The sequence below is a fragment of the Acromyrmex echinatior genome, chromosome 12 (assembly GCF_024713525.1).
Source record: "Acromyrmex echinatior isolate Ae372 chromosome 12, ASM2471352v2, whole genome shotgun sequence".
NCBI classification, from domain to species: domain Eukaryota; kingdom Metazoa; phylum Arthropoda; class Insecta; order Hymenoptera; family Formicidae; genus Acromyrmex; species Acromyrmex echinatior.
In genome coordinates this window covers 12,400,328-12,464,985 of record NC_141863.1, presented here as the reverse complement: position 1 = coordinate 12,464,985, position 64,658 = coordinate 12,400,328, and the positions used below count along the sequence as shown (strand labels likewise).

Here is a 64,658-nt window from a genome sequence, read left to right as displayed (position 1 = left end):
GATAAAAAAAACCTCATTTTTCTAGCCTGAATAATCGCTTCATAAAGCAGACTGTCACATTTTTCTACTTAATTCTACTACATTCTCTCATTTCGAATGGAAATGTATCGAATGAGTATATTTTTATCAAGTTTTGTGATCATATTTTAAAGCTACATTCTGAAACGTCCTCTCCGAGGAAAATTTTACTTGAAATACTATATGTCGTATGTCTTATATATATATTTCAAATAAAATTTTCCTCTAAAAAAATGTTTTAGAATATAACTTAAGTAAATATCCTTATTATACTTACATCCTGTTTCACATTTAAACATATTGTTTCACATTTAAATCTTTGCATAAGAGCAATGTCGCTAAAAGTTGGATTAATCCAATTTTTCAACAGTGGCTCCGAGGGTTTAATCCAGATCAGAATGTAAGAACCAACCAACTACAATCGAGTATTTTTCTGTTACAGTTGAACGACAGGGGTCCTATTCTTGAAAAGTATAGCTTTTCAAGAATAAGAGCCCTGATCCTGATTAAACCCTCGGTGGAAACTAGGTCAGTGTCACTGGCGACAAGAAAATGAGCAAATTGAGGGAGAATTCATGTGATTATTTATCGTTGCGACAAGCGACACCATGAAATTGTACTTTTAGGGTGCCGTTCCACACAGAATTGGGACAACAGAACGGATTTCTTACTAAGAAATTGAATTCACTACAATTCCGTTCCGTTTCTCTACCCGTCCCATGTAGCTGGAACGGAATGGAAGCAGACGGAATGTTATCTCGGTCGCAAGCTAATTTGTTTAATTTAATCGATATTTCGTTATTTTAATGCGACTAAAACAGTAATATGCAATAATTTGTGCAATTATCTTATCTATAACATTACTTTGAATACTCAAAAATACTGAATTATAAGAGTGAGATATTTTGTTTCCAAAATTCCATTTCAACTATATGGAATGGATAGAAAAAATTTTTACGAAACGGAATGGCATGTTCAGCTGAGTTGGTTGAATCTAAAAATTGAAACCAATATTCAAAAATTTTTTTTGTAAATCTACAACGATGGATGAAGAAATAGTGTTATTACTAATGTTAAAATTATTGCGAAAGGCAAGAAATATGTCAAATTGGCATGCTATTCCTATATTTAAGAGTGTGCGAAAATTTTATTTCGCTTATAACGTTTTATTGCAACAGAAATATATAAGAAAACGAAAATTCTGAATACAGTCAATGTTTACACAAAGAATGAGGCGTCTCCAAGACGCAAGTGACAATTTAATCTTTGAAATGCAAATGACCAATCGTGAGAAATTCTTCAATTACTTCAGAATGACATCGGAATTATTTTAAGAATTGCTGGTATTATAATTAATTGGACTATATACATATAAAACAAGAATATGTTGTATTGATAAGTTGTAAAAATAAAAATTATTATTAATTTTCTTCTTCAAAATTATTAAATTCTCAACCGTCAACAATAGCAAGATCGACATAGCCTGCAATCGACATGATATTCCGTTGATTCTATATCGTTTCTATACCGTTCTGGCCATGATTCCGGTAGTTCCATAGAAAAACTTCTTAGGGGCTTCGCACAATAAAAGGAACAGAGAACAGAGAATAAAAATTTTAATTTATCAGAAACTGTGTATTCCACAATACATGAGTTCTGGTAGATTGAAATTCTTATTCTCTGTTCTCTGTTCCCTGTTCCTTTTATTATGTAGAGTGTATCCCTTACGAAATGCTAGTGAACTCATTTCTAGTAAGAAATTCGTTCCGTCGTTCCAATTCCGTGTACACTCGCGGACAGAAATATCTTTACACATTCAAGATGGATGCCTTTTAGAACACTGTCGAACCGTATACGAATTTTATATGATCCGACAGTGTTCCGAAACGCATCCATCTTGAATGTGTAAAGGCATTTCTATCCGCGAGTGTACATGGGACGTCATTCTTACAGAACATAGCTATGTTATAGCTCCTGCACACTGGACGCGGAAACGTTTGCCGCGCGGCTAAATGAGATGCGGTAACCAATGAACACTTTAGCCGCTGTAAGCTTATTGGCTACCGTATCACATTTTGCTGCGCGCCAAGCGGTTCTGCGTCCAGTGTGCAGAAGCCATTAGTTATAACGTTACCAACTTTATAACTAAAAAGAATATTTTCGACACAGCTATTGGAACATAACCAGTGTAAGAATGCTTTCTATTTAATGACATAAGTCGACACAAGTCGACACAAGTGTCGTTCTATCTTTGCCACTTTGAATGTCAACAAGGATAGAATGAAATCACATGGTGCGGAAAACGACTGCGGAATAAAGAATGCGTCATAGAAGCAACCAATTAGCGTTCTTCTGCGTTATACCGTATAGCACTAATTGGTTGTTTCAATGACGCATTCTCTATTCCGCAGTTCTTTTCTGCACCATGTGATTTTACCCTAACGGAGAAACTGTAGTTTCTTTGTTTTGATTGGGATTGGTGCCACCAAAAACATGTTAATGATGCGCAAGCAAATATGCGCGGCTGAATAGAAAACGAGATCTTGTCCCTACTGTATATTTTTATATTGGGACGAAATAATACTATTGTGTTCTAAATTTACTGCCAGCACTGAAAATGCTACAGGCTGTTTCAAAATTGACTGCCAGTACTAAAAATCAGCATTTTCAGTGCTGGCAGTAAATTTAGAACACGGCCACAGTTTACGTTATGTGTACTATAGATTTTCAGTATTGGCAATCAATTTTGGAACATAGTCTAAACATGATGGAAATAGAAATCCTCTAATCATAATCCTCAAATCTGTTCGCGTTGCTTGCACTTTTTGCACTCAATATCTTCGCTTTTTTTTTTCAAAGCCAAATATATTGTATATCTATTTTAAGTGCAAAAATATTTGGAGATTTTATTAGATGTACAAATAAGTTTCCGCCATTTTTTATCAAAAATTAAGCATTTATTGTGAAAGAACGATACATAATGTTTTATTGATGTAAGTCAAAATGTAAGTGCAAGTTCTTTTTGCGTTTGGCACGAATCTTCATTCAATAATGCTTTCAATTCCGCGTCTTCGTTTTGGCCTTCCGCTATGTTCTTTGTCTTCGACGTCAAATTCACCGTTCTTAAATTTTTGAAACCATTCACGACAACTTCTCTCACTTAAGGCAGCCTCACCATATGCTTCTACAAGCAATCGATGAGCCTCAGCTGCAGATTTTTTCAAATTAAAGAAGTAAATCAAAAGTTCCCGCAAATGACGCTTATTCGGTTCAAAACTCGGCATTTTCGCACAAAAAAAAATATATGATGCTGATACAAAATCGCTAGTATTTCAAGGTTATGTTGTTGACAGATGTCCAATCTTACGATATAATGTTACGATATAATTTTACATCAGACAATTTTAACCATAGCTTGCTAGTGACCGTCTTTTGTCAAACGGTGGAAACTTATTTATACACCTAATATATAACGCGAACTTTATGGATCAATGACTAAAGCCCAATGTCCACGATGCTAAAACTGTCCAAGTTCTCGGATCAAGAACTGTATAGCCAATCAGGTTACAGTTTTTACGGAAAACCAGCAAGTTAATTGGTTACACATTTCTCGATCTGAGAACTTGGACTGATTTCTAGCATCATAGACATTAGGCTTAAGGCACTAAGTATGTAGGTATTCCTATCCGCTATTTTGATTCTACTTGATTGCATAGTATGGTCGACAAAAATGCTTTTATACATTCAAGAGGAATTCGTTTTGGAACACAATCAAAACGCATATGTACAGCCGATCACAGAAAGGTTGCAACACCTTTTTTTCGATGGGTTTTGGAATTAATGTAATGGTAATTTGTTTACCGAACGATAGGTTTTTATTTATGGATTTACAAATAAGAACCAATCGCTTGATGAGTAGACTGCATTTTAAAACCCACAAAAAAAAGTTGCAATCTTTCTGTAATCAGTTGTATTTATGTACACTCACCGATTAAAAGGTTGCACTTTTTTTTAATGAGTTTTGGAACGCAGTCTGCTCACCGAGCGATTGGTTCTTACTTATGGATCCATAAGTAAAAACTGATCGCTCGGTGAGTAGACTGCATTCCATAGAAAAAAAAACCATAGAAAAAAATCTGTTACAATCTTTTAATCGGTGAGTGTACATACTGTCAGTTACTAAAAGGTTGCAACACTTTTTAATTCGATGGTTTTCGGAATGCGCAAAAATTCTGACAGCAGATCACCATCTTTGAACCTATAATCAGTGGTTATGATGGGTTATAATAAAGCGGGGAGCACAAACTTTTGCATAACGTAATATTGTATTATATATAAGAAAATGAATCAAAGTCTTTCATTTCCTTCCTTTCCATGAAATAAAGAATTCTGATTGGTTGAATTTCTTATGCCTTATGTGTTATGCGTTATGCAAGAGTTTATGCTCTCCGCTTAACTCAAAGTGATGCAGAATCGTCTTGTACACGATGAAATGAAAAAGATGTATTTGTGCGCAGCAGAAAATTCTTAAGATACCCTTCGGATACCATAAAATATATAGTGGTAAGTAATAATAAAGTAAATGCTAAATTTATTTTATAAATTTATTTATATTTTCAAAAATAACATGTTTGTTAAATAACATGTTTATTATTATTAAAAATTAAAAGTAATAACATAATATTATTATTTAACTCAATAATAATATACAAATTTGCTTTCGCAACAAATTCAACGATCGATCGCTTCTCCGGCAGGACAATCAATTCCAGCGAGTGATATCAAGACAAATGGAAGAACTTTATGCAGTTCTTCGCCTATGCATCTACCGCCGATGTCACGGGCTATCAGAAACAATTTTCCTGCACTTCTAAAGCTGAGTTTACATTAATTGCAAGCCGATCGCAAGTTTGTTGCGACAGTCAATATAAAGCATTGATTTCAAAATGCAAGCTTCAAATTGGCTGTAGCAACAAACTTGCGATTAGCTTGCAACTAATGTAGTCCGGCTTAAGGGAACAGGAGAATCGAGTTTCATCTAAATTACGTATTAATATAATCATTTATTTCTTGGTATTGTATTTGCTAATACTTTATATTTTAATTATGTATTTTTAATTTACGGTAATGTTTTAATTAAGTTACATATAACGTTACCTGCAACATCGATGAGTAATAAGTACAATAGACCTCGTTAATTTTTTACTGTCATTGCGTTGGCATAGGATATTAGAATTCTAAGTGAGTAATTAATATAAAAAATGATAATATAAATAAATAAGATAATAAAATAATAAAAATATAAGTAATAAAACAATTATTAAATAATAATAATTGATATAAATAACTTCAATATACTATTTTATTCAGAGTATTACCAAAGACTAGTGTTATGCCTAATAGTATTGCTTAGATGCATAATATTTTTATATAATCATGAGAGTTTTGCAGTTTTCATTACGCGGCTTCGAATCTCTTCATCTTCATGAAGCGCAACGAGCGTAAATGGAATCAACAGCAAGAGAAATAGAAACAGACCTCTTGAAGTAGTACGTTCATGTGGAGTTTGGCGCGTATCTTTGACCGAACGTGTCTGCGTTTAGTGTCGCATCGTGTGTTGCATCATCCGCTCTTTTCAGAGCGATCTGTGTCTTTTGAGTCATTAATTGACTCGCATTCTCACTTATCTCCTTTCTATTTGCGCCTAACTCTCCTTGCCTATACTTTTAGCGGTATTTTGAGAGACTATGAGTGTGCCTCCTATGGAAAGCGGGTCGGGAGATCCCGGTGGGTCTCCTTCTCCCCCTTCCCTCGTTTCTGCAAACGGCATCACTCTCACTAGTATTTCGGTCGAACATTTTGATACCTTTGCTAAAGAAATACTTGCTAGGGCAACGAACGACATGTGTGAGCAGATGAACGTTACAATTGACCGCGCTGCCAAAAGAGTCAATGAAAGCTCGGTACTTGAGCACGAACACGAATAGGCCAAGCGCCGCAATGGACCGGGCCTGAGCCCGGACAAAGCTACTTCTGTCTCTGTCCCTCTACTTGACAGCTCGGCACGTGCTCATCAAACTTCTCATAACCTCTCTGACAACAGGTATGGTCTGACGGATCGCGCACCTTTTTTGTCCATATGCAGGTAAGCAGTGATTGCATAACCGAGAACGCGTTCGAAGTTTTAATGAAGAGACAAGTCGCTAAGGTTGTGCACTCGGACATAGTATCTATGAAAAAGATCTCGCGTGGCAAAATTTCTGTTGAAATGCGCACTTATGAAGCAGCCAATAACCTCGTGACTAACCCTGACCTCATCAAGGCAGGATACTCAATTTTTATTCTTACTTTTAAGATAATGCGCTCAGGTATAATAAGAGGCGTTCCGACTTCTGTAACGGATCAAGAACTTAAATTAAATCTTAAATCTTCTTGTCATGTAACCGAAATCAAAAGACTTAACAGGCGCATTGTTAAGGAAAGCGGTCGAATACACCCCTTCCACTTCAGTTAATCTCAAATTTGCTGGGCAGATTCTTCCCAGGCAAGTATTAGGGGTACAAATAAGTTCGTGCGGTTTTGAAAGAGATGGCGTAACTACTGTTTCATTCCACCGTTCCGTATTTCTAAGTATGCGTTGGATAGCTGTCATTAGTAGGTATTAAGTTCAGTATGTGTCATTTGTTCGAATTGTAAACAACAATATTTTTACTTCGTCAAATATGTCGAACTTTGTACCAAATAAAGTGTTTTTGCGGGGAGTTTTACTGCATTACTTCAATATGAAGAAAAGTGCTGCCGAAAGTCATCATATTTTAGTGGAAGTTTATGGTGACCATGCTCTATCTGAGCGAACGTGTCAGAAGTGGTTTGCACGGTTTAAGAGTGGTGACTTTGACTTGGAAGACCAAGAGCGTGCCGGATGTCCAAGAAAGTTTGAAGACGCAGAATTAGAGGCATTACTCGATGAAGATCCATGTCAAACGCAAGAAGAGCTTGCATTATCATTGACTCAACAAAACATTTCTTTACGCCTCAAAGCCATGGGAATGATTCAAAAGCAAGGAAATTGGGTTCCGTACGAATTGAAACCGAGAGACATTGAAAGGCGATTTTTTGCTTGTCAACAACTGTCTGAAAGGCAAAAAAGAAAGGGTTTTCTGGATCGTATCGTCACGGGCGATGAAAAATGGATCCATTACGATAACCCAAAGCGAAGAAAATCGTGGGGTAAGCCCGGTTACGCATCAACATCGACGGCAAAGCCGAATATTCACGGTTCCAAGCTTATGCTCTGTATTTGGTGGGATCAGGTCGGTGTGGTGTATTATGAGCTGCTCCAGCCAAACGAAACCGTCACTGGCGATCGCTACCGACTGCAATTGATGCGTTTAAGCCGAGAATTGAAGGAAAAACGGCCACAATACGAGCAGAGGCACGACAAAATAATTTTGCAGCACGACAATGCTCGACCTCATGCCGCACAAGCCGTGAAAAAGTACTTGGAAACGTTGAAATGGGAAGTCCTACCCCACCCGCCGTATAGTCCAGACCTTGCCCCTTCCGACTACCACCTCTTCCGCTCGATGACACATGGCCTGGCTGAGCAGCATTTCCGTTCTTACGAGGAAACCAAAAAATGGGTCGATTCATGGATCGCATCAAAACCCACATCGTTTTTCCGAGATGGTATCCGCAAATTGCCCGAAAGATGGGAGAAAGTAGTGGCCAGCGATGGACAATACTTTGAATGATTACATTGTAACCGGTTTTTCACAATAAAGCCCCAAATTTCGAGAAAAAACCGCACGAACTTATTTGTACCCCTAATATTTCTTTTCTATGATTCCCACGAAGTCCTACCTTTTGTTTCTAGAGTTAAAACATGCTTTTCTTACTTCAGAGTTGGCCACATTCGGAAGTTTTGTAAGAGTCGTCCGAGATGCAGGCTATGTGGTAAGGATGCTCATAAAGAAGACGAGATGTGTGAGAGGCAAAACCTCCCCCCCAAATATATCAATTGTTCTGGAGATCACCACGTCGACAAATTGCCCTCTCTTTATTAAACAGAAAAAAGTACAGACGATCGTAGCTACCGAAAATATCTCTCTTGCGGATGCTAGGAATAGATTATCATCTACGAACTCTCGATCTACCTTTAGATCCAGTGCTGATTTAGGTAGTACGCATAGCGTTCACTTTGCAGATGATGATTACTATAATTTCCCTTTACTTCCGCCAAAGAATGATAACTCCCCTCATTCGTTCGTCAGTTATAACAAATTCTCCTCCCTTGAAAATGCAGATACCTCTAAACTGTCGTACGCTAAAGTTTCTGTTAAGAATTCTATTCCTCGTACTTCTTCTGAACATCCACGATCCCCACGTCAGGGAACGAGCGCTTCCCGTCCAATATCTCCTCTCCCATCTTCACCGCGGAACAACGACAAACACAAGTAGAATCTTCCCAATACCTATGCCACCTCCCCTCGCAATACTAAAAATGCTAATAATAATTTTACTTCTTTGGAAGAAGCTAGGAGGGAATACCTAATATCTCCGAATGGCAGATCTCCCAACATTTCGAGAGACGGTGTTCTCCTTAATCATGATCGAACCAATTATCCACGTGATAGTTATCCTTATGAACATGATAGATTTCCTATTAGTCACATGGATATGCCCATGCTTTCCATGACTCTTAAGCAGTTCTTAAATCATGTAAGTTCATACATTGAACCGCTCCCTCCTCGCTTCTACCGACAGCAGACTGAATATAACGATCCGCGCATTTATTATGATAATTATCAAGCTGACACCCCCTCTTTTTCTGACGATCGCGCTTACAACTATTACTAATTTTATTTTATTCTATCTCACTTTTCATTTTAATACTAATACTACTCATGTAACAAACCTATCTCTATTGCTAGTTGGAACTGTAGGGATTTACGGGGGAAGCTCCCAGAACTTCAAATTAATAACAACACATACGATCTTTGGTGTCTCCAAGAGACTATGGTTACCGAAAATAGTTATTTACATTCTAACATTTTTAACTTTATTAGAAGTGATATTCGCTGCTCTGGTCAACGAGGGGTAGCTATTAAAAATTGCTATTAAAAAGTCATTCCTATGACCTTCTTGATATCACTCACTTAGGTCACCATTCAATCGAACTCATTGGTATCAAACTTTTTATTCAAGGTCCCTCTTTTGTCATTATTAACATATACAGACATCCGTCGTCACGAACTCCTCCTACAGTTATTGAGAGCTTGATTATGTTGCGAATCAATCTCACGCCGTCCTCCTAGGTGACTTTAACTTGTACAACGTGGCTTGGGGCTGCTCGACTACTGACTCCCTTGGCAGATGTCTTTTAAACTTCCTAGAAGATCGTAATCTTATTATCTGCAATGATCATAAACCTACCCTTTTGACCCCTCTGGGCTCGCAAACATCAATCATCGATTTTATTGTAACGCCTCCTGTCCTGACTCTTGGTAACTGTTATACAGAACTCGACACCTTTTTTAGTGATCACTTCCCTGTTGTCATTAACCTGAATATTCTCCTTTGCCTAAGAACTACACTTAAGTATAAAATTAAACTTAATTCTCTTCAAATGAAAGTCTTTATTCACAAGTTAACTTGTATTGATTTTGCCTCTATTTTAGTAGCAACAGATGATGCTACCTCTCAATATGATAACTTTGTAAAAGAGATCAAAGGCACTCTGAATTCTCTGTTTCCCCCTGGGTCACGTACCCCGAAATCAAAACCGATGGTTGAGAAACGTCTCCCTCCCCTCCCCCTTGGTGGATCGAAGAATATTAGGCCGTGGTAGATGCCAGACGCGAGGCAAAGAGGCTCTGGAACCGCCAGTCAAGCTCAGAGAACTATGACGCTCATAAGCGCACTGCTTTGGCATGTAGATGCGTTCTCAGAAGAACCAAGAGAAGAAAATGGAAGGAACTATGCAACAGTTTTAATGCTTATACTCCGTTTGAAAAAATTTGGAGGTTGGTCAAAGCTTTTAAAAACCGACGTTTAGCTTCCGTTATGTCATCTGGCCAGTCGCTGCGCAGAAAAATGCGATTAATAAAATCTGTCCTCCCTCTTGTAGTCCTCGAGATTTCGTCTCAGAGTGTATTCTTCTTGAAGAAAATACCCCCACGCAGTGCGAAAGCGCTAAATTCTTGGACAATCCTTTTACTATGAAGGAGTTACTCTTAGCTATTGATTCAGCCAAAACTAGATCAGCTCCAGGGGCCGACCAGATTGACTATATCATCATTAAGAACTTAACACCGGATAGTCTTTCTGTGCTATTACAAATCTATAACAATCTTTTTTGTCAAGGAATTTTCCCTGCGGAATGGAATAAGTCAATAGTCGTCCTTATCCCTAAACCAAATGGAAAAGGTGTCAGGCCGATTTCTCTTCTCTCGTGCCTCTTAAAGATTATGGAAAAAATTATCTATCTGAGGCTGAGGTGGTTTACTGAATCCAATGCCATACTGCCGCTTAACCAAACTGGCTTCCGCCCCCAGTGTGCCTGACAATCTTGTTGCTCTGACAAATTATATTCAGGGCGCCTTTATTAATAGCGCTCTTACTATATATGCATTTTTGGACATCGAGGGAGCGTTCGACAACGTGATTCCTTCTATTTTAATTAAAGATTTACAACGTTTTGGGATTCCTCCCAAAACTATTAAATTCATAAATAATCTTCTTTCCAACAGACAAATCACATTCATTTGTGATGGCGAGTTTAAAGGTCCATACATCGCTTTAAAAGGTACCCCTCAAGGATCCATCCTTAGTCCTTTGCTCTTCAATCTCTACTGTGCGGATATTAATAAATGTTTACACGAGGACACTCTCCTCTTACAAAAAATATGCGGACTATGTTGTTATCTTCTCATCAAACCAAAACGCTGAAGATGCTAGATCGTCGGTCTAATCTTCACTAAACAATACATGCTTACTTAAGAAACAAGGGCTTGGAAGTTTCCCCCTCAAAAATCCAATGGATGCTCTTTACAAGGAAGAGACAGTCACATCCGGACATTAAACTACACATTCAGAACGTAGAAATTCCTAGAGTACAATCTGCCATCTTTCTGGGCTTCACTCTCGACCCCAAGTTGAGCGGCAAAGAGCACCTAAAGACTTTGGTCAATAAGGGACGCAATCTTACTAATATAGCAGTTCTCGCAGGCACTAAATGGGGATCTCATCCAAGCTTACTTCTCACCCTTTACAGAGCTGTATTTCGCTCTGCTATCGAATATGGATGTCAAGTGTTCAAGCTCAAGGGCAATAAGACGGAATTTTTACAACTGGAAAGGATAATCAACAGAAACCTGCGTCTTGTTCTCGGATACCGACTATCTACACCTATTAACGTCATCATGGCCGAAGCAAAGGAAACTCTTCTTAACATTAGATTTGGCTATATGACCTCGAAGTTCATCTATAAGGCTTTCTCCAGGAAGAACTCCCCAGTGCTATACAGCTTTGAAAGCTTGGAACAGGCTGCATACTCCCCCTCAAGAAGACAGCGGGCCCTAGCTACTGTAATCGCGTTCAAGTACTATATAATGCAGAAATACTCACTTAAAATCATCCGCAGATCCAATGTGCCTTATGCTTATAAACACAGTTATGAAAGCTGTACTTATGTCTATCAATTTGTAGTTCCCTCACCAATGTTCCTAAGAAGGCGAATAACCGAATATACCAAACCCGATTCCTAGAAACTATAACTACATACGCCAACCGCGATCCCATTATTTACACCGATGGCTCCAAGTCCGTTAGCGAGGATCGCGTGGGCTCCGCAATCTATTCACCAGATATTAACGTTGCACTCAAGTTCAAGCTTCCCCCGGAGACTTCAATTTTCTCAGCCGAGTCTTGGACTATTCTTCAGCGATTAATCTTATTGAAGATCGATGTTGTGACGAGGCTTCCATCTGTTCTGACTCTTTAAATGCTCTTCAGGTTATATCGTCTCACAACTCTAGAAATGCGAACCATATTATTAATACATTAGATATTAAGGATTGTCTGTCCTTTTTAACGCAACATGGTCTCAAAATTAATTTTATTTGGACTCCTGGTCATAAAGGTATAATCAGTAACGAGACTGCAGACCACCTTGCCAATGAGGCCGCCCTTAGTGGACACCGGCCTAAATTTAAAATACCATTTCAAGACTTTTTTTATGGTCTCCAAGCAATCCCTCACTAAATTTCAAGCACACTTAGATCACTGCGCAACATTTAAAGGGCAGCTATATGATGACTTTCATAGAAGTAACTCGGCTAAATCCTGGTTCTATCATAAAAATCTTAAAAGAGAGGAGATCACCATCTCCAGAATTAGATCTAACTATTATAATTTAGCATACAGCCTGCATCGTAAAAATATTGTCAATTCGCCTGCATGTCCCTGTGGTGACCCAAATCAGGACATTAATCATATTCTCTTTTATTGCAAACTCTGTATTCATAAATCGACTAAACTTCGTGATTACCTGAAAAAACACTTCCCATTTCATCCTCTTAATATTCATTGTATGATTAATAATCCTCCCTCTACCTTGTGTCGTTTAATTACTGCATATTTCAAATCTTTAAACCTCAGTATCTGATTTCCATAAACATGTTTTTGTTTTAAGGGAGGGGCGGAGAATTTTGTTTCTCTCCTCTCCTCCCAGGCGACACCTGGTTACTTGTTTCAGCTACTAGATTCACCCTGGTCGGAATTGCTGCTACTCCGCGGCCAATTAACATCGAACAAGAAGAAGAACAGCAAGTCCATAAATGACGTTTAAATACTGTATTTGTCATTCATTTTTTATTATCATGTATCTAAGTACAGAATTAAATGCATTTCTCATTGAAAATAATGATTAAAGGTGATGAAAATTTTAACATCTTTAAGTATCATGAAACTTTTTTTCTAAGATGAAAAGTGAAAAATTTCTCCATTAACTTCAATGGTTAAAATTTTTACCTTTCACTTTCCATCATAGCGATAAAGTTTCATGATTGATACCTATAGATAAATTATTAGGTAATTATCCAGAAGACGTTCCTTACTTTCAATTTTAATGAAATTATGCTCATTCAACGCGTTTTTTAAAACGAAAAAATCTGGCAGTTAAATGTGCCTAGTCCCACGAAGTGAGATTTAATCGTTAAAGTTAACAATTATTTAGGTTAGAAAATCTGTCATAGCCATGAAACACTGCAATGCGATCGTACGCTGCGGTCACATAATACTGCGTCGAATGAGCATAATTTCATTGAAATTGAAGATGAGAAGGTGAGTTTGTTACATTGAAACGTGAATCCCCAATACCTATGTAGCGTAATGAGCGCATTGCAAACTTTGCGCAACTAATCATTATTTCATAAAGGTTATTTCATAAAGATTACAAACACATTAAGACTAATTTCATAAATTTTAACATCTTTAATCATTATTTTCAATGAGAAATGCATTTAATTCTGTACTTAGATACATGATAATAAAAAATGAATGACAAATACAATATTTAAACGTCATTTATGGACTTGCTGTTCATTTCGCTTACGCTCATTACCATGGAGATGAAGGAATTCGAAACCGCGTAACAAAAATTGCGGAACGCTCGTGATTGGTTCTGCTCTCGTTTTGCGTTTCGTTATTCCGCTGCATGGCGGAATCCGTTTGCACCCGAGTTCGCTTACTATCAGCCATGGAAATACGGTATACTATCTGAGTGTTGCACTAGTAAGCGATAGTGCAGCCAAGAGAAAATGCTATTAGTAACTGGCCTAGTTTTCACCGAGGGTTTAATCCGAATCAGAATGTAAGAACCAACCAACACAGGAGGAGCATTCCTCTGTCGTTCGACTGTACAGGAGGAATACTCGGCTGTAGTTGGTTGCGTCTTACATTCTGATCCGGATTAAACTTCGATGGAAACTAGGCCACTGACTGTACATAAGGTCTATTTTTTATTGCACTGTGTGTACCAGTTCAGAAAGTGCAGCAATAAAAAACAGACCTGTACATACAAGTTGTATGCGTTTCGATTGTGTAATGCCTCCGGCATTATTCATCTGTATTTAGCCGTGTGTACATGTGGCTTTTGTGGATAGAATATAATAAGTCTCGACTACTCGAGCGGGTGTTTATTTCGTTTCGGGTACTGTATCACCTCGATTATATTTTGGAAAAGCGTGGCCGGCATTTGCATTACACAGTTCATGAAAGAACGCTTTGCCATTTTTATTTTGATGCTTATATAAATTGTAGAACATATTTTATATGTCCGTTTGTAACACTAGAAATAGCTTTTACACATTCTTGTAAGCATAATTTTTGTGCACAAAAGTAGCATTATTATAATTGATAATTGAAAAGGATGCAAATTCTTTGAATCGTAATTTCCTTAGTATAGTTATCATTCTTGTATGTCATAATTATCTAATATTTATAGATCATGCAAGTTGTTTCTTTTTGTATTATTTATTTTAACACATAAAAACTATAAATATACCGAGAAAGGCCTAAATACTAGAAACAAATTATATTGAGTCATCTAAAAAGTATCCGCGGTTTTTTGACCATCAACATCATCTAGTGATAAAAAACCGCGGATACTTTTTAGATGACCCAATATAAAGTGATAGTTTGTCATTTAAAGACAAACATGGTAGACATTAACATGATAAGTAAAATTAAATAAATTATTAATTAAGAAACAATAGTTTCTTTAAATTACGTGTTTTAATCAGAGTCATATTGATGTTAAAATGAAAAAAAAGTTATAATAGAATAGAACCTTGAATACATTTTGCTTCTATTTTATAAAAATATAACTTTTTGGAGAAATATGTTTTAATACAATAACATTAATTTATATATAATACGAATGTTTGAGATCGGTAATTCGAAAGAAAGGTAAGAATTCTTTCAGTCGACCGACATTAATTGTCATTGAACGCATGCATAAATTGAGCTCGTGATTTCATCTCGAGCATGATTTTAATCCTCGTTAAAATCATCGATTTGGCGTTCTTTGTAAAAAACAATTCGTTACACGCAAACAGGCACTGGTAACGGACAATCGAAAGTTCTAGAACAATTCAATTCGCGCACGCGAGCGCCGCGCTCCGACGAATACGTCACGCGCTGTCACCAATCCCACGTACGGATTTTCTGTCGCGCATGACTGTTACGTTGAACGTCGTTAGAAAAGAATCCAAAGCGCCAATCAATTTTGTACTTCTAATGCCACGTAATAATTACGATTGTGGCAAAATTTTATTGGCTTTTTTCCCAAGAAGAAAGTCCAGGCCGAAAGCAATAAATGCTTCGATCTCGCCGTCCTCCTTCTTAGAGTCCTTAGTTCTTAGAGTCTAAAAAGTTCTTAGAGTTCTTAGAGTCATAGTCTCGCTACTATATCGCTTCGTAAAATCGCCGTGCCAACCGCTTAGTGAAAACCGCTGTAAAACGAATCTTTTCGAGAAGTGTCGAGAAAATCGCCGAGATTTTTCATCACCGCGATTCCAAATACAATTTGGTAACGGTGACCGCATTCAATATTCTGTTAATCTAATATTTAATTAATTATATTTTTTGACTTTGTAACTGTGCATATTAAAGAAAATTCTTTTGTTAAATTACAAAGAAACTGAGTTCTCTTTACTGTCGTGTATCATATTAACCGTGCGCCGTTCTCTCACTTGAATCTTTTCGCGCGGTGCATTCTCGTACATTTTCTGGTCCTTCGAGCCGGATTTGAACTAGCGAGAAAGACAGTTAGACAAACGCCACATCACTCTAAAATTTCACGTTAGTTCTCTCGCTCTGATTCGCTCTCGCACATTTTCTGGTCCTTCGAGCCGGATTTGAACTAGCGAGAAATATTGTTAGACAAACGCCGTATCACTTTAAAAATTTCACGTCAGCGCTCTCGCTCTGATTCGCTCTTGCACAACATATAACATTTTGATTTTTTAAATTGTGCGATTTATCTTTAATTTGTGTCATTATTAGTATGTTTATGTATAATATCAATATCCAGCAAACGAGAATGGATTAAAATGAATTGAATTTTTTTTCTATCCGAATGCGTATTTTAAATAGCGAATACTTTTTTTTGGATTTAATTGGATTCAATTAGATTCAATTGGATGCAATTAGATTGAAAAATTGCATTTCCTATTCAAAATTTTGAATTGAGCAGTATTCACAATTGTGTTTGTGTGCACAGAAAAAGTTAATATTATTTTCAGATTGAAAGGCATAGAGATATGCTCCATGCAATTTCTATAAATGAATAAAAATGCATTCAGAATTGAAAAACATTCATTTTAACATTCGTGAATCAATATTTCTGAAAATCTGAATCCATTTCAATTCATCCATTCTTGTTTGCTGGGTAGTATGTTTATCCCAAAAATAGAATCATTTAAAGTTAACTTAAGTTATAATTTGGGGTAAATAAATAAATGCAATAACTAAATAAAATTACTTGTCGTTTCTTTTAGTAGAGCGCACTTACAATCTACTGATATACCATGCTAGCAAATAGCGGCAGAAATTAAACAGCAAATCTAGCTCAATTTCTGCAGCCAATCTTCTGGCATAACTTTTTGTTAGCATACTTTTTCATATTAAAAATTAATTAATTTTAAAATTTTCTTTTTTAAAAATTGCCTTACTTGTTTTTTTAATTTATCTTAATTTTCCTTATTCGTAACACTTAACGCTTTAAATTACGCGGCTGCTTTGTGTCGATCATTGATTGGCTGTCCCACAAGGCTGCTGTCTTTATAATTATGCGCAATTAGAGTTCCTATAACAAAGTCTGAACACAGTATAAGTACATACAATACATGCGTCGATTTCCAACCAGGGGCTCGATTCTGTAATTCGACTGAGATCACTCACTTTTCGCACTTTCATCTCATGTGAGTGTGTCCGCGTGATTCTGTAACGCGAAGTGAAAATACAATATCAATAGATTTGCCAGTGTGAGGAAAAACATGAAAAACATGAAGTGAAACATAGTCCGCGGTCCGATTCACGATCACAATGCTTAAAAATCATTTCATCCTTATTGTTTGTCAAATGTTAAATGAAGACAACGATGCTTATAGGTCAACATAAATCGGACCATTCAATTTATTTCTAATTTTTTTCTAATTTTTTAATTTAAAAAAATTTTTTTCTAATTTATTTCTAATTTTTTTCCAATTCTAGAATTGAAAACAATTGATGACAAATAAGTCGAACTTCGATTAAAAATGGTTAAAGTAAACCATGAGTTATGGAACTGGGTTTAAATGATTCTCTGCTATTATTTACAAAGTCAATCCTGTTGAAAATGAATATTTCTAAGCATTCTTCGTGTAATTCTCATATGTGGTTCAAAGATCTCTTCATCCTTTTCATCCAGTAACAAAATTGCCACCATGTATATTTGATTTTATTTTTGTCTTTGGACTGTGTAAAATTATATACTTAACCTTAAAACTATCAATTCAGTCGATTCAGTCGGCTGTGGTTCCTCTCTCGCTCTATTTCTCGGCCTTTTTTTCTCGGATTTTAGCATTCGACAAGAAATTTCTTGCCGAATGAACTCCCTTGAGATTGCTCGCAATTGCATCATATAAAATATGGTAAAATATGATAAAAGTTAGAGAATTGATACTCAGGAATGTGGCTGCCTTCAGCAAGTTGAAATTGCAGGTTAGATTAGGTTAGCTGTGAATCTTCTTCCCATAAAATATAATTAATCTTTTACTACAATATTGTGTGAGACTCGTGGTAAGAAAATTGTGCCAAACATGAGTATCACGGGTGAGAGCCGTGGTACATCATTCGTACAAAGCTTAATTTTTTTTTAATTTGTAAAAGAAAGGTATGGCAAAGGGTTAATAAAATTAGGTTTTACTAAATAATTAAATCAAATTTTTTCGGAGACACTATATTGTGTAAACTGTTATATTTGTATACGATAAAGTATTCCCGTAATAAAGTATGCGCGTGTGCGCGCGCGCGCGCGGGTATGTGTGTGTGCATGCGTGTGTGCATATGTGTGTATGTGTGTACGTATATTATTAAATTACAACTTCATATTTAATTATAATTTCATACAATATATTATTTTTTTATACATAATTATTCAATTACAATTTTCATATAGTATTTAATCAATTATTATTTTTAATTTACTTATTACTGTTTATATAATATTATTATTATTATTAATGTGAATATTATTTTTATATAATGAGTTTATTAACGTTATATTATTATATAATTCTGATTTAAAAATGTCTTCGCTATAAACAATTTTCATGACACGATCGAATTATGTCTTTTTTTGTAGAAAAAACATTCTGTAGTTTTATAAAAACTCAAATTTATAAGCACCTTTCCAATCCACAACATAGTGGCGGGTCATGTGACCCACTATATCAAAGATGCCGACGCTCAGTATCCATACTGTATGTACTTATATTGTAGTCTGGACTAGGGCCAGTAAACTCCCATGATGCGTTTGTTTATGCAGTGACTCCCACAGATGTCATTTGTTTATTCTACATGCGAAAGCGACTGCAGCGCAGTTCGTCATTCGTTTACGCAGAGATGTATACCAGCAGCAGTCTGCGCAGCTATCTCGGAGGTCCTGCTCAGGATGCTCTGCTCGCGGTACTGCTCCTACTGTGTAAAACGAACGACAAACTGCATTGCAACCTCTGTCTTCGTAGATTGAATATCTTGCTGTTCGTAATATCGCCAGCTAATAGTTGGTTTTATATTAGGTTGATGCATATGAAATGTCGGATTTTTAAGTGAATATATAAAACTGCATATCTTTTTTCAAAAGCTGTTTATTTAATCAAAATATGCTCTATTTCAATACTTTTCCGAATGAGATTTTAATGCATAGATGCCTGTCTTAAAGAAATTTTGATCTTTAGAATCAATAAACTCTGATATGGAATTTTTCAGTCTTCATTTTCTGTCTTCATTTTCTGTTTAGCCCGTAAAAACTGTTCTAAATGTTTAAAAAAATGAAAGTCGATTGGCGAAAAATCCAGTGAAAGCTGGGTGCTGCAAAATTTCATATTTTAATTCATTTAATTTCGCAATTGTTTTGTACGACGTATGCAGCCGAGCGTTGTCGTGGAGAAGTATTGGGCCATGCCGATTAACAAGTGATGGGTGTATAATTTTCAATTTTTCATGCATTTCATCAATGTACTAGCAGTACTTTTCGGCTGTAATTGTCTCCCCAGTTCGAAAAAATGAGTAATGAATTACTCCAGTCACATTCCACCAAACAGTTATTAAAATTTTCCGTGGATGAAGTGATGGCTTTGGAGTATGAGCACAAGCCTCATTCCTATCAAGCCACCGAGCACACCTTTTCCTTTTGTCGTAAAGAATCCATTTTTCATCACAAGTAATAATCCGATCGAAAAATGGCTCTCGATGAAATCGGGTTAATAATGATGAGCATACATTCATTCGATCCAGCTTATTTTGCTCGGTTAATTCGTGCGGTATCCATTTATCCATTTTTTTTCACCTTGCCAATTTCAGAAAGGTGTCGCAATATCGTTGTATGGTCAACTTTCATTCTGGTAGCAAGTTCCCTTGTAGATACAGTTGGATTCGTTTCCACCAATGCTTTTAGAGCATCATTTTTCATAGACGTTTTGGGTCTTCCACGCGGTTCATTTTGTAGGGAAAAATCACCAGACCGAAATTTTTCAAACCAACGCTGCACTTTTCGATCGTTAACAGTATTCTCCCCAAATGCCTGGTTTATATTGCGTGCAGCTTTTGCAGCATTATTACCAAGTTTATACTCATATAAAAAAATTACATGAATATCGGTTGAATTTATATCCTTACGAAATTCAAAACAAATAACAAAATGAAACACTTTTGAGAAAATCTTCTTTGTTGAAATGTGACTCTGGCAATGGACAATACGACTATAAACGAGGTTATGCCAAAAACAAAAGCATAACGAAAACAGGGAGACAAATGTTCATATGTAAAGAAAATCCGACATTTCATATGCACCAACCTAATATTACTGAAAATGAATTTTATTAAAATACAAGGGGTATCCAGAAAATAAGTTCCGTTTGTATTATACGTTTAGTAAGGTCGATGTATGAGCGAGCTGGCAACACAGCATTGAAGAGGGGAAGCTACCGAATAGAATGAGCGGTGTTCGGCGTCAGTAGCTCGTGAAACACGGTCAGGAGAGGTTATCAAAATGGAGTCCTCCACTTCGCGTCCCGCCACCTCCATTCCGATTCCTTCTCGAGTTGTTTTGCGCGGCATCATTCAGTTTCTTTTTGCTCAAGATTTTAAATCCCTTTCGTGTGTCCCTTCTTCACGACAATGCTCGGCCGCACGTCGCTGCTTCAACAACTGCACTTTTGAATCAGTTTAGTTGGGATGTTTTGACCCACCCACCGTATAGCCCGGATCTAGCACCATCGGACTACCATCTTTTTACGAAACTGAAGGAGTCCTTGGCCGGAAAACGCTTCCAAAGCGACGAGGAAGTTCAGACAGCTGTAACTAACTGGACTAAAGAACTGGCGGGAAGTTTCTATGCAGAAGGGATTTCGAAGCTTGTTTCCAGATATACAAAATGTATTGAGATTGACGGGAATTATGTAGAAAAAGAAGTTGTCAAGTATTATCCATGTAAATTTTAGATTTTTTCAATAAAAACTTTATTTGTAAAAAAAAAACGGAACTTATTTTCTGGATACCCCTCGTAAGTGAAAAGGATGAAGAGTTTGTAAAAATCCTAGTAAAGTAAAAATAATGTAAGGTAAGTTATATAATAGAAAAATTGTAAAGTTTGCTAATTCATATATACGATAATAAATTTATATAATATAAATATAATATATGTATATATATATATATACATATATATATATATATATATATATATATATATATATATATATATACAAGGTGTAAAAAAAGTCCCGGACCCTTTAAATATCTTAAAAAAGTAATCATTTTTGAGAAAAATGTTTTATACAAAAGTTGTGGGGTTGAAAATAATCTATTGACTGATCTTATCAATTTGACCTTTGATGGCGGCACCCAGGTCAAGTCAACGTCAAATCGAAACATTTTTTTTAAACGAAACATCCTATTTTTGATTTTAGTATGTAATAGCTAAGGTCGGGAGCTTTCTAAAACACTATAATAAAGCTTTTTTTTAATCAGTACTTTTCAACAAGTTATGAGAGTTTAAAGTTACGAAATCATAGCATTATCTAAGGTATTACGTAGAGATTGCCCGACTGGATTTATGAGTCATGTATGTGCCCGCGAATGTCTCTACCTGCTCCTTCTCTTTCCTTCCCCCTCCTCCCTTGCCTCCTACTCTTTTCCATCCCCTCTCCCTCCTTCCCACCCTTTCAACAAAGTTGGAGACTACATAAGATCTCTAGATCTCTCCTGAGATCTAGAGATCTCTCCTGTCAAGTTCATTCTTTCTGTGACCTGCGATTGAGAAGGTATACTTTTCCGTAGTACTCCATTCTTGAAACTATCGTCACATAGTTATCTTTGTTTATAAAATATTTATTTAAAATATTTAATGCTTACTGAACAGGAGCGTATATTCCTTTGATGCGAGGTGATCGTATAGGAGGTCTTACGTACAGAACTTTTCAATCAAACTTTTAGGAATGAAGACAATGTATCTACTGTTATTTGTACTGTATAAAGTTTTGAAGAATGTTGTGGCTTTGTAAAAGACCATAATAGACAAGGTAGACCAGCAATAGCGACAAATCCTGACAAAAGAATTGAATGTTCTACAGTTTTTTATCGAAGATCTGCGTAATTCAATTCGCAAAGTTGCACAACAACATAATATCGATTCTATGTCAGTTCATAAAATTCTAAAAAAGGAAAAATTTCATCCATATAAGATCCATCTGGCGCAGGAATTATGTGAAGATGATTTTGATCGTCGCATTGAATTTTGCGAAAGTTAAATATCGATAGAAATTTTTTATTTGTAGTCAACATTATTTTTTCAGATGAAGCTACTTTTGAGCTAACCGGGAATGTAAATCGATATAATTACAAATATTGGAGCGATGAAAATCCTCATGTACGAGGCACATACTCAGAATCAGTAAAAAATCAACGTACAGGCTGGAATTTTAAATGAAGCCATTATTGGGCCTTTCTTTGTTGAAAGTAATTTAAACGCAATTACTTAGCCATGCTTCAAGATGAAATAGTTCCGGCAATCCGAAACATTGCTCGTCAAAATTTTAATGACATTTAGTTCCAGCAAGATGGGGCGCCATCTCACTACAGTTTATGAGTACGTATCAATATCTGAATGAAGTTTTTTCGAATAGATGGATAGAAGGAGTTACATTGAATGGTCAGCACTGATCGCCTGATCTAAATCCACTCGACTTTTTGTGGGGATATTTGAAGGGAAAAATTTATAATACTAAACCTCGAAATCTGAATGATTTACGTCGAATAATAAATGAATTTAAAATCATGCCTCGCGAATTCTGTCTTAAGAGAAATGCAGTCTTAAGTTTTTAATCGTCTAGCACATTATCAGACTGCAGAGGGACGCTAATTTGAGTATTTGCTATAATATGTAATATTCTTTTAACCCTAGCTCGCCATATTGAGATATGACGTATCTAATGCGATTTTTCACATTGCAATTCAGACTTTAACTTTTTATGCTGTAATTTAAAAATCAAATATTTTTTGTTAACTATACAGAGTGTCCCAAAAGTTTTTGCCAATTACTTTTGTGTAGATAGAGTGGACTAAATTGAGTCAAAAAGTCCTCTACCATTGTAATTTTCGCAACAGTTAACAAGATATAAATTATTAAAAATTGCCAAATGTTTTGAATAAATTTTTATTTAAATACTATCAACTTTACAGAAAAATTGCTAAAGACAAAAATCATTTTTTTTTCTCATAAAATTCTAAGAATTTTTTCGGAATTTTTTATCAACTTTTTAGTATTGCATTTTCTTATTTTTACCAACATGAGAAAATACGGTATTAAAAAATTCTGAAAAAGTTCTGAAAACATTTTCATTTTGTCTCTTGCAGATTTTTTATAAAGTTGATAGTATTTGAGTAAAAAATTATTCAAGATCAATATTTAGCAATTTTTAATAATTGACATCTTGTTAACTATTGCAAAAATTGCAAAATAGAGGATTTTTCGACTCAGTTTAGTCCGTTTTATCTACGCAAAAACTTTCGAGACACCCTGTATATACATTGGAATGAGCATTTTCGCTGTGAAGCATAGAAAATCGTGACACTAATTGATCAGCGCCATTTTAATTTGGACAATATAAAAACGAATCAGAAGCTTTCAGGTACTCATGCGCACTTACGTTTAGTGTTCTTTAGTGAGACGCATATGTCAGCAAGATCATCATGTGTGGAGTTATATTTAAAAGATTACTTTAAAAGGTTATAAAATCGCGTGACTGTAAAATGTGCAAAGCATCAACATGAAGTGCTATGTGTCTGGATGTGGGCAGAGAAGTAAAAAAGGCATTTCATTTCCTAGAATTTTTGTATTAAATGTATCAATTCCTGCACATGTGTTAATGATGTAGGATATGAAAAGTGTTATTTTATTGAATGTACTAATAAAATTGAAGTGACATTTTTGTTTACATATCATTCATGTCCATATAGATTTTCATATATCGATAGTATATCGATCGATACATCGATCGTAACGCGCGCGCGAACGCTTCTGATTCGCTCAAATATCGTCCCAACTAAAATGACGGCTGATCAATTGTGGCTACGAATTTTCCTCGATGCCCATTCCAATGTATATACAGGGTGATCCAAAAGTATGGAAACGGCCAAATAACTGTGGAGGAATGCACTTTGGGGAAAAAAGTTTCAGACAAAAGTCTTAGGTTTTTTTCCTGGCTATTCAATCGTGACCTGAGATTTGACCTTGACCGTGACTTTGAATGTCATTTCAAAGTCAAATTTACTTTTTTAAATAGGAACACATATTTTTGACCATAGGAATGGAAACAGCGGAAAATTTTACGTCCGCCTGTGACTTTGATCATGACCTTGACCATGCCCTTGAAGGTCAGTTCAACGTCAAGTTGACATTGTCAATGGAAATTCCTGTAAATTGGTATCAAGTGGTTTTCGGAGTCGCTGATTACGAATCTGAAGTCCGTTTTCAAAAATTGAAGATGGCGGATCCAATATGGATGGTGGACGAATTAAAAAAAAATTATTGAATTTTCCTTTAATTTGAATCTAGGAATGTTTTGTGTTGCTGATAATGTCTAGGATCCGCTATACCTGAAAAAGTAAAGTACACCCAGGATGTGCCACGGGGAGACTCCTAAGTACGATTTACATCCCATTTTTTTTAACTTTTTTTATTTTATTGTTTTTTTTTGGTTTTTAAAATTTTTTTGTTTTTTTTGTTTTCTTTTTATTTTTTATGATGAAGTGAGCACCCAGCCAATTAAGGCAAGATGAAGTGAGCACCCAGCCAACTAAGGTAAGTGTTAATGTAGTGGGTTAAGATGATCTTTGTACACAAGCTTTTAAGTGTGTCATCTTAAAATTACTCTCTTCAAAGCTTGTGTTCAAAGTGATTACCGTCAACTTCTTGACAAAACGCCATCCGATCGTAAAAACTTGATACTGCCCTCTCAATCATGTCTTGTTCAATGGCAGTGATTTCATCGCGTATTCGCTATTTAAGTTTCTCAATATTCGCCGGTTTTGTCCGATACACTCTATCTTTGAGATAGCCCCATAAGAAGTAGTCAAGTGGCGTAAGATCTGGTGATCTCGCTGGCCATTCTATCACTCCTCGCCGACCTATCCATCTGCCTGCGAACACTTCTTGTAGGTAATTTCGAATATCTCTTGCGTAATGTGGTGCTGCACCATCTTGCTGAAACCAAGTGTGATCGAAATGAATCCCTGCAAAGACCTGAATAGCGGGGACAATTTGGTTTCTCAACAACTCCTCATATTTTCGTCCATCAAGATTACCCTCAATGAAGAAGGGACCAATTATCGTATTGTTTATAATTCCGGCCCATACGTTCACTTTTTAAGGATATTGAGTGGAGCGACTATCGATAATCCATTCTGGGTTGCTCTCACTCCAATAAGACATGTTATACCTATTGATGCTACCATTCAGAAAGAATGTGGCTTCATCTGAAAATACGATGCGCTTCAAAAAATTAGCGTCAGCATCCATCCTGTTCATCATCAACTCCGCAAACTGTACGCGCCTATCAGGATCATCGTCATTTAATTCTTGTACAAGCTTTACTTTGTAAGGATGGAATTTCAGCATTTTTGTTAGAATCCGTTGCATCGAACCATAAAATAAATCATGCTGCTGCTGCAATTTTCGAATCGTATTATGAGGATCTTCTGTAATAGAGAGAGCCACATTTAACTGATTTAATTCACTGGATATTGTTACTGGACGACCTGATTAATTACCTGAGTAATTTTAAGATGACACACTTAAAAGCTTGTGCACAAAGATCATCTTAACCCGCTACATTAACACTTACCTTAGTTGTCTGGGTGCTGACTTCATCTTGCCTTAGTTGGCTGGGTGCTCACTTCATTATAAAAAATAAAAAGAAAACAAAAAAAACACAAAAAAATTTTTTAAACCAAAAAAAACAATAAAATAAAAAAAGTTAAAAAAAATGGGATGTAAATCGTATTTAGGAGTCTCCCCGTGGCACATCCTGGGTGTACCTTACTTTTTCAGGTATAGCAGATCCTAGACGTTATCAGCAACACAAAACATTCTTAGATTCAAATTAAAGGAAAATTCAATAATTTTTTTTTAATTCGTCCACCATCCATATTGGATCCGCCATCTTCAATTTTTGGAAACGAACTTTAGATTCGTAATCAGTGACCACGAAAACCCCCAGATACCAATTTACAGAAAAATTCAATAGTTTTTTCAAATTTCGTCAGCCATATTGGATACACCATCTTGAATTTTTAAAAATCGACTTCAAAATCGTAATCAGCGAGTCCGAAAACCACTAGATACCAATTTACAGGAATTTCCATTGACAATGTCAACTTGACGTTGAACTGACCTTCAAGGGCATGGTCAAGGTCATGATCAAAGTCACAGGAGGACATAAAATTTTCCGCTGTTTCCTGTAGTCAAAAATATGTGTTCCTATTTAAAAAAGTAAATTTGACTTTGAAATGACATTCAAAGTCACGGTCAAGGTCAAATCTCAGGTCACGATTGAATAGCCAGGAAAAAAACCTAAGACTTTTGTCTGAAACTTTTTTCCCCAAAGTGCATTCCTCCACAGTTATTTGGCCGTTTCCATACTTTTGGATCACCCTGTATGGTCCAGTGCATAAAATGTTAAATAAATAGTAAACTATTAATTTTTTGATAATCATGTCTTAATACTTTTATGAACAGAATAATGAGATGAATCAATTGATGGAAAAAACACATAGTTGCTTCTTTAAAAAATTATCTATTTTGCTTTAATATTACATAATTTTTTAAAGCAACTATGTATTTTCTTTCCATCAATTGAGTCATCTCATTATTCATAAAAGTATTAAGATGCGATTATCAAAAAATTAATAGTTTACAAGTTATTTAATATTTTATATTAATATATGCCGGAATAAAGTATAAAATATTTCTTAAACTGTTGGTTTTTTTATATCACTACCTTAATATCTTCATATGCAATATAATTACAGGATATATATATATATATATATTGTGTATATATAAAAAAAATCGTATAATTCCATTTCAAACAAGTTGATCTGAAATCTCCGAAACGCCTCCATTTAGATAAAAATTATTATAATTAAAATAAATATAATAAAAAGGGCTACAAGCTAGATTTTTGTTGCTAACAATTCAATTTAATGTTTAAAATTAATAATAATACACAAAACGTTTCCGTCATTCTCAATATGATAAAAAATTACAGTGTAATATAGTAAATTGTTTCACATCGGTTTTTACAATTCTTTCTTACGCATCTTATTGGTCAGTTACTTGGTATTGCAATGTGGCGTCCATTTAAAAAAAAACTGATATAGGTGTTTCCAATATTTGTAGATATTTATATTCGCTTACTATATTTCCCTCTTAATTACTATTGTGCTGATTCATGAGTGTAATTTCTATCAGTAATAAAAAAATTTTATTATTACCATATGATAGCCCCAGAATAGTACGCAAAACAAAACGTGGACTAAGGCCCGAATTCATAGTCCTTCTTTAGATCTCAAATCTGGTCTCCAATATCTGAACTCGGATTTCAATCTTGAATCTCTAAATCTAAATGTTAGTGCTAATGGCTAATCATCAAATTCAGTTCTTCGTGAATGAGCGGGAAGTGTGAAAATAAAATAAGTCTTGCGCGAGAATTTTTGAGCGGATCGGACGTGTGTTTCGCCTCGCTTCAGGTGTTGCATCATCTCAATTACATTTTTTGAAAAGTGTGGCCGACTTCGTAGCATTACATCACCAATAATCCCTTTATTCATCTGGACGCGCGTCCGTGCGGCGCCGAAGCGTCATAGTCGCAAGTGCCCAATCTGGTGTCTAAAGGTGCGCTTTCCATTTTCGCTTTGATTACATCCCTTTTTTGTTACTTCTGTCCGGTTCAAGGTGGCCGGTGCATTGCATTTCAATTTTCGAATTTTACTACATCTCAATTTGGATAAGACTGGCCACGTTAATCCGGCTATATCGGAATCTGGGCCACTCAAATATAGAAGAAGAAGAAAAAGTAAGAATAAAATAAAAACGTGGTGAGGTTACAAGATGTAATCAAATGTAATCGACCAAAAATCCATTTTTTTAAGAAAGTGTGAAGTAAAGAATCAAAATATTATTATTACATTATATTATTAAACATTAAATTTATTATAAATATTATTAAAAGTAATATAAAAGGCTCTGTAGTAATAAGCAAAAGGTAGTATAAAAGAAGGGCAAAGAGCCAATGACGTATATAAAAAATTATAATTCAGATAAAAAACTTAATACAAAAACAATTAAAATACAATAAAATAAAACAAACGTTTCAACTCCAATTGAGTCATTTTCAATGCCATCATACGATAATATAAATGTCGTTCTAAATTAAAAATTAATACATAATCTTACAATATTCTTAAAATTAACAAAAAATTCTTTCCTCTTTCTGTGTAATACGCTGTGAATCATTTTTTTATCAAGAATTAGCAAAGTCATAAGAAAGTTCTGGAAAAGTAACCGTAAACAAAAAGAATTAATATTAATCATATAAAAATTAAAAATATGATGATATACCTTAGTAAATCTGTTAAAAGTCCCATAATACACAACGAGAAAAAAATGTAAAATGTGGTCCATTTTGTGGTACAGTAAAAAAGTCTTTTTAATTTAATAGGTTATTAAAGCAAATTTGCAAAAGTAACGAGCATCTGACTTAAACGATGTCACACAACGAAATGTCAAACAGAAAAACATTATCGATAAACGGAAAAAGGAAAAATAGGAGGAAAAGGACAGAAGATGTTAGAAAGGAGAAAGAGAATGTATAATGTCAGAATACAAATCCGGCAAAGATTCCGTGTCATTTTGTCTATTAATCCCATGCTTCTGTTTTGTAATATGAACCATTTCTGATATCAACCTTTTGTTGTATGAAGGCTTTATATCCAATATTTCTACTTTATCCCATTTAAAGTTATGATTCTCCACCATACGATGGTTGGAAATCACTGATGGAGATTTTGAACTTATATTGATATCAGAAACATGTTCATGCAATCTGGTCTTTAATTGTCTTTTAGTTTGGCCAACATAACTGGCATCACAATCCTCACAGGATATTCTATAAACCACATTTTGACTCTGAACGTGTTCCAAATCATCCTTTCCTCTCCTTATAAAACTTCTCAATGTGTTAGGAATAGTAAAAGCCAATTTACAATTAAGCATATTAACAATAGGTATAAATCTTTCGGATATCGTATTAACATATGGAATCGTAAAGAACCTTCTCCCAGTGTCATCCTTATTCTTATTTAAATTATTAAACTTATTAATGTGATATTTTATTCTATTATGAATGGTCGAAAAAATAAAACTTAACGGATATCCATTTTGTAAAAAAATCTTAATAGCGTCAATCAAATTATTTTGTTGGAATTTCGGATGACACAAACAAAATATCTTATCCACGACTCCATAAATCACACCTCTTTTATGACAGAGTGGGTGGTGTGAATGGAAATTAAGAAATCTGCCGGAAAAGGCTGCTTTACGGTAAACATCAAAAATGAGATTCCGTTCATCGATAATTACCATCGTATCTAAATAACTTATTCTTCCATCACTTATCTCCATGGTGAACTGTAATCTAGTATGTAATGAATTGAAAACATCCAAAATATCATAAATACTTTCAGAAGGAGCGGCTAAGATAATATCATTGACGTATCGGTAGTAAAACAACAGACGACAAGGCAGCATTCCAATAGCCATCTTCCTGCATGACAATACTTGCAACAACCGGTGACAAAGGTGAACCCATGGGGGTCCCAAAAATCTGTTTATATATTTTTTGATTAAAAATGAAAAATGTCGAATTCAGAACCATTCGAAAGGCTATCGAAACTCGTCCAAAGGAATCTTAATTTTCTTAGATATAGCATCCCACCTCACAACCACACTATCAGATGCCAAATCTATAGATATGTTAGTGAAAAGGGATACTACATCCAAGGAAACCAAAACGGAATCTGATTCCAGTTTTACATTTTTAAGTTTCTAGAGAAGAATTCGCAAGTGAAATCATGAGTGACGAAATAACCGCCTTGCTGACCGCCCAGAGTGACATCCATAGTCGCATGGCCAGGTCAGTGACCAATTTAAAGAAAATGGGGACAGCCAACATCACCCTCCGCGCTGTCGAAATCCGCTCGACGCTTCTCGACCAGCTGTGGACGAAATTTGAAAGGCACCACGAGCTTATTCGAGCACATTACAAGGAAGCCTTCGATCAGAGTGAGTACAATACGTCTCAATTTGCCGATTCCGCCGAAATCATGTACGTGCAGCAGCAAAGCCTGCTGGACGAGTACCGGACGAAACTCATGGCGAAGGAACCGAGTTCACCTTCCAAAACAGAAGGTAATGTGTCTTCCGGGAAACCGTCGCTGCCTCGCCTCAAGATTAGTGCTTTCTCGGGCGCATTCGAAGACTGGCCTACATTCCGAGATCTCTTCCAATCCATTGTCGGAAACAATTCATCAATCTCAGTAATCGAGAAATTTCATTACCTGAAAACTTGTCTGGAGGGTCCTGCTAAGGAACTGATTCAACCGTTGGCAACTGACCGAAGACAACTATCCACGCATGGGAGCTGCTGAGCGAGCAGTACGAAAATAAGAGAGAGTTATCACGCTCCAATTTCTCCAAGTTTACCGCCGTGGCTAAGATGAAGAACGAAACTGAGGAGGAGCTCAACCGCGTCTTCAACGCCGTGACCAGGGTAGTCAACGGCCAGGAGAGCATTGACAGGCCTATCGACTCTCATGGCTTCGATCTACTAAATCATCTTGTCGTCGAGCTCTTCGATCAAGAACTCGCCTGGAGTGGGAGTCACTCTCAAGCGCCTCGAGCGACATGCCCACTCTTAAAGAGCTAATGAACTTCATAAACCAAAGGGCACGTACTCTCAAAGCAAATCCAAACCAAAATCGCTCAAGGTCTCCGACAACCCGTCGCGATCTGCCAAGTCGCATCACGTCAAGAAACACACCGAATCCTCTCAATGCATCCTATGCAGGGGTAAACACCACGTGATGGTGTGTGACGAATTCAAGAAAAAATCCGCTGTCGACCGCAAGGCCGACGCCGAAACTCACAAGCTGTGCTTCAACTGCCTCGGCTCTCATACATTCGCGAAGTGCCAGTCGACGAGGACGTGTGCTACGTGCAAGTCTCGTCACCACTCAATGTTACACGACACGTACGCTTCAGTAAAATTTACGAAACCTCAAGAGGTCAGCTCACTGTAGGCAGTGCGCCGCGACAACGACCACAAGGCTATTTTGCTCGCAACTGCGCGAGTTTCCGTCGCTGATCGTCACGGCAATCGGCATACCACACGCGTGCTCATCGACCAAGGTTCGGAAATTTCTTTGATTTCCGAGGCTCTGGTCCAGCGCCTACGCCTGCCACGCTCTCGATTCGCAATCGAAGTCATCGGCATCAGCGACAAAAGCTCCGGGCTCAGCAGGGGAAGGATAACGCTCAAGGTGACCTCGTTAACAACAGGGACCGACTTCACCGTCGGAGCCTTTATTCTGCCACGTCTTTCGCTTTACCAAGGCCCTCAAGCAAGGATCAGAATGGAATGGCCACACTTAAAGGGGCTCCAATTGGCTGATCCAGACTACGCAGCAAACGACTCCATTGAGCTACTTTTTGGACCGGAAGTATGCTCAATCATTCTCCAAGATGTCCGCAAGGGAGGCCCCCAAGCGCCTATCGCTCAAAAGACACTGCTCGGCTGGATCTTATCGGGAGGTTGCGACCAAGTAACCAACTCAGCACAGCGCCACTCGCTTCAGTGCACCGTAGATCATGAGCTAGCCGACCTTGTGCATCGCTTCTGGGAACAGGAACGAGAAGTGCCTGCTCCCGTCGCACTCACGCCAAAAGAGCAGCAATGCGAAGACATCTTCGCGCTGCAGCACCAACGCACTGCCGAAGGACGGTACGTAGTGCGACTACTTTTCGCATCTCCGCCGACGACGCTGATTGATACGAGAAGATCTGCTGAACGACTCTTAATCGCCATGGAGCGACGCTGTGAGAGAGACGCACGATTCGGCGATCTCTACCGCGCCTTCCTGAAGGAATACGAGGATCAAGGTCACATGAAATTGGCGCAAGAACCACCGAATTCAGGCGAAGATCGGTGCTACCTTCCACATCACGGCGTCCTTCGAGAATCCAGCACCACGACGAAGCTCAGGGTCGTCTTCAACGGATCGCAGCGTACAAGGTCCGGTGAGTCGCTCAATACTCATCTACTGGTTGGGGCTGCCACCCCTCGCGAACGTACTTCTGCGGTGGCATCGGTACGCGCTAGTGGCCGACATCGAAAAGATGTATCGGCAGATTCTTGTACATCCCGACGATCAAAGGCATCAATGCATCCTCTGGAGACACCGCGTTGATGAGCCTATACGCGAGTTCACACTGAAAACGGTCACTTACGGTCTCGCTTGCGCGCCATTTCTCGCCATTCGCACTCTGCGTCAACTCGCCGATGACGACGGATCGCGTTTCCCTCGAGGCGCAGATGCGTTGCGACACGACTGCTACGTCGACGATGTCGTAACCGGAGCGCATAAGAAAGACGATGCGATCGCTCTTCAAATCGAGCTACGCAACCTCTGCATGGCGGGCGGGTTCTCTCTCCGAAAGTGGGCCGCCAACTGTCAGGAACTTCTTCGCGACATTCCGCCCGAGTACTGCCTTACCAGAGACTCGCGGTCGTGGGAACAAGAGAACCACTCAACGCTGGGATTGCGCTGGTATCCAACCAGGGACGAATTCGCCTTCTCTGTTCCTCCTCGCACCGTCGTCGCATTCACCAAAAGAAGTCTGCTGTCGGAGACCGCTCGACTCTTCGACCCGCTCGGATGGCTGGCTCCAGTAACCATTCAAGCCAAAATTCTTATTCAGTCGGCCTGGCTGCAACAGCTAGATTGGGACACACCATTGCCGTCAACCATCGCTGGAAAGTGGAAGCGGCTCTGGGAAGAACTTCCACTTGCTCAGAGTCGGCCGCTGGCTCGGCACCGGCGACACGAGCTCTCAGCTCGAATTACACGGCTTCGCAGACGCGTCCGAAAGAGGTTACGCCACTGTGGTATACCTCCGCATCACCGCAAACAACCAAACAAAGACTCGATTATTGACAGCCAAAAGCAAGGTCGCGCCGATCAAACTCGTTTCTCTCCCGCGACTCGAACTCTGCGCCGCCGCCTTACTTTCAAGTGTACTCGTGCACACGCGCTCTGTGCTAAACTTAGCTGCAACGCCAGTGATCTTGTGGTCAGACTTCAAGGTCACGCTACACTGGATTCGAGGTCACGCCTCCCGCTGGAAAACATACATGGCCAACAGAGTATCACAAATCCAGCAGCAACTTCCAGAGGCTCAATGGCGTCACGTCCCGGGCAAGGACAACCCTGCCGACTGTGCCTCCCGGGGACTAACACCACGCGAGCTCCTCAGCCATCCCTTGTGGTGGACGGGTCCCGCATGGTTGTGCGGGAATCCGACGCGATGGCCAAACATCAATCTGGAGCCCATCAAGGACGTAACGGAGCAACGGGCCACAACACTCGCGGCAGTCATCAGGAACAACCACGAGCCGGAAGAACTGCTTAGGTTCTCGTCATTTCACCAATTGCTCAGAGTGACTTCCTGGTGCTTGCGTTGGCGTCACCGCAGTCGCCCAGCCGGTTCTGTGGACGATCAACTCCACGGGTCAGCACTTCTCCCAGCCGAACTCGACGCAGCCCTCCTCCAATGGATTCGCGTAGCGCAGTCACTGCATTGTCAGGAGGAGAGGACAGCTGTCGAAAACAAACGCGATCTGGCCAGATCCAGCCATCTGCGAACTCTCAGCCCGTACATGGACGAACACGGAGTCCTGCGAGTCGGAGGACGCCTCAAGCACGCAGCGCTGTCTTTCGACGAGCGACATCCTATCATCGTGCCTCCAAGGTCATGACTCACTCGCCTGCTGGTGGAAGCCTACCATCGCCGTACTCTCCACGGAGGAGTTCAGCTGACTCTGGGATTGCTTCGCCTCCGGTTCCACAAGGCCGAGCGGTGGTCAAGCGATGGCTGCATCAGTGCGTGACATGCACACGGTGGAGGGCTGCCACTCCGCAACCGAGAATGGGAAACCTTCCTCCAAGCAGAGTGACTCCTGGACGACCATTTTCTTCTCGCAGGCATCGACTACGCCGGGCCTATCTTCATCAGGACGAGCAAAGGGCACAGCGCTCACAAAGCGTTCATCGCAGTTTTCATTTGTTTTAGCTCCAAGGCCGTTCATCTCGAGGCTGTTTCAGCTTACACCACCGACGTCTTCCTGGCTGCTCTCCGTCGATTCACATCTCGCCGAGGACTGTGCACGGACATCTACTCCGATTGCGGCACCAATTTTTCGGGCGCCGACCGGCAACTTCGAGAGATGCTCCGAGCCTCCTCGTCAGAAGGACGAAAGATCGCACACGTCGCTACATCAGAGGGGATCCATTGGCACTTTCATCCCCCTTCGGCACCACATTTTGGTGGACTCTGGGAGGCGGCCGTGAAATCTGCCAAGTATCACCTGCGCCGAACCATCGGCGAAACCAGGCTCACCTTCGAGGAAATGAGCACCCTGCTCGCACAAGTGGAGGCATGCCTGAACTCCCGGCCCATGCATGCCCTCTCAGACGACTCCGACGACCTCACGGCTCTGACACCAGGTCACCTGCTCATCGGGGCACCACTGTTGACCATTCCTGAGCCGTCCTTGTCGGACGAGAAGGAGAATTTGCTTTCCAGGTGGCAACTTATTCAGCGAATGCGAGACCACTTCTGACAGAGATGGTCACGCGAATACTTACACACTCTGGTTACCAGACCGAAATGGACCAAGGACGCTTTGCCACCACGCATTGGATCGCTATGCATCCTTCGTTCCGAGCTCTCACCTCCAAACAAGTGGCCACTGGCACGGATCATGCAGCTACATCCTGGAGACGACGGCGTAGTGCGAGTGGTCACAGTCAAAACCGCCTCATCCGAATTAATTCGTCCTCTAGTCAAATTAGTTCTATTGCCAGAGGATGCTACCGCGTTTATCTCGCCCGCGAAGGCATCAAATTTACAGGAGAGCTTGAATTGATCGCGTGTACTTTCGTGAATCATTGCTTCAATGTTATTTATCATATAACTTTCGTTTACGGTTCAAGTTCTTCCACGGATTCATTGTATTGTATCGCTTGTTTTATTTACGCGTTTACTGTTTTTTTATTGTAATCTCAATGCATAACCTTATACATATATCGTCACGGAGATGACGAGGCGGGCGGGAATGTTTGAGATCGGTAATTCGAAAAAAGGGTAAGAATTCCTTCGGTCGACCGACAGTAATTGTTATTGAACGCACGCACAAGGCGAGCTCGTGATTTCATCTCGAGCCTGACATTAAGCCTCGTCAAAGTCAGGGATTCATTGTTCTTTAGTCTTTTCAAAACAATTCGGTACACGCAATCGTTACCGGCAACAGACAATCGAAACTTCTAGAACAATTCAATTCGCGCACGCGAGCGCCGCGCTCCGACGAATACGTCACGCGCTGTCACCAATCCCACGTACGGATTTTCTGTCGCGCATGACTGTTACGTTGAACGTCGTTAGAAAAGAATCCAAAGCTCCAATCAATTTTGTACACCTAATGCCACGTAATAATTACGATTGTGGCAAAATTTTATTGGATTTTTCCCAAGAAGAAAGCCCAGACCGAAAGCAATAAATGTTTCGATCTCGCCGTCCTCCTCCTTAGAGTCTAAGAGTTCTTAGAGTCATAGTCTCGCTACTATATCGCTTCGTAAAATCGCCGTGCCAACCGCTTAGTGAAAACCGCTATAAAACGAATCTTTTCGAGAAGTGCCGAGAAAATCGCCGAGATTCCAAATACAATTTGGTAACGGTGACCGCATTCAATATTCTGTTAATCTAATATTTAATTAATTATATTTTCTGACTTTGTAACTGTGCATATTAAAGAAAATTCTTTTGTTAAATTACAAAGAAACTGAGTTCTCTTTACTGTCGTGTATCATATCAGCCGTGTGCCGGTCTCTCACTCGAATCTTTTCGCGCGGTGCATTCTCGCACATTTTCTGGTCCTTCGAGCCGGATTTGAACTAGCGAGAAACATTGTTAGACAAACGCCGCATCACTTTAAAAATTTCACGTCAGCGCTCTCGCTCTGATTCGCTCTCGCATAGTTAATATGCTTAATTGTAAATTGGCTTTTACTATTCCTAACACATTGAGAAGTTTTATAAGGAGAGGAAAGGATGATTTGGAACACGTTCAGAGTCAAAATGTGGTTTATAGAATATCCTATGAGGATTGTGAAGCCAGTTATGTTGGCCAAACTAAAAGACAATTAAAGACCAGATTGCATGAACATGTTTCTGATATCAATATAAGTTCAAAATCTCCATCAGTGATTTCCAACCATCGTATGGTGGAAAATCATAACTTTAAACGGGATAAAGTAGAAATATTGGATATAGAGCCTTCATATAACAAAAGGTTGATATCAGAAATGGTTCATATTAAAAAACAGAAGCATGGGATTAATAGACAAAATGACACGGAGTCTTTGCCGGATTTGTATTCTGACATTATACATTCTCTTTCTCCTTTCTAACATCTTCTGTCCTTTTCCTCCTATTTTTCCTTTTTCCGTTTATCGATAATGTTTTTCTGTTTGACATTTCGTTATGTGACATCGTTTAATTAAGTCAGATGCTCGTTACTTTTGCGAATTTGCTTTAATAACCTGTTAAATTAAAAAGACTTTTTTACTGTATCACAAAATGGACCACATTTTTTACATTTTTTTCTCGTTGTGTATTATGGGACTTTTAACAGATTTACTAAGGTATATCATCATATTTTTAATTTTTATATGATTAATATTAATTCTTTTTGTTTACGGTTACTTTTCCAGAACTTTCTTATGACTTTGCTAATTCTTGATAAAAATGACTCACAGCGTATTACACAGAAAGAGAAAAGAATTTTTTGTTAATTTTAAGAATATTGTAAGATTATGTATTAATTTTTAATTTAGAACGACATTTATATTATCGTATGATGGCATTGAAAATGACTCAATTGGAGTTGAAACGTTAATTTTATTTTATTGTATTTTAATTGTTTTTGTATTAAGTTTTTTATCTGAATTATAATTTTTTATATACGTCATTGGCTCTTTGCCCATAAATATTATTTATAATATATAAATATTTATAATATATTTATAATATTTATAATAATCCTGATAAAAAAAAATTTCGCTGAAATTATTCTACGTTTTGGAACATTTCAGCGAAATTGCTGAAAATGTGCTGAAATTTCACTGAAATTGAATTTTTTATCTAACATATTGAAAAATTGTTGAATTTAAAATGGAAATTTCTCTGAAATATTCGTTGAAATTTCTTTGACATTTTGGTGAAAATGAAATTTTCAGCTAAAAATCATTAAAAAATTAAACTGAAAATTTTCTAAAATGCTCAAATTTTGCTGAAAAATGCTCCAAAATATGAAATAACTTTATATTTCTAACTTCAGCGAAATTTTTCCATCAAGGAAGATTAAATAATAATATTTTAGAGGGACAAATAAGCTACTCAATTATGATTTTCTTTGCCAAAATTCTTAGCTTACAATAGACCGTTGCAAAACATCTTCATCAAGCATATCGGTCGTTTTCAGTACAAGGATGGCTGATCATTGCGGATAATATAAATTCTCTCATGCAATATTTAGAAAAATAGTTGTATCTGTTAGAGGAGAGAGTGGCGACCGTCACAATCAGCTAATCAACAATTAGAAAATTTAAGGGAAGAGAGTGAGCGTTTGGTTGGGAGGCTTTTTAAGGAAAGTAGTACCTGCTTTAACAAAAATAATTGTAATATCTCTTTAGTTTTACCGGAAGTCAGTTTTATAAATATTCTGAAATACGAGATGCTGACTCTGATACTCCAGTAAACGAGAATGAATTAAAATGGATTAAAATTTTTTTAATGCGTACTTTAAATCCATGAAAATGGATTGAATGGATTGGAATGGATTAGATCCGAGCTGATACTAATTTAATATTCGAAAAAAAAAACTTTTATATTAGAGTTTTACTCTAATATAGAGTTAAACTTTTATTTAAGAGTTACAAATTTTATTCCTAAGACATTTATAATAATTATACCTGAAATTAACTTCAATATTAAAAAACGCACCTTAGTGGAATTCGAATCTAGGACTTCTGGATTATGAATCTTCTACGTTATCCACTACATTCTTTAATTGAATAAATGTGTTATTCATTCTCTACTTCAATTACAACCAGCTAAACTAATGCACGCAATTATATAGATATAAAAAAATATCATCATTTTGACAGATATAATAAAATATAAACAATTTACATTATTATGAGATAAGTGAGATAAGTGAGTAAATGTCGGATAATCTAATCTCATATAATTTCAATAATCATTTGGCCGATGTATTAGCGCCGTAATCAACGTAATATTCGGGCTGTGTTCGACTTGGTTTGCGAATGTTCACATCGATCATTTCTTTTACTTCTAATCAAAGAGAAACAAAAGAACATACACATAGCTCACAAATTATTTTTACGTTACAACTTTTTTTAACTTAGTTGGATTAAAACGAAAAATTTCCTACTTATTGTATAATTTTGAATAATTTAAGTAGCATTTATGGTCCATTTTTAAATAAAAATTTTTTTTATTCTATTGCATTGAAAAACTGCATTTCATATTTAGAATATTGAATTGAGCAGCATTCGTTGCCCAGAAATTGCTGATATTATTTTTGAATTCAACTGAATTAAAAAAACTAAACTTCTTATTCACAATTCTGAATTGAGTAGTATTCACGAAAATGCACAGAAAATGCACAGAAAATGCTAATATTATTTTTAGATTAAAAGACATAGAAATATGCTCTATGCAATTCCTATAAATAAATAAAAATGCATTCAGGATTGAAAAGGATTCATTTTAATATTCATGAATCCGTATTTCTGAAAATCTGAATCCATTTTAATCCATTTCAATCCATTCTTGTTTGCTGGGATGTAATGGTATTTAATATGTGAGTATTCTTAATTCCGATGATACCATCCGTGACTATTACCATATCTGAAAATATTTCTTTCTTTGAATTTTGTTCTCCACTGACATTTTTTTCCATTACTTTACATAGCGAATACATTAGGTAACATGCTAAATATAATCATGAATTACAAACTGCATACCTGTGCTCAGGTAAAAGTGTCAGAGCCAGCATCCCGTATCAGAATATTTACAAAACTGATTTCCGGTGAAACTAAGGAGATATTACAATTATTTTTGTTCAAGCAGGTGCTACTTTCCTTAAAAAGCATCTCAACCAAACGCTCACTCTCTTCCCTTAAATTTTCTAATTGCTGATTAGCTGATTATGACGGTCGCCACTCTCTCCTCTAACAGATACAACTATTTTTCTAAATATTGCATGAAAAAATTTACATTACCCGCAGTGATTAGCCATCGTTGTACTTTGAAAACGACCGATATGATTTGCTTGATGAAGATGTTTTGCAACGGTCTATTGTAAGCTAGGAATTTTTGACAAAGAAAATCATAATTGAGTAGTTTATTTGTACCTCTAAAATATCATTATTTAATTTTCCCTGATAAAAAAATTTCACTGAAGTTATTTCATATTTTGGAGTATTTTTCAGCAAAATTTGAGCATTTTAAAAAATTTTCAGTTTAATTTTTTAATGATTTTTAGCTAAAAATTTCATTTTCACCAAAATTTCAGAGAAATTTCAACGAATATTTTAGAGAAATTCCAATAAAATTTCAAAGAAATTTCCATTTAAATTCAGCGATTTTTCAATATGTTAACTGAAAAATTCACTTTCAGTGAAATTTCAGCACATTTTCAGCAATTTCGCTGAAATGTTCCAAAACGTAATTTCAGTGAATTTTTTTTTACCAAGGTTATTATAAATATTTTATATATTATAAATATATTATAAATATTTATACAGGGTGTCATGAATATACGGCCCCACTCGTCCCGAGCAGGTAGAGTAGACTAAATTGAATAGAAAAATCCTCTACCATTTTGTAATGCTCGCAATAATTAACGAGATATTAACGTTTGAAGATAGCCGAATATGCACGTCCTCCCGATCAATTATTGCCGAAAGTATGGCCCACCGAGCGCGCGAGGAGCGGGGCTTCCCGTCGCGAGCATCTAAGCTCAAAGGGCGCGATGCGCCTGCTAGGCCATTCCCGCTCCTCGCGGTCCGCGCGCCCGGTGGGCCGTATCTTTGACAATAGCAAGTCGAGCGGACGCGCGCATTCGGCTATCTTTAAACGTTAATATCTCGTTAATTATTGCGAGCATTACAAAATAGTAGAGGACTTTTCTACTCAGTTTAGTCCACTCTACCTGCTCGGGAATGGGCCGTATATTCATGCCACGCTATATATATTAATATGTACGTCGAGTGTTACAATATCTTCCTTAGTGCATCGAATACAAAAAGAAACAATCTCGCAATACCAAAGCCAGTACCGCTTAATCTTATTATGAGAAATATTCAGCACAATTCACGTTTTTTGCGAATCACGCTCGAAACGTTCAAGGGGCAGATGCTCGGATTCGTGGCGACACCTTGGGGATAATACCCTGAGCTACATGGTAGCTACGCCTGGAGCAAACACCTTGAGCTACTCTATAGCAACGCCTTGGGTGTAATCGCCTTTTCGCCTTCGAGCTACCTTTTCATAATACACCTAGATTTATAACGTACAGTAAGAGCGTGGTCGATCAGCGTAGTGTTGCACCATTTCATGTTATTAGCCTTGAGATAGATTCGAATAGTTTCGTACGATATATCTAAATCTTTCTGCTTCAATTTTGCTTGTCCTTGACGCAGTGTTAAGCCAGGATTCCGCGAAAACAGATTCACTATTTTTTTATCGTCTTTTTTGTCCACTTTGCATATCGAGCCACGTTCCGGTAAATCATCGACATTTTTTGTCACATTATATCACTGCATCCACGAATGATTTCGACTTTTTCATATATTTAGCAACCGCTAATTGTGACATTTGGGTGAGTGCAGAGGAATATAACTTCATGCGTATTTGATACTCATGGCGCTTAATGTGATTCTCTTAAGAAAGTTCAATGACAACTGAATCTTCTTCAATAGTGCATCAAGGACAAAAGTCCTCTATGGATTCATGATAGATTTAGAGTGATATCTTTTACTAGCTTTGAGTAAGGCCGACCACGATCTTACTTGACTTTCTGTACTTCGAAATTACTAAATACGTGAGCTCGCTCGAAGCGTTCAGCACCGTAGTCGATTTTTAATTGACTCGTTTCGTCGAATTTCTATGATTTTCATTTCCTTCGCCAATGCCCGAACTCGAACCCCAATCGGTGATCTGAGATCACAATAGCAGCGCAATCAAAGGAGTTATGACATCAAGGGAACTGAGTACCGGTGTCAATAACATGTCGCAGACCGGATGAAAGAACACCGGAGATTGATCGGCGGCGTCATAACTGAACGGACCGAAGTCTTTGTTCCTTCTGCTGTCTACGTTGGATCTTCCGTACGTCTAGTGTACGGCATAACATTTGCGTGCGTGCGTGCGTGCGTGTAATCGTTCATTTTGGTCGCTTTTATGGGTAATCGTGTGCGACTCATTGAGCTCAATGCGTAACATACTCCCCCCATTAAGAGAGTAACGATGTGCCTTATAACGAACTATGTGCCTTATAAATCTAGGATTAGTGTAACACATATATTGTAATTTACGCTTATTGTATATTCGACGTTGAAATAATATCTCGGAGTTCGATTAATCCTCCATTGGCAGCAGATAGAGAAACTTCGTCGTTTTCTTTATCTCCCCACTCGTTATGTTAACGGTGACAACTTCGTCTTCGCCTTGATAGAGCTAATATCTTATCCAGCGCCCATTAAATATTATATATGATAAACCTTTGCTCTTTATGAGCACTATTGCTCCGACTTTGAATTCTGGTCCGTCTTTGACCCATTTATTGCATTTCTGGAGCTCATTCAAGTACTCCAAGTTCCAGCGTACTCAATCCTGTCTCACTTTGGTGATATGCTGCTAGGTGGACAGTCGATTGGTTGGAGACAGATGATAGGTTGCCCTCCGGGAGAGTGACTTGCCAATAAGATAATGAGCGGGCGATAACGCTAGCAAATCGTTCAGATCGGATGAAAGAGAAACAATGGGCCTAGAATTTAGAATACTCGACTTCGAATGCATAAATGCATTCAATTCTTCGAATGTGAGTAGTGAATGTGAGTAGGTCTCCCACCACTCTCTTGAAGTAGTGTTTCAACACCGAGAACGACTGCCATAATACGGAGCCATGGGAGATATGAAGTGCCATACGGTGGTTGTTTGAAAAATGATTCACGAGTTCCTTATGTTACTCGAAGTTGAATAGCGAATACAACTGATTTTCTTTCAACTGATTGTTTGTGTCAACGAAATTTGTTCCGTTATTAGAGTAAATGTGCTTCGATATTCCGTGTCTCAAAATAAATCTCCGTAGAGTGGAGAGTAAGAAAACCGTCGGAGAGATCACTCACGATCACTTACATACTCGGGCCAGTGGAAGATTCCCTATTTTATACTCGATTACATTCGCGTTGAAACGAAAGCAACGCTTTTACACATTCTTACGATTTTTCATACCTGATTTTTTTATCAATTATTCAAAATCTTTTTGTCGCAGAAAATACAACATAGATTGAAAGCCAGTGTAATTCTTCTTGTATGTTTTTCGGATTATACAATCGGTTAGCCAATGTCGTGTGTTTGGGAGCAAGATCGGATGTTTTTGCGAGAACGATAATTGCGATCTCTGAAGTCGTTCTCCTACCCGTATCAGACCGTTCTCTCCGCTAAAGCTAATTATTTTATTTTTGTCTGAGCTTTGCTTTCTTTAATAATTTCGACTTTGTTAGCAAATCGCGATGCCTGAAGAATTCTCAAAAGCCGTACTTCAGCTTCGCAAATTTCTGCTGCGGTTAATGTTTCGATACACTTACCGTTTATTCGCCAACGCAAGCAATACGCAATGATCCAAAGTAATTTAGAAAACAACGAATATTTTTGGAACATTTCAAGGTTATTAGATACAGTCATCAAGCAAGTATTTTTTCTTAATTCAGGCACTTATAATTGTGTGATCTCATTGGGTCACTCGTCTTCGATTCTCTTTAACCACGATGGTCCTTCGGACCATATTTTATTTTGCACAAAAACTCGCGGTAATTGGCCTCTTGAGATCACGTCGGCCGAATTGTCATCCAAACCTATGTGTTCGGATTGGTGATTTCCCTTATTTCTGCAACCCGATTAACTACATATGTGTTAAGCAAGTACGATGGCGTTTTTATTCAATGCAACACTATCGTTGAATCGCACCAAAAGCTTTGGACACGATATCTTTCGCTTCGCGATAAAGTCACGCTAATAGTAACGCGCCACATATCTCTAAACGCGATATCATAACCGTCTTCAACGGCGCGACTCGAGATTTTGTAATCACTATTTTGCACACTAACTTAATCGAATTACCACGTTTCCCACATGAGCGTACAAACAAGCGCCGTAGCCAACACTGTTCGCAAAATCCGTGAAGCTGGATGTCGTCGCAATCTTCAGTTAATAATTTATTAAATGATATCTGACCCATCATTCCTAACTGTCGCGCAAATTCTATTCAATTCGTATACACGCTCTGTGGAATGGATTCGTCCCACTGCAATTTACACTGCCACACACCTTGCATTATTTCCTTCGTGTATAACACGATAGGGCTTAACAAGCCCATCGGATTAAATATTTTTACGATCTCCAGAACATTTCGCTTTGTCACTTTTTCCGTAATCTCGATAGCGAACTGTGTAATATAGTTCATCGTCGCGCATGCTCCACGTTACTTCTAACGTTTTTAGCGAACGATTGCTATCTATGTGTAACGAAAACTTTGCATATTAGTATAGAGAGCAAAAAACCCTGTTTGATTGCAATGAATGCAGGAGTTTTTATATTTGGTAGGATAATAATTTGGGGTGTCCTAAACTGCAGTAAATGTTTTGTCACCTTTTTTTGCCGCCAGCGCCATATCATATTGAAAAATAGCGAAAAAATGGCACTTTTCAGAGTTTTTTCGAAATATCTCGCGTTTGGCGCATTCTACCGCAAAATAGTTATTTTCAAAAATAAAGCTGAGTAAATTTTCTACAAATTATGTCTTACAAGTTTTTTTGTGCAATAAATACTTTCGAAGCTAGAGCGCGGTAAAAAACACGCTTGAACACATAACACATGCATACGAGTATATACGAGGGTAAGATGAAAAGTTCTCGGCCTAGAAGTTGAAAGAATAAGTTTTTTACTTTAAAAATACATTTATTTGTAGCAGTACCATCTATGGGTTAGACCGACAACTTTTCACCTTGCCCTCGTAATACAGGGTCCGGCAAAATGATCTCCCACATTTTAATCTTTAATAAAAACGCCATTGTAAATGCTATTTAGATTTTATTTTTATTAACTGAAAATTTATGCTATGCCATTTGTTTTTATTGAGTTTTGAAAATTATAGAGTCCAAGTGGCGACCATTTTTTTCGATACACGGCTAGGAGATCGTTCAACTGCTTCTCTTACAGCTGCAACATTTTCAGGTGTCCGAACACTTCTGGGTCTACCAGTTGATTTTCTTTTTAAAGCTGAACCTGTAGCTCTAAAATTTGAAACCCACAACAGTATTGTTTTGCGATCTGGAACTGGAGCATGTCTACCAAGCGCGAAGTGAGTACGAAAAGTTCTTTGCGTCGTAATCATAGATTCGTTACTTCTCATAAATGTTTCGATAACGAAGGCACGATATTCGCCCGTCCAATTCATGACGACAACTGAAATGGCAAGGCGCGAGCTACCAACCGACTACGCTAAGCTCCCCCTCTCTTCAGTGGTTCGGGAACAGTGGCGGTGCAAAATGTGGGAGATCATTTTGCCGGACCCTGTATATGTACAAATCTGGACATATTTACACTGTTGAGAATATTTCATTTCAAAACGAGATCAAATATATATAAATGAAGAGTGCAAATAGTCAGAAAGATGGCATATGAAAGCGTCCCATTCATTCCTTTCCGGCCGAACGTCTGTGCGTTCATAAGACATGCCGAAAATCGTATAATAATGAAAAACTCATCGTTGCATTTCTGTGCAAAGGCGATAGTACTAGCACTCCAAGAGCAATTACGTTCTATTGTATCAACTTTCGAATTTAAAAAAGAATGCTTTCTTTGCGCAGAAGAAATAATCGAAAAGTTTAAAAAAAAAACAGAAAAAAAACGAAACTAGCCGCGTGACATTGTTTATGAGGTGAGAAAGATTTGGATAAAAGATACAATTTTAGAAATTGCTTCGAAGCGCAATGATGATTGAGGACGCCAAATTATAGATCGTGTTAATCAAGCAGTAGATTTGGTTGCGGTTGAAGCCAGATATCACAACTTGTGCATGAAGAAATTGTATGCGCCACCAAGAGCGGGTCAGAAACGAAGAGATCAGCGATCATCCGACGTAGATCAAGCAATGTAATTATATGTATATTTATTCATATTTAGAAGATAATGTCGAGGAATGCCAGTTTACTATCGAGGAGTTAATGGTGCAAATACAAATATCGTTCAAATATAAGGACGGTTAAAAGTAGATTATTGGACAAGTATGGCGACGATATTATTATTGCTAATGTCGGCAAGAAATTGTCTCCGGTTGTTTGTTTTCGTAATACCGGAAAGTTTGAACGTTTTCTTCGAAAAAGTGATAGTGAGTAAAAAAGTTCTCACGACAAGTGAAAAACAAAGTGTGCGAGTACATGTTATAATCAACGCGGCAAGACCCCGATCGTTTTTGTCGCTCTTAAATCGGATCGCTCGCAGCGATTCAAATATGAATATTTCGTATAAATATATAAAACGCACGCACGCACGCACGCACGCACGCACGCACGCACGCACGCACGCACGCACGCACGCACGCACGCACGCACGCACGCACGCACGCACGCACGCACGCACGCACGCACGCACGCACGCACGCACGCACGCACGCACGCACGCACGCACGCACGCACGCACGCACGCACGCACGCACGCACGCACGCACGCACGCACGCACGCACGCACGCACGCACGCACGCACGCACGCACGCACGCACGCACGCACGCACGCACGCACGCACGCACAGTATTCCACAAGTCACGAACAAATAATATTATTTATTAATTATATTATTACTGTTAACATTCGTACGATATTATATATATTACATTCATTTTTATATTTAGGGTATAATAATAAAACCATAAAATATTAGGTGTACAACTTTGCTTCCGCCGTTTTCTTATAGATGGCTTTAGCGGTAAGTGGTGGTCGGAATAAATAGATCATTGACGTCATACAATAAACTTGAGCATCTGTCAACATAACCCCATAGAAACATTAGTCGATTTGTGTCTGCATCATAAAGTTATTCTCGATTGAAAATCAGTTTACAAGCCAAATTCTCTTCATTTGCGGGAGGTTTTAATTTGCTACTTCAGTATGAAGAAATCTGCGGCTGAGGCTCATCGAATGCTCTCAAATACTTATGGTGAGGCCGCTATTAGTGAAAGAACGTGTCGTGAGTGGTTTCAACGCTTCAAGAACGGTGATTTTGACGTCGGAGAACGCCATAGCGGTGGAAGAGAGAAGGTTTTCGAAGATGCAGAATTGGAGGCATTACTTGATTAAGACTCGTGTCAAATCAAGAAGAATTGGCACGATCATTGGGAGTGATTCAACCATTTCAAAACGCCTCACAGTCATGGGAATGATTCAGAAGCAAGGAAATTGGGTGCCGTATGAGTTGAAGCCGAGAGATGTTGAACCGAACGGCGTTTGTTTGCTTGTGAACAGCTGCTTGAAAGGCAAAGGCACGGAAGGGATTTCTGCATCGCATTGTGACTGGGGACGAAAAATGGATTCATTACGATAACCCCAAGCGTAGAAAATCATGGGGAGTTCCCGGCCATGCTTCCACGTCGACGGCCAAACGAATATTCACGGCTCCATGGTCATGCTCTGTATTTGGTGGGACTAGCTCGGTGTAATGTATTATGAGCTGTTAAAACCGACTGAAACAGTCACAGGCGATCAGTATCGAACGCAATTGATGCGTTTGAGCCGAGCATTGAAAGACAAACGACCGCAATACAACGAAAGACACGATAAAGTGATTTTGCAGCATGACAATGCTCGACCCCATGTTGCGAAAGTAGTCCAGACATACTTGGAAACATTGAAATGAAAAATCCTACCCCCCCCCCCCGTACTCTCCACGTTGCTCCTTCTGACTATCACTTGTTTCGATCAATGGCACACGGCCTGGCTGACCAGCACTTCCGGTCTTATGAAGAAATAAAAAATTGGATCGATTCGTGAATCGCCTCAAAAGATGACCAGTTTTTTCGACGCGGGATTTGTACGCTGCCCGAAAGATGGAAGAAAGTAGTGGCCAGCGATGGATAATACTTTGAATCATAAATGTATAACCAGTTCTTTACAATAAAGCCTTGAATTTCGGAAAAAAAACGGCAGAAGCAAAGTTGTATACCTAATATATAGTATTAAGGGGATGCTGGAGCGAAGGCCGAACTTGATCAAGGTCGATATTACAGGTTTTCATTTCCAATGTATAAGCTGCTTACGCCCTCTGAAGTTAATATGATCATGCAGGAAATTCGATCGATTAATTATCGATATTTTTATTCCGTTTCCTACATTACCATCTTAACAGGGACGTGTATTAGGATCGGTCCCACAATGTAAGATTTATTTTAGAAAATTTTCCAATTTTAGAATTGAAAAAAAAATAAACATAATTGAAGTTAATCTTATATTTGTAGAATCGGACCTTAGAAATTTAGTTGCATTATATACATATTTAGTTGTATTATATACACGTGCAATGTAGGCCGTGTTCTAATATATATCACCAGTACTAAAAGTCTGTAATATATATAAAATACAGATTTTTAATTAATAGATATATCGATACGAAACCGTAATAGCACTTTTTTCTTACATCCAATGCCATTTTAGGTTACGATAATATATTATCATAAATGAATAACATAATATATATATATAGATATTCATGCAGATATTCTCTATGTCCATTTTTGCAATATTAAAATTTTATATTATAATGTGTATAATGATATATAAAATGTAATTCTAACGTTGTATATAAAAAGACATTCATGAATACGAATTACAATTACATTTTATGTGTATTATAATATATGTGTATATACACAATAACACAAAAAATATTATTGACATATTAGTGAAGACATAAACATGTTAGTGAATTAATGATATATGCAATATTAAAATTATATTTTGTACATTATTGTGTATATGTACATTATAATACATATAAAATATAATTATAATTTATATTCACTAATAATGTTTTGTTATATTTTACAACAATGTTAGAATTATCATAGTATAATGTACATACAATTTTCTATATTAGATATATAGTCGACATATTAGTAATGTATAAGTACTATAAGTATCTATCTCTTTTTATTAGACAGAGTAAAAAGAGTTACATTATGTGCAATGTCGTATTCATTTATATATATATATATATATATATATATATATATATATATATATATATATATGAAACACGTGTCCATATATTGACAGTAATATATGTTACATCTTGACTAAACTCTAAATGATAGGAAAAATCATAGGAAAAAGTGATACTACAACTGTATTTCGATATTCACTGCGAGTACTGAAATACGTAACTATAGATTTTCAGTATTGACAGTGTACATTGACACATGGGCCTATATAATAGCATTTTTCCTGTCGTACAATGTCATTTTAGGTCAGGATGTGATATGTATTAGCTATATATAGATATATTACACATATAATATACATAGCTATACCATTTTTTGCTATGTTTAATAAAAATATGTAGAAGTTAATCATGTTAAAATATTAGTGATACTTAAATATAATACACACATAGGCAATATTGTACAATATTGCATATATGTACTATAATGTGTGAATATACATACGTTGCAGATAGAAATTATCAATGCTAAGCTGTTTATACATTCTCTGTGTTTAAATGTGCAATATTAAAATTGTATACATATATAAAATATATATATATATAATGCATGTATATATATATATATATATATATATATATATTAGGTGTTGGAATTAATTCGTAGCGTTTTACAAGAGATGGCACAAGCAGTACACTATTTCGTTGTTACCTATAGTTCTGTATACATTGTAAACATCTATCATAGGACGTCATTTGCCGTACATAACCTTTCTTGAAATCATAAATAACAATAATTCATTGAATATGTCAAAATTTGTGCCAGATAAAGTGTTTTTGCGGGGAGTTTTGCTTCATTACTTTAATATGAACAAAAGTGCAGCTGAAGCTCATCGTATTTTAGTGGATGTGTATAGTGAACATGCTCTGGCTGAGCAAACGTGTAGGAAGTGGTTTGCACGTTTTAAAGCTGGTGATTTCGACTTGGATGACAAGGAGCGACCTGGTCAGCCGAAAAAATTTGAAGATAACGATTTGCAGGCACTGCTCAATGAAAACTCATGTCAAACACTTAAAGAATTATCTACGTCATTGGAAGTTGACTTCTCAACAATAGGAAAACGTCTTAAAAGTTTGGGCATGATCCAGAAGGAAGGACATTGGGTCCCATATGAATTGAAACCAAGGGATATTGAGAGACGTTTTCTCACGTGCGAACTGCTGCTTCAACGGCAGAAAAGAAAAGGTTTTTTGCATCGGATTGTTACCGGTGACGAAAAGTGGATCCATTATGACAATCCAAAGCGCAGAAAGTCATGGGTTAAGCCCGGCGAACCATCAACATCAGTGGCAAAGCCCAATATCCATGGCTCAAAGCTCCTGCTCTGTATTTGGTGGGATCAGAAGGGTGTCATGTACTACGAACTGCTAAAACCGCATGAAACCGTTACTGGAGATCTCTACCGACGGCAACTGATGCGCTTGAGCCGTGCATTGAAGCAAAAACGGTCGGAATACTTCGAAAGACACGATAAAGTCATCTTGCTGCACGACAATGCTCGCCCACACGTTGCAAAACCGGTAAAAACATACCTGGAAACACTTAAATGGGAAGTGCTACCGCACCCGCCGTATTCTCCTGATATTGCACCTAGCGACTACCACTTGTTTCGATCATTAGCTCATAGCTTGTGCGAGCAGAAGTTCACATCTTACGAAGATTGTACAAAATGGTTCGATTCCTGGATTTCATCTAAAGATGAACAGTTCTTCCGACGCGGTATTCATTCACTGCCCGAAAGATGGTCAAAAGTAGTAGAAAGTGATGGGAAGTACTTTCATTAATGTATTTTTTAATGCTCATGTGAAATAAATAACATTCTTTCATTAAAAAAACGCTACGAATTAATTCCAACACCTAATATATATATATATATATATATACACACACACATAAAATGAGGATTTATCAGAGGATTCGTAATTTGATTATTTTTTTTAAGATGTTACGTCTGATCATCTGCGTTTAATTATCGTTAGCTTTGATTTATGTTCGTTGTATATTCTGATATTGAAATATAAAAGTATATATCACTAATATTTGATCATAAAAAAATATATCTCTTTTTATTAAACGTAGAAAAAAGAAGATATCAGTACACCTTTTTGTTATACGTAACAAAAAGAGATGAAGTAGCTACACACATATGTGAATATGAATTAGAAATATATTTTATAATGTGTGTACACATCATAATGCACATAAAATATAATTCTAATATTCACTAATAGACTGTGTCTATATTATATCTGCATGAAAAGCTAAGTATGAGTAACTTCTATCTCTTTTTATTATGGGCCTTCTACAATAACACATTAGTTACAAATCAGAAGTCAGAAGCTAAAAATTGATCAATCACAGCCAATTTTTAGCATTTGACTTCTTATTTATGGCTGATTTATGGCTTATAATTGTAAAAGGCCCATTAAACATAATAAAAAGAGATGGAATAGTTACATATGTATGTGCAATGTATTTACGTACTGACATGTTACATCCTAAGTTAAAATGACATTGGGAATAAAGGAAAAAGTGCTATTACATTACACGTGTATACATGTATTTCAAATACATGGTTGCATCCGAAAATATATCTAAGTCACAGTCAGAGTGTTCATTTAGTAAAAATATACTTATTGTAACTTGCTGTTAGTCAACGTACATTGACCTGTAAGTGTATATATTTGCTAAAACACTTTGAATATGATATACTTACATACATTTCATAAACGTACAGCATCGTACAAAAATTATGCATGTGACTATTGACTGTGTAATGTATGTTGTATATATATATATATATACATATATATATATATATACATACATATATGTATAACATATATATTATATAGGGTGTCCAAAAAGACTCCGGATTTAGGAGCTGAATATAAAGGTGACTATAACTAATCGTAAAGGAATGTGAACGTGTATCGGCATGCATAGTACGCCAAAATATAATGCGTTGCCCTATGATTCACGTTCTACGATTCAATTACGACCATCCTTGTGCCAAGGCTATTACATAACGTTTTTAGAAAAAACGTTTCAGACAAAAGTTGTAAGGTTTCAAAGAAACTATTTACTGATATTCAGTTTTTTTTCTTCATTAATTTCTTTGTTTCGGTTATGTCAAGCAATTAGCTTTTGATTCCATCATGACAATGCATCTATTTGCATTTCTTTAATTGCAGACGCAAAATTCTATAAATTGGTTCCGTAATTGTATTTCACCAAATTTAATAATCGAAATGCTTCTGCCAATAAATTAAAAATAGTCAGTACATATATAAACGCTTTTGACATTTATTTGTAACTAGCCAAAGCACGATTTACGGCTGTGGCATTTTGTTATAGTTAGTCAGCTCACAATTAACGCCTCTGACAGTGAATTAAATATAGTCAGCCCACGATGAACGCCTCTAACATTTGTCTATAACTAGCCAAAGCACGATTTACGGCTGTGGCATTTTGTTCTAACTAGCCAGCTCACAATTAATGCCTCTGGCAGTAAATTAAAAATAGTCAGCCCACGATGAACGCCTCTGACATTTGTCTATAACTAGCCAAAATATGATTTATGGCTGTGACATTTTATTATAGCTAGCCAGCTCACGATTAACGCCTCTGGCAGTAAATTAAAAATAGTTAGCCCACGATGAACGCCTCTGACATTGGATCATAATTAGGCAAAGCGCAATTTATTGTTATAACAATAAATTTAATCATATCACTTGTATGATAAATAAAAGTGATATTTTTACGAATAACATAAAGATGCTAACCTTTCTCATTCTGGCTTTATAGGGTGCCAACAAGAAACACACATCACAATAACCAATTTTGGTCTTCTAGAGTGCTTTCCAACAAAAGACACAGTGCGACACGGTGCATTATTACAATCTTGTATATTACGATAATACAAGAATGAGATATTGTACTGAGTCGCTTGTTATAAAGTACCCATAACCTTCTCTTATCAAAGGCAGACAATATTCTGCTACTATTTTTTCTATTTTGTGAACAAAAAACACTATATAAATATATATATATATATACACATATACACACATATATACATACACATACACACACACACACATATATATATATGGTGTGTGTAGAACACTACTACACTACACTACATTGACAGTACTGTTGTGCGGCAATGATACTGTGAACGCGGGTCATACTGGTTACAGCTGATTGACTAGTATAATGCCGTTGTTTTCTATACATACAGCGTCACGCAAAATGATATATGTATGCATATATATATATATATATATATATATATATATAATACACATACATACAAAATATTGTTATTTATCACTCTAAGAAAAAAGATACATAATCGATATCATGATCACATTATCTTTTCCTTAGCGACTAATTAAGAAAAGGCGTTCACCGTATCTAAATTCACGTTATTGTAAAAAGACTCTCTATTATCTTTGAAGTTCTATTATTGATACGTCATTTAAATGTATTCTCCAGGTTTATTCCACTAAAAAAAATACAAATAGATGACCAGATGTATGATGCGGTAAAGTAAAATTTTATATTACATTCTGTGGCATAAAAACGTGATCAGTAACTCTTTGAAACTGAATGTATCATAAAAATAATAAAGTAATATTTTAAAAGTACATTACATTTAGTAAAATGCATTAAGTTATTAATATGATGTTCAATCACCATTATTAAGAAAATACAATATTATGTAGGAAGGAAAATATTTTCATGACAATTTGCTGGAAGGTATGGTCGCAGCATGTTTCTTATCTATGACACTTTTGAGATACACGTCCACGCGTGAGCGGTTCGGCCGTCAAGCGTCGAGCGATTGTGAAGGAAAAGTAGGCAGCATTTCAGAAATCGGCTCGAAATGCGCAACTAATTTCGAGCACATTGAAGTATACGTATATAATTTTTGAAATTTTATAAAAAGTATATTTGGAGTAATATGTTTATTAATAAAATTTAATAAATAAAATGTTATTTATTAAATAAAAATTAAAAAAGGAAAAAGCAGAATCGAACATAAGATCTCCAATATTCTGATCTTGCACCCAACGCCCGAGACCACGCGTTCTTGCAGATCACCTCGACGAACGCGATACATATAGTGTATGGAAAGTCGTAAACTATTGTATATCTCATCAATGTTTACGTTTTGAAATCATTTTTGCATTTGCATTTTTGCTACGTTAATGAGAAAGATATATGATTAATATAATTTAATAAAAAGAAAATGAAAGAATTTTAATTCGACAAAAATTGGAGATTTTCACATCTGCTGGAGTATTGAATATTAGTCCAAGAAACCGAAGTCTGTCAAAAAAAAAAACGGAGAACTGGCAACCGTGTTCGTGATTTAAAATTCTTTCAATTTTTGTTATTTCGATAGAGCGAGACAGAGAAAAAACAAACGGATAGAAGCTCCGATTGTAATCGGTGAGTCTCCGCGCGGACACGCCGAACTGGGCCCGCTAGCAAAACAATGAGTCATCTGTCTCTGTCCTTCTCTCTGTGGTCGCTTGTTTCTAGCGACCGAAAATATTTTCTCGACGATCTCGACCGCTTGGCGTGTATCATAAGGAGGAAAGAGACATTCTAGACAATACTTAATTTTTATTAAATTATATTAATCCTTTGCCCTACGATTTAAGTTACGATGGCGCGTGCCATAATTAACAGCCTGGAACATATTGTTTATGTTTGGCTCGATTTCTTTACCACGAGTCTCACATGATATTAGTGAAAGAGTTAATCATATACCTTTCTCATTAATATATAATAGCAAAAATGATTTCAAAACATGATAGTTAACGAGATATAGTTTACAATTTTCCGTGTATTTTATGTACCACGTTCATAGAGGCGATTTGTAAAAACTCAGCGTGGTCTTGGGCGATAGGTGCGAGATCAGAATGTTGAGGATCCTATGTTCAATCCTGCTTTTTCCTTTTTTTTTTAATTTTTTTTTTAAATAAATAACGTTATTAATGACAACATATTACTCCAAATATATTTTTATAAAATTATAGAAATTATATGTGTACTTTAGTGTGCTCAGAACTAGTTACACATTTCGAGCCAATTTCTGAGGTGCTGCCTATTTTTCCTTTACAACCGCTCAACAGTCGACGGCTGAACCGCTGGATCGCGTGCGGACATGCATCTCAGGAGCGTCACAGTATAAGAAACATGCTGCTATCATACCTTCCAACATGAAAATTATCATGACAACATTTTAGCATGAAAATTATTATAAAAATATTTTCTTTCTTACATAATTGTTATTTTCTTAATAATAGTGATTGAACATCATATTAATAAGTATATATAATAATTTTTTTTTGGATTTTTTCTAAAGGTAAATTGAAACGTTTAGAAATACACATATAATTTCAATAATTAAATAAAAATATATTTAGCCTGTAATATATGTTTGTTAACAATGTCTTCAATCACTTATTTAAAAAAAAAAATTATGAAAAAAGAAAAAAGGAATTGATCATGAGATCTCTAACATTCAGATCTCGCATCTTACGCGTGAGACCACGCCGAGGTCTTGCAAATCTTTTCTATGAACGTGGTATATAAGGCTCATGGAAAAGCATAGAAATATCCCGTAAATTCGTGTTTTGAAATTATTTTTGCTATTATACATAAATTGGAGGGATATAGGATTAGCATAATTTATTAAAACTTATATTTTATCTATAATGTTCCTTCTCCTCTTAATTATACACATTGAGCGGCCGAAATTTTCCAGAAAGCATTTTCGGTCGCTAGAAACAAGCGACCGTAGAGAGATGGGGGGGGTGGAGAGGAGAGGAGAGGAGAGGAGAGGAGAGGAGAGGAGAGGAGAGGAGAGGAGAGGAGAGGAGAGGGAGAGAGAGAGAGAGAGAGAGAGAGAGAGAGAGAGAGAGAGAGAGAGACTCTGAAGGATAGACTCGCTGTTTCGTTCGACGAGCCCAGCTCGTCGGCATGCGAAGTCTCACCGATTACAATCGGAGTTTCTATCCTTTTTTGTTTTTTCTCTGTCTCACTCTGTCGTACTTCTGTTTCAATAATTCGTTCTGCAATTCAAGAATGTGATTTCTATCGATTCTGGCATCATCATCGATACATCAAGAACGCATGATTCCTTCTCTAAACAACGATCTTGATATATATTTCTATATACAAAAATATATTATTATGGCGTTTCCGGCTGATAATATATTGCTGATTTATTTACAATGGTTCAATCCATTTCTATAGTTGAATAGCAATACTACTTCGTTTGTGCGCGACCGATAGGAGGAATGGCGCTTCTTACTAAGACTCGACATCCGAGTCAAAAATGTGCTGTATACAATAATTTCAGACCTTGCATAAGTAGCTGGCGATTTACAGAAAACCTCAAAGAACAATACTATGTTTGCAGAAACGAGTTACGAGCTTTAGTATAAGAACAAAGTGTATTCGAAAATTTCATTTATATGCTACGTCTGTTACGAGATTGCCGCTTGTCGTTCCGACATCCGAGCAGAAAGAAAGCTCAACCGAAACACATCACATTCCGAACCTTGATATATGCATGTGTAAATAATTAAGTAAATAAAGTTTAAACATGTGTTGTATATATGTACACGCACACACACGCGCGCGCGCGCACACGCATACATACGCACACGCGTATGTATGTATGCTATTATATATGCATATATATATATATATATATACACATATATACACATACATACATATACATACATATATATATATATATGTATATGTTATTTTATATATATGCATCAATAATTTACTAAATAAAATGTATGTAAAAGACAGAACAGTGTAATTAAAATAATTATCTTCATTTGTATTCATATGTAAATAATATGGTATGTTTCTTGTTTAGGAAGAAATTATTTCAACAAAATTGAAATAACTAATATCATATTTATTTTATTATTTTTCCTCTCAAAAGAAAAAACTTTGACCAGAGCACGTTTTGATTGATATGGGCCTGAGTAGGTCGATAATTCAGATCATTTCTATAGTTCAGCGACGCACTTTTCATGACAGCGCCGCTGTCGGAATATCGCGGAACTAAAATACTGCTCAGTTTCATGGCTACACGTCAATTTCACTCGTAATATACAAACGAAATTTTTGTACACGCCTTTCTCTTATACTAAAACTCCTATCGCGTTTCTAAAAGCATAGGATTGTTCGTTTCGGTTTTCCGCAATTCGCCAGCTACTTTTCATGAACGTGCAAGATCTGAAACTCTTATATGCAATACATATTGTGATGTGTTGACTACAGAAGCCGATAACAAAACTGTAAGTCTTTAATTTTCTTTCGTTTTTCGTATTCAAATGTAGCTGGCGACTTGCGTTGTTGTCGATACTTTAATTGTGAAGAAGGATTTTTCAATCCATAAACTCAGTTACGAGAAAGGCGTTTTTAAAATTTAATGATAAAACAGGACACTCCAGCATCCCCTTAAGGCTTATTTAATACAATTCCTGCACGTATTCCGTCAAAGCATGTTTTTTACCGCGTTCTAGCTTTGAAAAAAATTTATTGCACAAAAAAACTTATAAGACATAATTTGTAGAAAATTTACTCAGCTTTTTGAAAACTATTTTTGCGATAGGATCCGTCAAAGTGAGAAGAAACTCTGAAAAGTGCCATTTTTTTGCTGTTTTTTCAATATAATGGCGCTGGCGGCAAAAAAAGGTGGCAAAACATTCACTGCAGTTCGGGATACTCCAAATTATGATTCTACCAAATATAAAAACTCCTGCATTCATTGCGATCAAAAAATTTCTGAATATTGAGCTATATAGCGCGTTGGCGGTCAAATCGTCAATAATCCATTAGACGCCCACTCAGCAAATCATCTATGTACATATAAATGTGCCTTGGTTATTTCTGTTGCTCTGGGATAGCTATAATACTCATCATCTGCAAGATTTTGTATAGTGCGGATTGTTAAAAATGGTGACGAGGAAACACCGAACGTAAGGTCCAATTCCACAACTCACGGTTAACTCTTAACCGAGATTCAACTTGTTTCGCATCTCTTTCCAATTCTAGATGACCGGCGCGAAGACAATCGAAGAGACGCGCAAAATTAGAGACGAAATAATCGCGTTATTGGCGAAAGGCGGATTCGTTATACGACAGTGGGCGTCTAATGACGAATGAATTCTTGACGATTTGATCGCTAATGCGCTATATAGCCTTCCTAAGTAATGTTTTTTTCTCCGTCTATGCGCCACAAGATTCTTTGGTATCTTCAATCATTCTCATGCAATTGTACCTGACAAGACATTTTTCGATGTCTGCCGTGAGGACATATTTATATGTGTGAAAACAAATTAAATGCGCGAATAGCTTATTGTGGGCCCTATCATCAGCGCGTTTAAGGATATACCGTTACTTGTTTTCGCGGACGCATCGAATACTATCCTGACTTTTGTAGTGCTGCTCGAATCCTTAATCACCGCATGATACGTGTAGAATCCGTCGTTTTCGGGGTTGTTTATTAACGATATGTGCTTTAACTTTAAGTGTTCTTCGAATACTCGAGCATATTCGATCTTTAATGTCTCATCTGCGTTAAGTTTATGTTCTAATGACGTTAAACGTTTGAACGCGATATTACGAGATTCACCAAGACTCTGATCTGATTGGTCTATGAAACGGCAAATGCATCGTATAATGTCCATCCGATTCGCGTGAAACAATTTCCACGAATGCCTCGCATTAAATTTCCTCGTCTGATTTTAGCTTATTTCGAGCAATTTATTCGTTTTCCCAAAATTGTTCTGCTTCTCTAAATGATATGTGTTCTCTCGTTAAATGATATGTAGTGAACTCCGACGTATCTTGTGACAACGTTCTCTCCGCGAGCACCCAGCCTAACCGCGTCTTCTGTAAATATAAATGGCCCTCTTACGACAAATCAATCTGTTCGACAGAAAATAGTGACAGCGTTGCCCCGGAACTGAGTAAGAGATCGACAGGACGTGGTTTATGAAATTCCGGGTCGGCTAGTCTAATAATTTGAGGTAACTTGAGTGAATCTCGCGGGAATGTCTCAGATGAAATCAAATCTGTGATTGGGTCTATTAAGCATGTCAGCGTTTTGCTAAAATCGTTATGCAACGATTGGATGATCATCTGTACCACTCCCTTTAATTCGGTTCTCATGGCGTTGATCGCACCAATCAGTATCGATTGTTTGATCACCGGCACGTTTAAGTACCTCACTATACTCTCAGAAATAAAATTTACTGTGGCGCATATGTCTAACAACACTTGAGCATTAATAATATTCCGTAAACGATCTCAAACATAAACTAACGCGCTTGTTAATAATTGAGCGCAATGAGACATCGATGCGAGACTCGTTTCTCTATCGTTGGACATACCATTAACGAATTGTCAAATTGGATTGCGAAGTTTAATATAAGAGGCCTCGGACATCTTCGCGCAAGTCTCGGATATCGTCGTGCAAGAGCATATTAATGCCATTTCTGGCACATCATACAGTTAGAGAATTTGCAAGAACCGCGATGAGAGCGCAAGCAATTGTAGCAGAGTTTCGCGTTTTTTACTGCTTCGATGCGTTCCCGAACAATTGTTTGAATTTGTCACTTAGTCTTACATACCGCGCAATTGCCCAATGTCTTTATCAAGAATGTCCAAATTAGAGAGATCATTTTGCATCTTCTTAGCCGGAGGCCCGCTTTTATCATTCTCCGTTTCTGACACCTTCGCTTTTTCACGTCGCGACGCGCAGACCACCGTTTTGTATATGAACTCGTATATTTGATCAGGTTTAGGGAACTCGTTTCTTTTTAACGTCGCTTCTCATTTGTCCATCGTAGCTCTCGCAATTTATCTTTAAGTAAATGTATTATCATATATAATGTATTATCATTACGAGACACCGATTGTAACTCCTAAGATTTTTAACGATGTAATATGCTATTAAGCATTATTAGCGAGCTAACAACTTAAACTACTTGTGTTCTTTCTTTCCAGCGTGGGTAGATTTATTAATAACGAGAGATGTCATGAAATCAGGATTCGCTTCATATCGTAAGACTGCTCTAATAACGTCCACGCGCTAGAGTAACTTATTCTATCGATGGAAAAAATCCTTATTTTATTAGCGGTTTCACCCATCAATTACGACTTCAGATAATGCAACTTATCAATATCTGACAAGTCCGATTGAGTACCGATCATATACACGTTAAATGAGAACCAACTTTCAAATTTGCCGTCAAATGTGAGCAGCGGCGCTTCCGATAATTTTACTTTCCGTTTACTTACTATAGTGACCGTGTTATTGATTCGCGTTACTTCATTTGATAAGCCACTACCGGCGCCCAATGTATTCGTCGGATTTAATATGTTCTCGGCCTTGCCTGCGAGTGCATAAAATCGTTCTTGTATGTTTGACTTAATTGATGACCAAGTAAATGGAGTCCAAGACCGCGAGTTTATCATTATAATCTTCGTATATATGGTATAATTTGGTTAACCGCGCAATACGCAATTTTAACGTAGCATTATCGATTCGGCTTTTATCGAGAGTATTCGTTAACCCCATAATTTGCCCTTTCAAAGACATTTGCTTTTGCACGAGAAGCTTGAGTCTCTCGGCCATAATTATATGATTTGTAGTAATTGTATCGAACGATTTACACTTGAGTAACCGCACCGCTATTGGAAATTCGTTTTAACCGTATGAAGCAGGTCGTCCTTGGTATGAAACAGATCGTCGTGAAGTCCGTATAACACAATCTCGTCTGTTCGGGTATGTGTGAAGAATACCTCACAGGAGGCACCAAAATGTTGTGTATATCGGCACAAGCACTTTCGTGGTTGCACCGTAGTTTTAATTTTGGACGCATCAGGAGTATCGAGATAATATCACAATAGATAAGATGTTTAAACGTATATTTGTCTCCGTTTCGGTGCAATCCACTTTTCGTAACACACACACTCATATATCATTTACGCAACTTACGCACTTATAATCGTGGTTTTCATTAATACATTATCACTCGAGTTTGTACTTACAAGTTTTATGTATAATATTACAATATTCTCCTCAGTGCGTCGAATATGAAAAGAAATAATTTCGCAATATCAAAGCCAATACCGCTTAATAGAATCTCGTTATGAGAAATATTCAGCACAATTCACGTTTTTTTTAAAGAACAAATTACGCTTGGAACGTTTAAGGGGCAGATGCCCGGATTCGTGATAATGCCTTGAGGGTAATACCCTGAGTTACGTGGTAGCTACGCCTGGAGCAAACTTGAGCTATTTTATAGCACCTTGGGCTAATCGCCGAACTACCTTTTCGTAACATATTTAGATTTGTAACGTACTTAGATTAAATTCGCAAGTGAGCTCGAAATGTTCGGCACTATGGTCGATTTTTGATTGACTGGTTTCGTCGAATTTTCACGATTTCCACTTTCCTCGCCGATTTCCGAAAATGCTCGAATTCGAATCCCGATCGGCGATCTGAGATCACAACAGCTGCGAGATCAAAGAAATTATAGCGTAAAAGAATTCGCGTACCGGCATCAATAATGTGTACGAAGACAAGTCAATAAGTTCTTAAAAAATCTGTCAGAGGACACTCGTAGTGTCATGTCACATTACTTTTTGACAAGTAGCATCTTTTAGCTGATTACTGTCAAATTTTGAGCGGAATTTATTGCGTGGTTTCATTTCTATAGATGATTAAAGAACTTTGTATTTTTTGTAAAATGGAAAAAAGCGAGTTTCGTGCAGTGATCAAACATCTACATATGAAAGGTTTAACGCCGAAAAAATTCAAAGCTGAATTGGATAATGTTCATAGTACATCTGCATCAGTGTTTGCGACTGTATACGATTAGAATTAAAAGAATTTAAACGTGGTCGTACATCCACATGTGATGCACCTCGTTCGGGTCTTCCATCAAGACAATGTACGGGTTCACACGTGCCCGATACTGATGGCCAAATTCAACGAATTCCACTACGAATTGCTTTCCTATCCAGCATATTCGCCAGATTTAGCCCCCTGCAACTATTTCCTGTTTCCAAACCTGAAGAAATGATTCGGAGGAAAGAGATTCACCACTAGAGAGCATCTCATCGCCGAAACAGAGGCTTATTTTGAAGCGTTGGACAAATCATATTATTCAGACGGCTTGAAAAAGTTGGAGAAACGTTGGATCAAGGGTATCGAGCTGAAAGACTATGTTGAGAAATAAAAATGAATCGATCAAAAAAAAGTGTTTCACTATATTTTTCAAAAAACTTATTGACTTGCCCTCGTATGTATGTACAGTTTGTAGCAGGATGCCTGGGGTTCGATTTTCGGGTCCACGTTTCGTTCTTAGTTATTTTTACATTCATTGTTAAAATCTGATATGACGTCAGCGATCATGACCAGATATTACGTCAGCGATCATAAATGTATCGTAATATTTGTAAATTGTGTTTTGATAGTCAGCCGATGTAACCTCAATTTTAATCAGTGAAATCTCTTTCTATCAGATAACCTAGAGATTAGGTTAAAGACATTTCAATATTTCTCCATCCGGAAAAAAACGGCAAAAGGTTTTCAGTGAAAATTTTGAAATACTCCAAAGCTTAATTGACAGGAAGCGGATCGAAGCCTTCAATATATCAGATTAATTGTAGTTTTGAAAAAGTATTTTTCAATTGCTTTTACTTACTAATAAGAAAATATATTAGGTGTTGGAATTAATTCGTAGCGTTTTTAAATGAAAGAATGTTATTTATTTCACATGAGCATTGTGCGAGAGCGCACCGCGCGGAAAGAGGTTCGAGTGAGAAAATGGCACAAGGTTGATATGATGCACGACAGTGAAGAGAACTCCGTTTTCATTTAATTTAACAAAAGAATTTCTTTAATGTATTCAGTTACAAAGTCAAAAGATATAATTAATTAAAGATCAGATTAACAGAATATTAAATGCGGTCACCTTTTCCAAATTGAGCTTGGAATCGCGGTGATGGAAAATCTCGGCGATTTTCCTCGAAGCTTCTCGAAAGTTTCGGTTTATAGCGATTTCACTAAACGGTTAGCACGGCGATTTTACGAAGCGAGATTATGACTCTAAGAACTCTAAGAACTTTTTGGAAGTAAGAAGGAGGACGGCGAGATCGAAGCATTTATTGCTTTCGGCCTGAGCTTTCCCTTTTGGGAAAAATCCAATAAAAATTTGCCACAATCGTAATTATTACGTGGCATTAGGTGTACAAAATTGATTGGCGCTTTGGATTCTTTTCTAGCGACGTTCAACGTAACAGTCATGCGCGACAGAAAATCCGTGCGTGGGATTGGTGACAGCGCGTGACGTATTCGTCGGAGCGCGGCGCTCGCGTGCGCGAATTGAATCGTTCTAGAACTTTCGATTGTCCGTTGCCGGTAACGACAACTTGTTTGCGTGTTGCGCAAAACGAATTGTTTTTAAAAAGAACAAAGAACGACGAATTTGATGATTTTAACGAGGATTAAAATCATGTTTGAGATGAAATCACGAGCTCAATTTGTGCATGCGTTCAATGACAATTAATGTCGATCGACTGAAAGAATTCTTGCTTTTCTTTCGAATTACCGATCTCGAACAAGCATTAAAAAATACATTAATGAAAGTACTTCCCATCACTTGTAAAACGCTACGAATTAATTCCAACACCTAATACTTTGTGAGCTATACTTTGTGTTTTTCTTTCACAGGTAATAATAATATAAATAAGCAAATAAGATAATCAATGATGAAGATTTGTGGCGAGAAGTTTTATTAGAGACAAGCACAGAAAGGTAATCCAAGATGTTTAATCATAATATTTCAGGTATTCACCATGTTAAGAATAATGATTAATAGCATTAAAATCCTTTATATTGTTGTTTCTTATTCAATTTCAGTGAAGATTGCAATCTCGGCATAATATATAAGCCAGAAAATAAAATTAAATTGCGGATCTCTTGAGAGCTGAATGTATTTTAAATAAGATTTTTTCTGTATGTGTAATATTTTATTATATTGAATGTGGGAAAAAGTTCGTAGCGTTTTTCCCATTAGATGACATTAAATGCTCAGCACTCGGTAACTACTAATCGCATTGACAACACTAGACGTGTGTTTAAAAAATGACATTTCAACCTTTGTTTTGAGCCGAAAAAGATTGAAATCGGTGAAGTGGATCAAAAGTTATTTTATTTTGAAAATGGAAATAAATAAGGAAAAGTTCGTTACATTTTGCAGTTACTACGATAAAGGCAAGAACGCTGCATAGGCTTGTGAAAAAATTTGTGCTATTTACGGTGAAGATACTTTATCAAAATCAGCAGCACGGAAATGGTTCGCTCGTTTTCGTACTGGAATTTTCGATGTGAAAGATGAATCTCGCTCTCCCTCGACCAATCACTGAAAAGTCCGATGAAATCTTAGAAAAAGTCGCGTGATAAGCATGTGAGCACTATGGAGATTGCCAGGAAACTAGGCATCGACCACAAAACAGTTTTAAATCATTCATACAAAGCTGGATACAAAAAGAAACTCAATGTTTGGGTTCCTTACGAGTTGAGTGTTAAAAACATGATGGACCGAATTAACATTTGCGATACGCTACTGAAACGGAATGAAATTGAGCCATTTCTGAAGAGAATGATGACTAGTGATGAAAAATGGATCACATACGATAATCATACGAAACTCTACAAAGATCGAAAGAGAAAAGGCACAAATAATCGCAAAACTTGGATTGACGACGAAGAA

General features: G+C 37.1%; 2 protein-coding genes and 2 long non-coding RNA genes across 4 annotated transcripts in view; 3 read left to right on the top strand and 1 right to left on the bottom strand.

The window, feature by feature from the left end:
• Positions 1 to 30,620: 30,620 nt before the first annotated feature.
• On the top strand, positions 30,621 to 33,938 carry LOC147907934 (uncharacterized). Its single transcript, XM_087411673.1, has 5 exons — positions 30,621 to 30,794; positions 30,850 to 31,188; positions 31,351 to 32,200; positions 32,283 to 33,131; positions 33,232 to 33,938. The coding sequence occupies exons 1-5, from the start codon at positions 30,621 to 30,623 to the stop codon at positions 33,936 to 33,938; spliced, it is 2,919 nt and encodes a 972-aa protein (XP_087267799.1).
• Positions 33,935 to 35,108, top strand: LOC147907933 (uncharacterized). Its single transcript, XM_087411672.1, has 3 exons — positions 33,935 to 34,062; positions 34,253 to 34,765; positions 34,844 to 35,108. Exons 1-3 carry the CDS (start codon positions 33,935 to 33,937, stop codon positions 35,106 to 35,108), a joined length of 906 nt encoding a protein of 301 aa, XP_087267798.1.
• Positions 35,109 to 50,687: 15,579 nt separating this feature from the next.
• Positions 50,688 to 64,658, top strand: part of LOC147907924 (uncharacterized) — a 112,639-nt gene continuing 98,668 nt past the window's right edge. The window contains exon 1 of the long non-coding RNA XR_015546953.1: positions 50,688 to 53,583. This is a non-coding gene — a long non-coding RNA (uncharacterized LOC147907924). The remainder of the gene's footprint in view (positions 53,584 to 64,658) is intronic.
• The window catches only part of LOC147907932 (uncharacterized), a 27,158-nt gene continuing 17,052 nt past the window's right edge, over positions 54,553 to 64,658 (bottom strand). The window contains exon 2 of the long non-coding RNA XR_015546954.1: positions 54,553 to 55,047. This is a non-coding gene — a long non-coding RNA (uncharacterized LOC147907932). The remainder of the gene's footprint in view (positions 55,048 to 64,658) is intronic.

What these genes read in the sequence shown, in the direction of transcription:
- LOC147907934 (XM_087411673.1), top strand. Translation starts at nt 30,621, where the DNA reads ATGAAGAACGAAACTGAGGAGGAGCTCAACCGCGTCTTCAACGCCGTG. An exon ending in GGAGTGGGAGTCACTCTCAA is followed by an intron (nt 30,795 to 30,849) that starts GCGCCTCGAGCG and finishes CATAAACCAAAG; the next exon opens with GGCACGTACTCTCAAAGCAA. An exon ending in AATTTACGAAACCTCAAGAG is followed by an intron (nt 31,189 to 31,350) that starts GTCAGCTCACTG and finishes GCTCTGGTCCAG; the next exon opens with CGCCTACGCCTGCCACGCTC.
- LOC147907933 (XM_087411672.1), top strand. Translation starts at nt 33,935, where the DNA reads ATGACTCACTCGCCTGCTGGTGGAAGCCTACCATCGCCGTACTCTCCA. An exon ending in GTCAAGCGATGGCTGCATCA is followed by an intron (nt 34,063 to 34,252) that starts GTGCGTGACATG and finishes CATTTGTTTTAG; the next exon opens with CTCCAAGGCCGTTCATCTCG. An exon ending in AAGGAGAATTTGCTTTCCAG is followed by an intron (nt 34,766 to 34,843) that starts GTGGCAACTTAT and finishes TCTGGTTACCAG; the next exon opens with ACCGAAATGGACCAAGGACG.